The sequence below is a fragment of the Drosophila sulfurigaster genome, chromosome 2L, assembly GCF_023558435.1.
Source record: "Drosophila sulfurigaster albostrigata strain 15112-1811.04 chromosome 2L, ASM2355843v2, whole genome shotgun sequence".
Classification (NCBI taxonomy): Eukaryota; Metazoa; Arthropoda; class Insecta; order Diptera; family Drosophilidae; genus Drosophila; species Drosophila sulfurigaster.
The window spans coordinates 10,519,825-10,590,254 of record NC_084881.1 but is presented as its reverse complement, the minus strand read 5'-3'; the positions used below and the strand labels follow the sequence as shown (position 1 = coordinate 10,590,254).

The window sequence follows — 70,430 nt, the reverse complement described above, 5'->3', positions numbered from 1 at the left end:
GTGCCACACTACTGCTATATGATGGATGAGGATAATTTTCCCAATCCCGAAACATTCCAACCCGATCGGTTTATGCAGCCTGATGCGTTGAAAACGTTTCGCGAACGCGGCGTCTACATGGGCTTTGGTGATGGTCCGCGCATTTGTCTAGGTGAGCTTGCAAATTCTTATTCTTCCTAACAAATTTTTTATATATAATGCATCTTTATATATGTAATTAGGCATGCGCTTTGGTCTCGCCCAGATCAAAGCAGCTGTTGTTGAGTTGATCACCAAGTTCGATGTACGCGTCAATCCCAAGACTCGCAAGGACAACATGTTTGAACCCTCATCCCTCCTCACTTCGCTGGAAGGCGGTATCTATTTGGACTTTAAGGCTCGTCAATATAGAAATGAAGCGTTGTAGATTAGATAAAACATCAATGAATGGGCCACATTTACGCACAATGATAAGCTGTTTGTTTTTTTGTTATCAAAATGGGGGCAGGTTTTCATCTATCTAGCTACAATGGGCAAAATACGTTTAAGTACGAAAATAAACTAATTCGAAACAATATAAGTAAACATACATGCAAATTTATTTATCAATTTTTTTTAGGAAAAAATCTACAATTTTCACTTGCAACTATTTAAATCTCAATGTCAAGTAATGACTTTTTCTTTACCAGCGAATAATTTAACAATTCGTTGAGCAATTTAATGTTTAATGTTTGAGATTTGTATTGAAACTTTGTTTTTTATAAGAAATTAATTTAATTTAACAATGAGAAATTAATGTGAATTAACATGAACATTTTTTAGCAGCCTGAAAGTATTCAATAGTTTTTACACGGTTGGTCTTAAATTAAAGAATACATATAAAATTTATAATCTAATCTTTTTAGTGGTATTATTTCTTCTTTTAAATTATTTTATTTAATTAAAATGTACAGTAATACAAAAAAAATATAAAGGGAAAACTTTTTATTCTTTACAATAATAATTAAGTAAATTAATAATTATTACAAAATGAAATAACATAAATTTTATTATTTTCATTTGAAAACTGACAAACAAAATTCATTTAATTTGTATATGTTATTGTTACTGAGATTATCCAAGATTATAAAGAAGAAATGAAAAAGCGACCTCATCATATTGTAATAATATAAAATTCACGTTTTTTCTATTAATTCTGCTGCACAAACAATATTTTATATGTGCCTAATAATAACACTCATTTACAAAGGTTCAACTGTGAAGGGCTTAAATGTATATTTGATAACTAATCGAGTTGTCTACTTAAATTGGGAAACAGTTTTACAGTAAATTAAGCAGTCACTTTGTAAACGCTTTGAAAGTGCATTACACATTTTGCACGATATCGTGATAAAGTGCTCTCAGACATGCAAATTACACTGGCTCGTGAGATGCGAAACTAATTACATTTGCCAATTGTGCAAATTGCATGTAAGGTAAGAGTATCTTCTCAGGACTTTTTCGCTGTCTGTCAAGGACTTTAATTTATCAAAAGGTCCTCAAAAGGCAGTGCAGGTGTGAAAAAGAGTTTATTAGGGCAAAAGTTGAGCATTTTCACAGCTGCCATCGCAGAGCGCAGAGAGCAGAGCAAAGAAAGTTGATTGAACTCAAAGATGAAGTTAATTAGCTTGAGTATGGGGCAAGCACAGTGAATAGGTGAATATAGGTGACTAGGCGAGTAGACGGCTGTAGCATCTGTTACAAATGCCCATCGATAAAGTCGACAATTTATAGCCTTGTGCCAGGCAACGAGTGTCAACAACTAAAAATATATACTTACTCACATATATGGCCCGTTGATAGAAACACATATACACATGTATTTATGGTATTTATTTAGTAATTTATTCATGTCTGGCAATGCGTGGCACATGCCACATGTTGTCAGTTCGCCTGACTGCGCTTTGTTTAGCTGTCAGTCAGTCTGACAGTTGTTTAAATCATATATACATTTTATGTTATATGTGCTATATACATTTATTTGGACAAATTGATGGCAGGGACATCGATGCCATTTCGCAAATAATATTAAGTTGGTGTCGAAGTTGAAATGGAAACACCTAGCGTAGAGTTCATTGAATGGTTTATCAACTCGATTGCCTCCTCTTACTTTGACTGCGGATATACATCTCAATTGGGACGGAGAGAGATAGAGAGCCTTTGAATTATGTGGCAAATCCAATTGGGAAATCAAAGGCGCGCATAAAATTGCATTAGCTGTGTGAGCTGTGGCTTCGTTCTCTAGTTCTATCGCTTGAGTGAGGCACGTGCCCCATAACGGGGCAAGGCCAAAGTTATGCATATGCATTTACCATTTCACTTTTTTATTTGCCTTTGCCATTCTCCAATCTCCATTTTCCATTCTCCACTTTCAACTTTTTCTACTTGCACTGCAAAAACTCCGAGTGCTAGTTCAATTTGGAATTTGCTGCGGCTCTGATTTGGCAAATTGTTTGGAGGAAAAACAAAAGGCGAAGACGATCCAGCTTAGCCCCAACAATCCAACAAGCCAACAACTTCTCCACACACTTTACCTACGGCGCAATTTATATTGCCAGGCACTTTGAATCCTCCTCCTCCTTCTTTTCTACCCCTGCTCCTGCTCCTCCGTCTTTCCTCTTTCTTCGCTTCGGTGTAGCAATTGTGTCTGGCTGCGATTCCGGCTCCTGCAGCGACTGTTTGTGTTCCGTTCAAAGGTTGAAGCGTAGTTCAAATTGTTTGCCAGCTGTTTCACAGCAACTCCACTTTTATTTTTTGCTTTCTTTTTCCTGGCTATTTGATCTGTGATTGAGCTCAATGAGCAAATAAACTTGTGGCTCTGCTCGATTGAGTGCTGAATCCCACCTGAAAGGTGAATGAGCTCAATACCTTGTTCACAGTGTTTTCAATACTTCTCTCACTTATTATCTGTTGCTCCTTGCTACAAGCTTCACAGACTTGAATGTAACGATAATCCGGTAATTAATTACTTCTTTCTTCTATCCTGTTACTATCAATGGGTTGTCAACATCCTACGAATGTATGCATATTTTTTTGCACGCAAGAACGTCTTGTATAAACATCATTTCTATATAGTCACTAGTAAGTATTGAGTATTTTAATGTTATGTAATTTCGAAAGAGTCTAAGTTAGCTTCGTAATTGATAATTAAAGGTTAACTGTAAAATAAAAAAATTGTTTGTAATTTGAAAATATATTGGGAGTAATTTTTATATTGTATATGTTATTACAATTTCTCTAATTTATGTATTTATATGCTTAGCTTATAGCAAAAAATATTTGAAATAATTAAATAAATATTATGAAAACACATTTTGTGAAAGAATATGTGAAAAATCTATTATTTACTCGTTAGGCAATGATTTATTTAATTGATTCTTGTGATTAAAAAAGAACACAAATTAAATGTAATCTTTTTCGCATATTGACTGTGAATTGTGCAATAACCTTAAATTATACAACATGCAAATATAGACACAAATAATGTTGTTTTAATTTAATAAATTCTATTGACAGTTTGTTTGGCAACAGTAACTAACAGTCTCTGGCTTACAAATTAAATCCCATGAATGTTGAACAACAGCAAACACAACACGGACATACACTCTTACACACACTCACAACCACACACACACACACACACACACATACACGTATGGAGACAGGCATATCCGTTTCCCCTTTGACCTTGCGTTGGGCATAAACAAGTTAAATCCAATAAAAACATTTTGTTTAGTGAATTTATTTTGTAAACGACCTTGTCAACAGGATGATGAACACGTTTTGCAAATATTTACGCACAACTTGTCTGGGTGTGCCAGCATATGAGTAAGTGTGTGTGTGTGTGTGTGTGTGTATGATACACACATTCAATATTTATTTTGGCTGCGTAGGATGAGCCTTGCTTCTAGCCAGAAAGGACTGGCCGTGATATAAATTTAATTCAATTAAGAGACTCGGTCAGTTTTGCCTTTAAAAGTGACTGCCATGCCGAGAAAAGGTCAGGGAGAGGTGCATGGTGATAGAGACACAGAGAGAGAAATGCAGGGGGGAATGCAATGTCACAGGCAACACAATAACAACAAAACCCCATTAACATTTTCATGGAAAAACTTTGTGCTAATTGCATTTATGGCACAAAAACCTCAAAGTTCAAAATCAGTACCAAAAACAGAGCAGAAAATGCAATTAGCACTCGAAGCGCCAGAACGAGACGCCTACAAAAAGAGGCTTGCCGCGTGCCACGCCCCCAAAAATTAACAGTCATGACTATGATGATGATGACGGCAACGATGACGATGGCGATGACAATGGCAGCAAGTGGAAATGCCAAGAAAATGTGCGGCAGCTAATTAAAAAACTTGTGGTTCCATATTATTTTATACAGCTGGAGAATCAAGTATGGAAAGACCGAAGAGAACAGAAGAGAGGGAGAGAGAGAGAGAGAAGATAGAAACGAGGAACGGAGACCAGAAAGGAAAAGGGAATTCAGCTTTTTGAGGTGACAACGGAAAATTGTATGATTTTCGCCTGCCACTTGGAAATTGACAATTTGTAGTGCAATAATTTGACAGGCAAGCGACCACAGCCGCTGGCAAGGATGCAAGACGTTGCGAAGGATGGAGGAGGTGCCAAAGGAATGTCAGGAAGAGGCAGGACGTTGTTGATGAGGCCGCAGTCTTGGCCACAAAAGCATAAACAAGCCAAGCAAAAGGCAAACGCAAGGCAAGGCAGAGCAACAGAGCATCTTGGCTAACAAAGTATGCTATCATTTACGGTTATTCACAAATTTATGAACTAACCGGAATGAACTTTTCCACTAATGAACTTGGTCACGTTCCGAGATCGCTGACTTACGAACTATTCGTTATTAAGCTACAATATACAATATTTTTAGATAAACTGTGTATAGATTTCTAAGTGCTAGACATTTTAAGTTCATTAAGAGATAAGAAGATAAGATAGTTTTATAAGAAATACCATGGTAATAAGTAAGTATTTTGGCAAGGAATGAAGCTCGTTTCATCAAGTAATTCAATTATTATTATTATGATTAAGAAAAGATAGAATATAGATATATAGATAGAAAAAAGTGTTTAAAAAATCATTAAGAGAATCAAAAATAAAATTCAGTCAAAGTAATCACAGTACTATTAACCAGACATCGTTTGCTTTAAAAACACCTCAGCGAAATGAACATTATAAACTATGCTTTCTGAAGTTTCTGGAAAGAACGTGATCACATCCCGGCAACATCCATCCTTTTATCCATGTAGCAGACATAACCTTAGACCTTTTTTAGATAGTAATGAACTATTTGGGAGTTAAAATAACTCAGATCATATATGTTAAAATACTAGTCGCCCAACTTAAAGTAATTAGTAGCAACAGTAGTATTACATTAAACATATTATTTAATACGATTTTTAATTAGTTGACAGCATGATAAAAATATATTATATAATTAAATGATGCGTTTAATCGCAATTTCAATCTTTGAAAATTGTATTTACGAATCGCGTCGTATTTACTTAACATTCTTCGACATGAAATGATGTTTGCATTTTCACATATGCGCGATTTAATTTAAATGTTTTACGCATAAGAAAACATAATATTAACATGTAAAGAAAACATGTGCGGCAATTTGCAAGTTGGTTAACACTTAATAAGATAGTCATTTAAATATCATTTCAAGTTTAATGCTTCCTTTGACATGAGAACAAGATAATCTACGAATATAAATGTTTTCTGTCAGGCAGAAAGAAATATATATAAACACTTAATAAACTCTGATTAACCTTACTGAAATCAGTTCATTTAATTGGAAAAAAATAACTGAAATGTTGATGTTGAGAATGAAGCAACGGAGCTGCGGCTGGTTGCACGTTATGCTGCAGCAAGCCGTTGCCAAGTGGCAAGTGGCAAGAGGCAATAAACAAGCGGAGAGCAATTAATATTTACGGCCAATAGGTTGCATGTAAATGACGCTTATTAATTGAACGTTGCATATTTTTCAGCTCACTTGCAATTTGATGATGATAAAATATGAACAATATTCATTAACGGCAACGGTACTCTGTGGCATCTGCAACTCGACTCCGAAACATGTGTGTGTGTGTGAGTGCGAATGTGTGTGTGTTGATCCGCATTATTGCCACATTTAATTAGTCGTTGCCAAAGGGGAAATGCCAATGCGTTGACACAGGCGATTATGTTAATAAGCCCAAGAAATGCCAAATGGACTGTAGTGAGAGAGAGGCAGAGCATAGGCGAATGAAATAGAGAGAGAGAGAGAGTGGGAGAAACTGCTTGAACAATGTGTAATGTTGTTTAATTGTTCATTGATGTTCATCGCGGCGTGTAAATTTGCAAGCTCATTGGCCTTCCCATTCCCCCTCTCCTCTGGCAGCCCATTGTCATTTCCATTCCCATTGCGATTCTCATCTCATTATGCTGGCTCTATTTGGGTTTACATTGGCATTGATATGTCGATTTAAGTGCATTTATTTAATTGCACAACATTCACGCGTTTAATGCGCATTAATGAGACATGACATTTTAATTGGATTAATTGCATTTATTAAGTGCCGCGGCGACAGCGAAAAGCTACAAGCAGAAAGCCAAAATCCAAAAGCCGACTGACGACTGACGACAGCCGGCGGACGACATCCGACAGCTGTAAGTTGAAAGCTCAAATCTGATTGAGTTCTCTCTCGACTCGGTCAGCAGAAATCAAGGACTATCCCCCTCCAATTGAACAGACCGCAGAGGACTCTTCATTCGGCTACAAAGCAACACCAATTGTAAATTGTAAATTTAGTGCCATTCAAAGTGCCTTGAACAATGCTCTGATGGAGTGGAAGCAACTTAATCAGGTATTTGATTGATGTGTTGATAGATAAAATATATTGAGATGTTGTATGTACATAATTGACAGCTAAACACGTGTGCACTTAATAGTCATACAAATACTTCTTAACTAAAAGAATTGAAAGCAAATAAATCAATGGAAGAATTTATAATAGTTATTTATTATATAGTAAGTACTTGTCAGATAAAATTATACAAATATTAGGTCTTGTGTACATAAGTTTAGATTTAATTGATTTTTTTGTATATTAAAAAATAATTATATAACTAATCTTATTATTTGAGTATATTGATATTTTAACTTTATTGTGTTCGTCATTACCAACACGTGTGCATTTGATAGTCATATAAAGCTTTTTTGATAATAAAATAAAATAAATCAAAAATAAGTTAGAGTTACAAATATATTCCAATTTCAGTTTAAGTATTATTTTACTTTGAAAAGAAATTATTATTATTGTTTTTTTTTTGGAGTGGCAATATTTTTAGAGTGGCAATATTATATTTAAGAAATTTGTAAATTTTTTGTTTTTAATAATGTTTTAATATTTTATATTTAAGCAATTTGTCATTTTTTAACCATGTTACAAATTTTATGTAATAAGTTAATATAAATTCAATAATTTATTTCTTAAAACTTATTTCTAATAGTAAATTTGGTTAAAAGTAATATTTTCTTGAGTTGTAACTTTTATATTTTAATATTCAATTTTTAAAAATGAATATGTAGAATTCATTAATTAAAAAGGTAAATTTAAAATCCTTTTCATTTTACTTTTAAAATCATTATGTCATTTATAAATATAAATTATTCTATTTGGAATAGTACCATGAAATTTTTACTAATAATGTGTTATTTATATAAGCCGAAAATGTTCTGCAATATAATTATAATTTAGTTTTATAGTATAAATACATCTTTTCGTATAAGCATTATTAAAATCTGAAATGAATATATCATCTTTCGGAAAGGGAGTCAAACTAATTAAACGTATTATTAAATAATACTACATGCCACATTTGTTCTATGTAGTGTGCATTAATGGGACAAATTACTTATGCTAAGAGACATAATTATCGTCGTCGCCTCTCTGGTCTCAACAGTCAGAGCAAAGTGAAAGGGAAAACGTGCCCACTGGAAGTAATATGTATAAATATTGTCATGCCCTCTTGACCAGGCCATAACTCAAAAAGGGCAGCAGCAACCACAGCTAGTTATTGGCCGAACCATCTGAACACTTCCTCCTCCTGCTTCCAATGCTTCAGTAAATAAAATATAAATAAGCATAAATCACGCACACGAGCAAACATGAACATGAACATGATTAACAAGGTCATTTAACGGCACTTGTTTCGGCTCCTCATCCGGTTTGGGTCAACAAAAACAAAAACAAAAGTGGGCGTGTTCCAAGAGAACATTAGTCCCGCAAAGGCTTAAACAGGGTCGCCTCCCAGCGCCTCCCATAGCTCTATGAAAATTCGATTATTATATTAAACGCTGCAACGCCCCTGGCAACTGCCACGCTGCCCAGCCCTGAACAGGTCCTTTGCTCCTGGAGCCGTTGTTGTTGTTGTTTCTTTTTGTATAGTCGTAGATATATATTACTCCAGGGAGACATTTGATAATAACTTGCGGCCAATGTTGACTATAATCAGCATAAGTTAGCCAACTTTTCTTTCATATTACCAGCCAGCCCCATACTGCAGTTCTCCTTTCCCCGCCATCCCTTCCACGCCTCTGGCCCTGGCTGTTGGCCTGTTCCATCCGCAGACAACGCACATATTTTCGAGCTGACACAGCGCACATTAATCATTTGTATTGGTTTTTTGCCTTTCATTGGGGTAAACAAGTCAATTTCTGGGCTGCTCTCGTTGAGGTGGAGAAAACATCTGAATGAAAAGTAAGCCGATTAAAGTGAACGAGAAAATACTGGAGTATGTCGACAGAACAATACTAAACTGTTTGTTTATTGAGATGTTTCTAATAGCAGTAAATATTTACGTAATATTCAACAAAAGACCATTTGATTTCCAATCGAAAGTAAATAATTCAAATTATGGGCAAGAATAAAGCTTGTAAAATAAAATTTGTTGATCAAACTCAACTAAAATGTTGTAACAATCAAGCATTCTAAAGATTCAGGTTTTATAAAACGCTCATACAAAATACATTGTAAATTTTAAAGAAATAGCTAACGCTTTGATTCCAACTAAAACCAAAGGATATCACAACATTTTTGTCTGTAGCCCAAAAACAAATCTAGCAAACAAAAAAAAAGAAAATGGCAGAGTAAAATAAAAACGAGAGGAAAATGTGAAAAATATTGAACACACTCGTACACAAGTTCTTATAAATACGTTGCACAGCTCCATTTGAGAAATTGTCTGCAACGGGTCAATTGTTTGTGGCTTTTGTGCACATTGCTGCCATGTCACTCCCATTCAATATGTAGGAGACACTACACCTCGATTCCTCTTTACCTCCCTTCCATCTTTACCACACATAAGACTGCTTATCCATTAGCCGGAATTTGATTTGCAGTGCGAAGCATTTCTGGCATTTCCACTACCAAATGAAAGGATTTCAGCTTTGTAACCCGGCTAAAGACTTAATCAAGATGTTTAAGTCAAAACGTATTGAGAACAATTTAGAGATCATGTGTATTAAAGACTGCAGCATAATCACGTCAGTTCTTCAAAATCCCCTTTTTTTTGTTTCACTTTTGTACAGGGTGTTAAAACCAAAGGTTAACGCCTGCTGTATGGCTGCGCTGCTGTCTGCTTGAGACAAATAAAAATTATGTTGCATACCACATGCTGTCTAAGCTCTGCGCCCTTGCTTCCGTATGCAGCAAATAAAATTTAATTTAATATTGCCAATGCTTAAAAGGCAGAACAACTTGCAAATGCTCTAAAAAAAATTAAAGAAATTAAACGAGTTTAAAATATTTGTATATTATATTTTATAATATTATAAATCAACTTTTTTTCATTCATTTTTAAAGTAACTTAAAGACATTCTCAACTTTTCGTCTAATATATTTGCAAAATTTCCAAGCATCTGAAAATTTCCATATGCATAAAGTAGAAAAGAAACGAGAGAACGTCTCAGCAGTCGGGAAGATTGCAAAAGGTTTCCAAGCAATTTATGGCAACTGTGCAACTGTGAAGAAACTGAGCAAAGGGGAAAAGGAAAGGGAAGAGAGGCAAAGCATTTGCTACTCAGCTTGCTTTAAAACACAAGGCAGTCTCATTGCTGGCTGTGCTGATTATGTGCCCTGGCAGTTTACACGCTTAATATATCAAATATGCGACTATCAAAAAATATAAAATTTATTACGCGTATTGTGCAGCCACATAAAAAATAAAAAACAAGACAAATGTACGAACAAAAATAAGCAGAAATGTAGTGAAATGTTTTTATTAGCACACGAGGCGGCTGAAAGTAGGCTTGTTTGTATTAAATTTAAAGCTCTTACAGGTGTGAAAGTATGTGAATACGTGAGTGAGATGTATGTGTATATATATGTGTGTGTATGTGAGTGCATGTGCGTGTGTGTGTGTGTGTGTGTGTGTGTGAGGTGCTATTAGCTGAGCAAATAAACAACGTTTTGCCATTTTTCATTTCAAAATGCGCAGAACAGGAGTAAATAGAAAAGTGAAAGCAGTTAAAACAAACGAAATCAAATACGGGATAAGCGACAGCTTGTATGTTTGTATGTGAGTGTGTATATCTGACTCGCTCTCTGGATGCTTATGTATGTATGTGTGGGTGTGTAGCAACTCTATGTCGGCTTGCTATACTTGTTGCAGACCTTCTGCAATGCACTGTGGACTAATTTACCAATTTTAAAGTATAACAAATCCATTTTGTTTGCCATTAATAAATATTTACTTTGTATCATAAAAATACTATTTTATAACTTATGTACTACTATTGCATCCCAGCATTCATATTGTTCAGTAGTATCTTATCATACAACTTTAAACACATTATATTATCATATAATGTAGTATTGTAATCTGTTGTCGTATACTTAATATTAAAAGCCAAACATATTTATATGAGCTTTAAAGTAGTAGCCAAATATTTAATTGTCAATCAAAAACTATTTCAAAAGATTCAAAATTTTACGATTTCAAAATGTTTTTTTTTTTCTAATTATAAAAATATAATATATATATTATAATTGTATCTTTAAGAAAGATATATTAGCATTGAGGACTTCACGGATGATGAATTTATTATTGACATCAAATCTGTATAAATAATTATTATTAATTATATTGCATAAAATGTTCTGAAAACACTTTTAAGGTTATTTAGAAAAATCATAATAAGAAATAGTTTCTAACTTAGTATTAAATGGTTAACCAAAATAGTAATTCATGCCATTGTGCCGTGTGTAGTGAAACAATCCACGTCCTTCCCATATCGTCGCTTCACTATGCAGCTGTAGCAAATGAATTAACAAATTAAAAGCGTAACAAATTGGCCTGGGGAAAAGGCAAACGAATGTTGCATGCTGCCTGCTGCATGCTGCATGTTGCACGCTGCTCGCTGCTCACAGCCCGCTGCTTCTTGTCTACTGTCTGGTGTCTGCAGCCCGTTGGCATCGCCTGCCACTGGCTGCTTTAAGTTGATTTTAATTAAATTAGCAAGAGCGCAGCACATGTCGGTGATATGGATGAGACCACTGCATGCTCCAAAGCATTCTAAACAGAGTTAGCTGCTGTCTAAACTGTATAACTGTAGAGCTGTTTCTCTCACAACCAAACTAACGAATAACAGGGTTGAACTACCATTGCTAACCACACTTATAACCTTACTAAACTGGGAGCAAATATTCTTAAAGCTTTATTGTTTTCTTTAAATAAGTAAAAACGGAAATTATTACCATTGATACACATAATATAAATAATCTTTGAGACTAATTGGGATAAATACTTTTTAATATTTAAAATGAGTCTAAAATTTTATAAATTAAAAGGATAATATGTTTCGAATTGTATATAAATTGTATAGTTAAATTTTTCATGTATTTAGAATTCCATATAAATTGAATAATTTTATATTTTTAATATTCTTTGTTAAACTTTTAATACCAAATGACTGGAGCAATAGTATATTTATATACCAAATATAGTCTTTGGTATATATATTTTTAATTTTCTTGTAAATGTATTTGGTTTATTGTAGGAATAATACCGCAATAATTTTATTTGTTTAAAATGGGTAGCTTTCTTAATTGATTTCATATACATCAAAATTTCATATTTTGAATACTCTTCACAATTAATTTAATTTTAATTTTTTGTGGTTCTAATATGTATTAATGGTTCTATTGTTAACAGATTAAAATCAAATTAATTTATTAATTGTTAGCTTCTCATTTGTTGTTCATTAATTGACACTACTTACTCGACTAATTAATTAAATAATACACTTCGATTATCCATCAAAAACTTTCAACTAATTCCAACTCTTTAAGTCATTTTTAAGTCTACTTCCACCTCTGTCCCTTTTCGGCTCCGTCTATTGCATTCACTGGCAAAGTGTTGCGGAAACCCTTCAGCCAAACACTTTAGATAAAATGTGGCATATCATGCATATAGCGAGCAACCCGACAAAGCGAAGTCAACTGAGTGATTACAATACCCAGTGGTGGCATTTGTAAGGAGCCCTCAGCCATGGAAAGCCCTCTGCAATTCGCTTTCCTTGGCGTCCTCATCGCAGTTTTATTGCATTTTTATCTCCATTTTATGTGGTGGGCTCTCGCTTATGGCTTTGCTTTTACCATTTTTCATGTCGCTGTTGTTTGTTTTGCGCAGATAATTTTCTGGATTCAAGTGCGGCCAGCTGAAAGGTATGCTTTATATTTCTCAGAAATTTTGTGTGTCTCACTGGGAGCTTGAAACAAAAGAAGTCTTATCACATCTGGCACTCGAAAAACTGAAATTGAAATTGAAATTCATAATTCTTCACACAATACCCAACTGAGCGTTAAGCTAATTTAACTTAAGTGAAATCACAATGAAAGGATCAATATGTTTTTTATATATTTCACTTGTGTCGTATGGAAAATGGAAATGCAATGCAAACATTCGCCCACATAATAAATCTTTTCAATGTCGGAGCACACCAAAAAAAAAAAAAAAACAAAACAATGAAACTTGGTTTTCATTTGATTTTCTCGCGTGGCTGGCACTCATCAGTCGCTACCCAATCACAGTCAGAGTTCTCTGTCCGGCTGGGGACAATCATTTGTTATTTGATTTGCCCAACGGACACTGGCGAGTCTCTGCGAAAGTCGGACGTTCCAATTTACCAGGGCGATTGCCGGTTATCGTTGACAGTTGGCCCCGGGGACAGCTTCACTTTTTGCCACCGCGTTTATCCAGCAACCAACAGTCAGCAGCCAGCAGATCTAGCTGCAACTCGGCAAACGTATTGTCAATTTTGGTAGCACAATTTTACTGTGCTGTCACTTGAGAAGACCAACGGCAGCATCATCCATTGTCGGACATAAACAAGCAAAAGCACTGCACTGATGACTCTGATTGCTCTCCTGATCCTGATGAGGTGTTGATGCGAGTGGTCAACTTAGCGCCGGAGTCAGTCAAGCGCAAACAGGATTTACCTTTAAATGGGGCTGTGAGAGTCAAATCAGTGACAACGCCAACAAATTTGAAGCCCCAGAAAACAACCTTGGAAATGTAAACGTTGCCTATGTAAATTCTATGCATTATTATTTGTTGGAAACTGAATAATCTTCAGTGTGTTGCGAAAATATTGCAAGTGCCGATGAAGCTATTTAGCCTCAATTTATGTAAAGAACTTTTCTTGCTTCTTTGTTGCAGTTTGCTTTCATTTGGTTACAGTTTTATCCATGCTTGCTGAAGCCAGAGATTTAAAATTCATTTTACTTTCGCTTTTAGACATTTCCTCAACTTTTGTTTTACTTTCATTTCGCCAAAAATCATAAAAGAAAAAAATGGAGAGGGAAAAGAAAAGCGTAGCGAAGAAAATGCATCATGCAAGTTGAATTTAAGTTGAAAACTTTTCTAATTAAAATTAAATAGAAACTTCTTACTCTTACTCTTACCGAAGTTTTTGATTTGTATTTGCAGTTTGTTTTTTCATACATTGTGATATTTATTTTGCTATTTTGCTTTTGTATGTTTTTATTTCATATTCAAGGTGTAATGAAAACAATGCGAGAATGGAAAGTTGTACGAGAACTTAAACAGTGGCTGACAAAGTTGAAGGTCAACTTGTTTATCTGCGAAAGTAAAAGTTGACCAGTTGAGTTTAGCCACGTTACTGAAGTGTTGAAAGTTGTGGGATATTCGAAGGAAATGAAAACAAGACTTCAAAGCTTCATAAAAAAGATTCTTAAGTTAAAGTTAAAAATAAAGTTCCTTGGATAGAAGCATAACTTATTTATGATTTTATTAATAAGCACACTTTTAAATGCCAAACTTCAAGCAGCGCCATTTAATAATGAATGTTAATTTGCATTTAATTCAATAAAAACAACTAGGGGACAATCATAACAGTCTCGAGCTTGACTTCCGCTTGAGCTTAAGACACTTGCCAAACCATTAGTCCCTCTCTCTGAGAAGTTCCATGCATAAATTTCCATTTTTGTCAGAAAGAGAGATTGTTGCGCCTACAATTTACATAATTTATTAACGAGAGTTTGAGCGTCAACTTCCGTTGAGGCCCTCGGCCAGAGGCTCATGAAGAAAAGGAGGCGAAAAAAGGACGACTTCTAGATGGGATTCGAATGAAGATGGCAGCGGTGTGGTGAGCGGTGCTCATGCATAATTAAACACGTAATTAACCATTATTAACAACGTCTGATTTCAGTGGGATTTCTTGGGAGGCTGTTACCTAATGAGTTTGAAAAAGATTCCACTGGGCAAAAGTTGGCTCCGCTTGTCCGTTTGTTGGGGCCAATCAGAGCATTTGATTTGTGTCCAAAGTGTCCAAAGCGTTGCCTCGAGTTACAGTTACAGTTGTTAATGAACATTAATTAATTAAGAACGTCTCAAGAGCGTTGCCTATGTACGTGTCGACCAGGTGAAACTTTAACACGCTCCGACACCGACAGCTAACAGGCCAATTATGTCAGCTTTGACCTCAACTTTCATTGTTGTTCTTCACGTCTCTGTGGTTTGGACGGTTCTCATAGTGAGGGTTGGAAATGCGATAGCTATCAGAGGATGTTAAATAATTGTTTTCAATTGCCTGTGAAATCCCAATTACTGACAAACGTTATTTTTCTGTTTGTATTTTTGCTTTGGCACGGAAATGCATTTTCCTGTATATAGTTCATTATTATGATAGGCAACTAATTTTTGCATGATAAAAACCCATTTGGTTGGTCATTAATTAGACTAACTAACTAATTTCCAGTAAAGCACACAAAAATGTACAACAAATGCGATCATTTTTATTGCCATAATTAAATGAATATTAAAGCAACACAAATTTCAACTATTGTTTGCCAAAAATTTAACTCGCTTTATTCGTTCTTTTTGTATTTCAACATTTTGCGCATTTTATTAAATTTCTTTTCTCGCTATTTTTCACACGGCCTTTAGCTTTTGCGGCTTTACAAGGCACCTGAGTTTAATTTTCATTCACTTTTCCCCCTTTTTTTGTTCGCATTTCACCTGAAAGTTGGCATATAACTTTCACAATTAACAGATTGAAAAAAACGCGAATATTCTTTGCATGAATTTTGGAGGAATACAGTTAATTTAAAACAATCAAGGTGCAAATAAATAAAAATGAATACTTATTTAAAAAAATTAATTGATTCTTAAAAGATTTTATTGGTTTCATTCGTAATGGAAAAATAATTTGCATTTATATCTATTAACAATCAAGTAATTTATATATACCACATTAAAAATGTATTGCAATTAATTGATGACTACGCAAAGATTGAAAAACAGGTTGCAATAATTAATTTTAGAACTTTTCGATCTTAAAATCTTCAAGGTACAATTTTGCTCATCATATAAACTTGATTCATGATTTTGTTCTTGATTTCAGCACAATTTTATACCCGCAACGCATAAGGTAGAAAGAAGAGTATTATGTTATAACTTTGTGCCAGCAGGAAATGTATGTAATAGGTAGAAGGAGGGATCTCCTACCCTATATAGAATATATATTCTTGATCAGCGTCAAAAGCCAAGACGATCTAGCCATATCCGTCTGTCTGTCTGTCCGTCTGTCCTTATGAAACACTGGATCTCAGAGACTATAAGAGATAGAGCTATAATTTTTTTTCGACAGCATTTGTAATGCTGCGCACAGATAAAAATTGTTTCAAATTTTTGTCATGGTATATATAATAATAACTATATTTGTTGTGATTCCTGAAAATTTGGTTGCAATCAGATAAAAATTGCTGAAGTTATTAAAGATATTCTTTTGGATGGGAAAAACGCTTAGTTACTAGGGGTCTTATATATGCTTTGGCTGACAATCTGGTATATTTTGCACTCTATATAATATCTTAAATGTAATATCACACCAATATACCAAATATAAAATTTGACATATTTTAGTATTTTGGTGGTATATTAAGCTGGTATATTTTAAGAATATTAATGCAATATTATGGTTTGCGCACTCGTCTGAAGCGTTCTTACTTGTGTATATTTATTGCTTCTTATTGTATTGTACCAACATTCTAAAATTGCCGAAAATTTTAGAATCAATTTTTTAGTGATATCAAAGCAAAGTAGAGTTTGCTCGACTGTAAGATAGTTGTTACCGATTTTAAACAAAACCATATTGGCAAATCCCAGAAACAGTCCACCAGCGACCAATTTTTAAATTTCACATTTTGTAATGTTTCTTTATATGGAACATTATAGTAGATATCGAATTTTAAGAATTTAAAGCAAAAAAAATTTCGATCATTATAAATGCACAAATTTTTATCAAACCTCATTCGTGCTCTGCGCACACCTTCAAATCCCTATTGTATTCTTCACAAATTTTTGCCTCTGCTTGGGCTCACATACAAATCAATAGTAAATCACGTTGAAATAATTGTTAAGCACATTTATGAATATAATAAATAATGTTTAGTTTAAATAAAAAGATTTTTGTCTTATGCCAGCGGAAAAAGTGTAGCGTGCGACACGTAGCGTGCGACACAATGGGTTTACGGCTTTGCTAAAAATTTATAAACATTATTAAGACCAAACGATGTCTTCTAATATTCTTAAAATATTAACTTTCATAAGGTTTATTTTGCAGAATTCGCTAAAATTGCGTTTGAAATCATTTTGAAACTAACTTCCACTTTGTGTAGCGTGCAACACGTCACAATTTTATTAATTATTTTCAAAACAGTGACTCCAGTGAAATTGAATCTTATACCCTCCGAAAGTACTCTCAATTCACTCTAAGCACATAACAAAAGTTTACGGTAAATCTTTAAAAAAAACCCAAAAAAATTGATTTTCATTAGCTAAAATCGTGCGAATGTACCGTGCGACACGTAGGACTTGCCCATATTCTAAAATTATACCAAATTAATATACCGCAAAAACAAAAATATACCAAAATATAGATGTAATACTACATTCAGAATCTACCCGAATGTCATACAAAAGTTTTTCCTAAAAAACTTATATAAAAAATATATATCTTTTATAGTATCACAGATGCCTCCTTCAGTCTTTTATTATATTTTCTGCGGACACAGAGTTATAATAAGCTATGGATATGGATAGCAGATATAAAAATACTAAATTCAAACAAAAGTTTTAATAAAATCGCCAATTTCTGCGTTCATTTGAATTGATCAAAGCATTCTTATCACTTTCATTAGCAACTGTTAGATAAATATATACATACATGTGTATTAATTATTTGCTGATAGAAGCAGCACAGAGGCAGCTGCTTGTCATGCCAAAAGCAATAACCAGCTGCCTAGTGGTAACTGCAAAATAGCCTCATAAATTCTCAGCAAATTTATAATTTCACACCTACAACCATAACGAGCTAAGCAAAAGAAAAAAAAAGAAAAATAGAAAAAAAATAGAAAAAGTGGAAAAAAGAGAAAATAGGCTAACTATTTGCCAATGTGCATGGCTTGGCTTGTCAGTCGAGAAAATGACAAATGTTCGCTAGACAGGCAGGCCGGAAAACGGTGTGGAAAACTACCGAGAGTAGCAGTGCCATGCCCCAGTCTAAGCAGGAGCTGCGGGCCAAGGGAAGCTTAAGGTAGGGAGGCGAATCTTGACAAGTCCTGCAGCCCTAATGACAGGCAACGAGCATTGCATGTTTGCCCAATGTTAATCATAAATGGTCGCTAAGTTTGGGGAAGCGTAGCATAAAAAATCCTCAAGCCCCTGCAAACGAAAACTGGAATGCCATCTAAATTCCTTGCACAAATTTATGTGGACATCTCTTATTGGTCTAATTAAAAAAAGATGCCAGCGTTAGCTATGCTGCTGCACTTGGATGCCCAACACTTCTGCATTCCAAGGACTCGTAAAGTATGCAAAGTGAAAACGAGCTAGTGATAAAAGTCCGCCGTGCAAAAAATTGCAATTACCTTCGCCTTTTGCGAAATGTTCGCTTTACAACGCTTCGAATAAAGTGTGGCAGCTATTTGAGCGTTCAACGGCGACGGCTTTGCTAATGGAAAGATTGTAGCCACATGATTAATGGCCACCAGGATGATGACAGAGCGGCATGCAATGTGATTCCTAAGCGGGCATACAGAGTTTTAGTCGAACTGATGATTTATTTGAGTCATTTCAAGGTAAATGTTATCTATCAAGAGGCCGCCATTGCTGCAAATAATTGGCAACTCTATGCCATAAATTCTATCTAAATTCTTTTATAAATTTATCATATTATAATATTACGATTGGTTTTAAACTCTGTTATCTTTAAACACAATAAGAGGGTTTTCTTGAAAATTAAAATGAATGGGATACAAAAGTGTCATATTTTGAAAATTAAACACAGTGTGTTTCCTTAATCATAATCTATCAGTATTCAATATTATTATATTTGGGTGCTTTAAACTCTGTTAACCTGAAATCATGTTAAAAAAAATGAAATAAATGCGCTAATGTAGTAGTAGTAGTAGCATCAATATCAATAGCATTACTGCCAGTATATAATTAGTCATCAAATTATTATGGCAGCCACCTTTAAGAACTGTCATTCTGAAAGAAAATCAAAAGTTCATCAGACAATTGAAATGACTAATCAAATAAAATATTTTATAAATTATTCAATAACCTATTCTTAATATACCATAAATCTGTGATTATTTCTGATACTATTATGTCTAAGAGTTTTAAGCTATGTCAACTTCTAACATAATTAATAGTAATTTATTGACAAATTAAATAATATAAATACTTTTTATATTCTTTAAAAGTTAATGACACTATCTCATCTCTATTCATACAAACGATTCACAACTGCCTTCGGAATTATGTCATACTTTACACATGGAAAATTCGATTGAAAATAAGGAAAACTAATTACAAAATGCTGCCTGTTTATAGAAGGAGTTTCCTGAAAAAGCTGTTTATCACGACCATTGGATTAGTTTTGATATTGTTCATAGCACGCTTTCAGCTGCACAAGACTAAGAGGTCAGCTCCTTCGATTTACTTAAAAAGGCCACATTTGCAGCTAGAACAGAATGGAGATTATTGGATTTACAATAATTTTATGCAATCCAAGACAAATTTGAAAGGAAACATGAGTCTCACACTCACCACACACGGCACCTATCGGGACTTTAATCATATGAAGTGGCTGCTTGTTCGCTGGAGTGCTCCGATCAGCATAGCTGTTTATGTGGGCGAGAATGATTATGAACAGCTGCTGGAGAGTTTGTATTATATAAAGTACTGCACGGTCTTTTCATTAAGTTGGCCCCATTGGATCTCCATGCAGTTGGTATTCCACGATAAGCATATGCCACAATTGTTATATCGCATTAGCTCGGAACGTCCTGAGGGATTTAGTTGCCGGCGATTCAGTAACGAAGAAACCAAATATGGCACAACATTGGCCAAGCATCGCTTAACCACTAAGTATCCATTAAATCTTCTAAGAAATGTAGCTCGACTCAATGCTCAAACTTATTATGTCTTTGCTTTGGAGCCTGGAATGTTGCCTACGCGAAATCTTGCTGTCAAATTTCTTCAATTTGTGCATTTGCAACCGACCTTCAAGACACATAAAAGGTCAGTAGCAAATCGATCTACTATAATTATTTTGTAATGCTATTCAATACTCGTTTTAGTGTTTACTGCCTGCCTGTTTTTCCACCGATGGGCGAGGATGTTACGCTCCCAAAATACAAATCTGATCTTAAGATACGCCTGAAGCCATATCTCAATGGGAGTATTATATTATCTCCTGCTGAAACAAAGCAGTTGAACAATTTCAGGCCGTGGCTAGACAATCCAGTGAGAGATGGCGATATCGTAAGATACTCTATCGCTGACCAACCCCATCTGTGTCCTGTCTACATAAGCAGCAATGCTTATGAGCCACTTTATGATCAGCGCTATGGGAATTCTACAAGCGATTCAAATTTCATGCATGTAAGAAACATTTTTTTAACCATTTTCCAAACTATTCTATTCTTCCTTGCAGATGCAAGTTCTCGCTGGCCTTGGCTTTGATTTTGTTGTCCTTGACGGCTCTTTTATCATTCGTCGCCAATCAAATTGGCAAACTGATGTCTCCACTAATGTCGCTGATAGAATTCTGTCTACCGTAGAACAAAAGCACATTCGCGAAGTAATCAAAATGAATGTCTTGGCAGAGAGAACTCCTTTTTTAGTAGCATAAACTTGAAGATAAAGCTATAAGTCGTAGACGCTGAGTCAGAGTCGAACTCCATTAGATGCCACTTAATCAAATTGTCTGGCTGCTTCTTGACGCCTCTCGCTTTTGGCAGTGCATTTTATTATTCGCCTTTTTTCGTTTCTTATCCCCTTTTTTAATGCCATTAGCGGCGTACTATTTCAGTCTCATTTATGGCGTCATTTTTCATTTTGCTTGGCATTGCGAACAGTCAAAAGGAGTGCGATAAGGAGCCAATCTATATATTAAAAGTAGATCAGATAGTCGCATTTCTCAATAGTATATTAAAAGCATTAAATAATTTAATAGTTGGCTAAATTGATTTTTTAAATTATATTATTTTATAAAATTCATGTGAATTTCATATTAATAAAATATATATTTCAGCTGCTTTGAAACGAATATTTTGATTGCACAGCATTATTATCACATATATTATTCAACAACTTTCAACCTCTGTAATTAGCCACTTACTAAGTAAATAATCAACAGTTTGACACATCATTTACAGTTATAAGCAGCTTAAATTATATTCCACTTTTGTGTTTTGCATTATTATTTACAAAAGCTTTTGAATATTTACCGCAGAGCCTCTTTAAAAAATACCACGAAATTCCATTAATTTATTTGCGGTTGCATACAAAGCGAATTTTGTTCAACAACAAAATGAACTTTGTAAAAACAACTCGAGATGGTCTACATTCGAATGTGTGACTAATAAATACTCATTATTTATAATTTATAGGAATAAATTAAACAAAAATATGGATTAATCAGAAGAAGAAGAATATTTCTAAAAATGTATTCTAAAATTTCTTTCTCAGCAAAATTAAAGTTGGTTATCTAAAAATTAAATTCTTCCATGCTTAGCCAATACTACGTTTACAGGGTATCAGAGCCCAAAGCCGGCTGCTCTTTACAACTAATAATTTAATATTTTATGCATGACCAGCAAAATAAACAGAAAATTGGTAACAGAACAAAAAGAAAACATTTGCCCATTTACTCGTTCTTAGCAGCGCATTGTCTCTACCGTTACTTTATCTTTCTTTTCAGAACGGGGAAATGAAAGAAGGGGAGAATGGGGAGGAATGCAAAGCATAAAAAATGGGCGGCGCGTAACTTTGCTGAAAGTTTAGAGCAAAGGAAACTGAGCAGAAAAGTTAATATTAACGCTGAGCGACGCATTTCGCCTTAATTTCTCCCAATCTCACCGTCTCGCCCTTTTCTTGCAATACCTTCTTGCTGTTGTTGTTGCTGTTATTGGTGTTTTTTTTTGTATTTCATTGTTTCGGCCATTTTGACGCCAAACACGTAGCCTTGTTTCTTGGTTTGCCCTTTGCTTTGTTGGGCAAAATCTTGTTAGGGGTTCGTTATTTTATTTTTTTTTTGTGCTGAGCTTTATTTGCATATACTCTTCAAAATCGTTTATTTTCATTTTTTCGCCCGCTTTCTTTGCTTTTCCATTTATATTATGAAGATTTTGTTGTGCAAATTTTCAACGCTGCGTTCAGCATACAAAGCAATCGGCACACACGTTAACAACAAAAGGATTCGAATGCACAATGCCCACAATTAGATGAGTTTCCCTAAAGGTGAATACAGCGATTTGAATGCCATTCTCGTGCTTTAGTCGTGCATTTAAGTCTATAAAAGAGCTTTATTTTTATAGATTTACATGTGATGCGAGCGTGGCTATAAATAAAGATATTACCAGTAGCAATAAGGTTTAATTCTGATCACCTAAAAATAGAAATAAAAGTGGTATTTTTATTTATTTTTGTGCAATGCAATAATTTACATTTTCGTTTTTAAAGCTTGCTTAAACAAATTACGAACCTGATATTAATTGTGCCAAACTTTTTAATTTGCTGAAGTTCTTAGTAAAACTTTGGCGGCATAAAAATATTCCTTTGTGGGTGTTTCACATTTTTGAGGCTAACAAGATGTGTTAGATGAAAAGTGGATTTAAAAATTAATCCAAAATTTAGTTTCTCTTTGTGTTACCTCAGCTTCTGAAGGTTAACATGGCTTGGAAGGCTGCAAGAGTTCAGCTCAAAGTCGTACTCATTAAAGACTGCACATGCATAAGTGTGAAGGGATATGCGGAAAATGAGAAATGCAAATGATGAAATAATGAAAAAGCCTTTCCCAAAAACCAAACAAAGCCCACAGGCAGCGCAGGCATTAAAACAAAAAGTAGTTGAGCATAAAAACAAAGTGCAGCCCCAAGTATGTGAGTGCGTGCGTGTGTGCAGCGTCTCTGTTTCGCATTGTCTGAGTGAGAGCGTGCAGTGAGTGTGTGTGTGTGTGTATATATGTGTGTGTATCCTCACATATTTAATTATTCATACGCCCTGTCTGCCCACAAAGTGCAAAAATGCATGAAGACGCAGCCGACGTCGATGAAGACAGCTACGAAGCTACGAGAAGGCGAAAGTTTTGCTGCTTGTAAACAAGACGCTGCAGCAGCACTCGGCTGCCGCTTGGTGGTATGCCATCGCAGCTCGGAGGGAAATTGGAAAGTACTGGGAAACAAATATGAAGTTTCAGCCATAATAAAATTAACTTTTGTTTTGCCATTTGCCTTGCAAAGTGTCAACAAATAATTGAAAATCAAATTGCTAAAATATTCCAATTGTGGCTTTCGGTTTCCTCAAGCATCTCTGAAAGCGATATTTCTCTTCCTTCACTGTGAGGCTCAATAAAAAAATATACAAATATTTTTCTTGTTATAAATTTGTTTTAAATATTTTTCAGTATTCGAATATTCTGAGTACGAAATAGATTTATGTAAATTTTATATTTTAAAATTTTGTTTTCATCCTTCATATTATGTTTATGATTGCCAACAGCATATAAATAAAATTTATTGTAATCAAATTCAGACAGTGAGCTATTTTCTTGAATTTAAAAATGATATTTTAGAAATGTTTCCATATTTTTCATATTTTTTTTCCATATTTTTGCAACATTTCATTTATTTTTATACTCGCTAGCCATATTGTAGAAGGGTATTATAACGTTGTGCCGGCAGGAAATGTATGTAGCATGTAGAAGGAGGCATCTCCGAGCCTATAAAGTATATATATTCCTGATCAGCATCAACAGCCGAGACGATCTAGCCATGTCCGTCTGTCTGTCTGTCCGTATAAACCACTTGATCTCAAAGACTATAAGAGATAGAGCTATAATTTTTTTCGACATCATTTTTTATGTTTGCACGCAGATCAAGTTTGTTTAAAATGTTTGCCACGCCCACTTCCGCCCCCGCAAATCAATAAAATTGAATAACAAGTGTAATTTTAATGCTAGAGCTGCGAATATTGGTATATATAATAATTACTATAGTAGGTGTGATTCCTGGTTACGATTTAGTTGCGATCAGATGAAAATAGTCGAAGGTATTAAAGAAATACTTTTTTTATGGGCAAAATCGCCTTCTTACTAGGGGTCTTAGTTGCTTTGGCCGACAATCTGGTATATTGTGCCGACTATGGTATATTTTTAACGTGATACTATATCAATATTTTAAGTATTTTCGGTATATTTTGAAAATAATACCGCAATATTTTGCTTTTTATTCGAAATGGGTATCTCACAGTCGAGCACACTCGACTGCAGCTTTTCTTACTTATTTATTCTACATTGCTGCATTGGGCGTTGTATTTTAAATGGCGTAACTTTTAATTTCCTTTCGCTCTCTCTTCTCTTTACATTTTGCGTTTCTCCGATGTCAATTTCTATTCGTCGCTCTTATTAACTTGCCGATTTTATTCGTTGCAAAATTAGTCTGCTTGCATATTACTTTTAAATTTTCCCACTTCATCCTATATCAAATTTAAAATTTTAAAGCATCTCTTAAGGTTTCCCTAGATGCCAATCAACTGCTTTGCTGTCAACGACAGTGTCTGCTTATTATCAACTATCAAGACGTTTATCAGCGACTTCGCTGGCTATTTGTTGTACCCCGTTGTCTACTTTATCAGCATCCCTTTAGCCAGCTCATAGTAGTTGCCATCATCTCTCCATCTCTATCTTCATCTCCGGACTCCGCCAGTCGTTTCTGCATACTGAGCATTTTTATGCCCTTCACACATCATTCAGCAACAAATTGCTGCGGGCGTTTCACATAGCTTGGACATTGCTTGAAATCTATTTGGAAGACAATAAGAGGAATGTCAACAGGCAACAGCTAAGCGTGGTGCGAGAGTCCTTGGTTCGTGTCCAGGCTGCGTTGCGTGTCCATTTGAGGCAGCACGTGCCGCGAGCATTGTACGTTTTATTATCATGAGCTGCGGCAACTTTTTATTATCTTTCAGTTCTGGTGTTCTGTTCTGCACTGTTCTGTTCGCTTTGCTTTCGTTTCATTTGGTTTCTTTTGGCTTTGCTGCTTCGCTTCTCTACTCGAAGGATGGCTTTAACACTTTTCGCAGCTATCCTTAGCAACTTGCGCCGTAAATATGACTTAATGGAGTTTAAAGTAGTCGTCCGGCCACTCCTAGAGCTCGTTTAACGAGCTGCCCAGCATTCACTTGACCCACGTCAAGTTTTCTCACATTATCGTAAAAATCAACTTTCAATATCCCACGTGTGTGTTTCTCTCTTTCTCCGTGTGCGAGGGAAATACCATAAAAAATGGACTGCTTTTAACACAAATTGCAACACGTTTTGAAAAGTGCAACGAGCTAACAAAACGAGCGGCCTGCACTGCGTGTCCAGGATGAGTTACAGACACTTAAAGAAGCAAAGCGACGCCTCAACTTGTATATTCGAGTATGTCCTCACCGTAAGAGTCGTAAGAGCGTGTTTACTTTTATGTCTTGCTCTGCTGGCCATACTAAAAATCTTGTGAATCGAGCAAACTTCATGGCTTAAGTCGTTAATGCATAACAAAAATTCGCCAGAAAGATAACTATTACGAAATGATTTTTAAGAAGAACTTCAATACTCTATATCAGTTTTATTATTTCTCACTAATATTATTATTATTTTCCGTTCATTTAGAGGAAAAAGCTTGTCTAAAATATGTTGTAATACACATTCAATAAAAATCAAAATTGTATTCAACTTAAGAGTAAGTACTTCCTCATAAATTCTACATTTGTGTACAAATATTTTTACTTACTTTGATTTATAAAAATAAATCAAAAAACCTTGAAAGCAACCGGCACTTAGAGTGAAGCATTTTTGTAGAGCTTCTCGCAAGGAAAATACTTGACCGCCTTTGAGAGAGTGTGTGTGTATGTTTGTTTACTCAAGGTATGTTTTGTTTATAAAAATACATATACTCCTTTGTGCTCTTGGCATGAAAGAAGCGACAAATAAATTGCAAAACAAAATTCAATTACTAAATGCAAATCCAAGCCCCCTCTGCCGCCCTTTGGCCTATCGTTAAATGTGTCAAGATGCCGCAAACCAGAAAGTATTTGCCATTTATTTACCATATTTTATATTGTATTTCGTTGAACGAGCCAAGTGTGGGGCGGCGCGTCGACATTTTATTTATGAATTTGTATTTATTTCTTGAGTGCTGCACACAATTATTGAGAAGAGTTGGTGAAGCCTCCTCTGGGTTCTTCTTCGCAAAGCAAAAACTTGGCAAACAACAACGGAAATTTGTTTTGGCATAGGGGAACAGGAAAGCACTTGAGAGCTGCCAAACATGTCGCCAGCCATGAAGATACTAAACTATATGTATGTGTGTATTTATAACATATAGTACATATATTTTAATTCAAAATGTAATCACAACCCTATCTTAATTAAGTGCTAAATGTCTACAACACAGATTACAAATGAATAATCATATATTACACCAAAGTTAAATATAATAATTTAATAAAATAGAACAACAACTCTACTTTATTTAAGTACTGAAAACCCAGATCGGAAATTTCAAATTAATTATTATCAAATTAATTTAAAAAAGAAGTTAAAACTTCTGAACCTATTTAATCAATATATTTTGCAGTTTGTCGATAAAACTCATAGCTCCGTAGATAATTACCCAACAAGAGCTTAACGTGTTATTATCAAATTTTAGTACTCTAGCCTCGTAATTCGCTTCTTCAGTCACTCCCCCATTTCTCAGAAGCCATGCCTTTTTCTCTGTCTGCCTCGCTATGTTGACCACATATAAACAACGCCAACGCCATCGCTAACGCTAACGCCATCACCAACACCAACAACAAACAAGCAGCCAACATTTAACAAACACGAGCGCTGCTTAAAACTTTTTCCAGCCAGTTAAAAAAATACCACTAAACAGAACAACAAGAAAAAAATATAAAAATTCTAGTTGAGTTTGAGTTTTTCCGACAGGCACTGGCCTCAATGCACATTTCAATTGCTCTGCGGATGGGTTTTTATTTTTCCTCTGCTTTGTTTTTCATTTTTTATTTTTTTTTTGTACTTCGTTTCCAAAGTTAATCAAGTGCTAAATTAACTAAATTGCACTTAGTCTGCGCCACAAATTGCCCGCGGTCCGATGGCATTTGAATGCTCTGGCGTATGCGCAATATGCCGTGCATATATTAAGTATACGCCATGTACAGCCATTCAAAACTGATTAAAAGTCTGCCGCGAATAGTTTTGTAATGCGAATACAAAATTAGTAGCTTACTAACAGAAAGTTGAGCGAGTTAAATGTCGAGTTCAAATTGCAAAAATCCATTTTAAACGAATATGCGCAATTATAATTTTCGAAATTAATTAACTTGGTTGAATAACTTTGCTGTGTAATATAAAAATAAATGAAACTCAAAATGTTAATGTAATTTAATGTTTAATATAAATAAAGTACCCGAGTCACGCCGAGTAAATTAGGTATTGTTATTTGCAATCAACTCTGATCACAAGTGCTCAAAGCTCATCAGTTGTCGCCTTCGGTTGCCACCTCAGAAATCAACGAAGCGCATAAACACAACAGCAATTGTCATAATTATACGCCTGAGCAGCTGCGAATGACCAGCAATAACAAAACAAAAACAAAAACAAGCAACATAATGGAGGACTTAACAAGTAAACATCCTTGGCACAGGCCTTAGTCACAGGTCTGAGAACTCTGTGAGTTTTCTTCTCGTTTTTGACGCCCCGTCCCCAGTAAGTTGTTTACATTATTAGCTGCTTTTACGCTCGCCTGACCGAGATTTCCGGACCACGCCCCGTAAACTGCTTACAACTTGATTCGAAGCAGCTTACGAGCATCTCAGCCTGACACAGCATGGGGCAACTGCGATGAGCTGAGCCAAACTGAGGGGACAACTGTTCAACTTGTTTCAGTCCCTCAGCTGTCGGAGGGTATTTGTGGCTTAGTACGTGCTAATTATTGCATAATGATTATGTTTCATTAGCTGGAGAGGGGGAGTGTTTAAGGGCCACGTAATGTGCAAACTTTTCTATGCATTTTTCATGGCGATTTTCCTTTTGCGAAAACTTTAAGCAAACACTCCATGCTCAAAAGTGCAAGTAATATCCCATAGTTAGCCAGCATGCGACTTCATGAGTTTCCCACACTCTCTCTCCCACAATGACACATTTTAATAAAAACCTGTACAATTTTATGCGACTTCGCAGCATTGCACACACACACACACACACTCTGAAATACTATATATAAACACCACACACTGAGCAGGCAGCACAAAATGAAGTTGGCAGTTGCATAAAAATGAACGCAGCAGAAAACCAACAGTGGACTATATTTAAGTACATATGGTATACATATACATACATACACACGTGCATATCCGATAGAGTTGGAGCAGAGTTCAAGATCTGCAATAATGCACAGATACAAATTGGGAGACGCTTTGCGATTGATTTTCAAAATGTTAATGAACCACAGTCTTGGATAAAAAATGTTATCTTAATGAAAAATATACGTAACTTTTATAAAATTTAAATATTTGTTTTTATCTAAACTTCTTTTCTTTTAGAAACAAAATTTTAAATCTTAATACAATTGACAAGTATTGTAAGTTTGTTTCCTGAATTATTTTATTATTAGTGCTGATCAATATTGTTTTTATTTATATTTTTTAATTTAATAATAATATTTATTTGCAGATAATATATGCAATATTACAAAATATGTGTTTAAACGAAAACTTGTTAATAATAAAATAAAAAATATATTTTGAAATTAAATAATGGAATTTCGAAATGTATTTTAGATAATTTTGGAAATAATCTTATTTCCATTACAGACATGGATATCAATCAATTTAATTCAAATAGATGTATTCAAAATTTCTTTCAGTGTATTGAATATAGTATATATATAAAGTAACAACAAGTGCAACTCATGGCACACTTCGTAAGCAATTTTTGCTGTGCATTGAGCTGCAAATAAAACGCCACGCTGCACATAAATGTCGCTAAATGCGCTTGCAACATAAACACACACTCACACATACTCACTCACACACACACACACAGTCGCGAGAATACTAGTGTAGTGGAGAAGAAAATGACACAGACATATACGTTGGAAAAAACAGGTGTCACATTGTTGTCGCTGTCTGTTGCGCTGTTTTTATGTCATTTTAACATTTCCTAATGTGTGTGGCATGTTATGCAACCAAAACCACAATACAACAACAAAACTTCTATATGACTGCAATAATAATAACAACAACAACAACAACAGGGAGATCTTTCCAACAGTCGAAATATCGTAGACAAAAGTTTTAAGCAAAAAAGATTGAGGCATATTCGCCTCCATTACGACCGACATTACAAAGCACTCACATACAAACTATGCTCTCTCTCTCTCAACTAAGTTTTTGTGGTTTATGTTATGTTTGAGTGGTTGCCACAAACAAATTTAATGCTATTTGATGACTGTGCAGAAGCTGGGCTAGATTCACTAGGCCAACATTATCTATGGATGCAATTTTCACGACTTAACTCAAGCAAATACAATAAAATATTCTTATGTGTGTTTTGGTGTTACTTATTTACGATAACAGTGAGAGTAGCAAATAGATTGAATTTTATATTAAAACCAATTACAAAATTAAAATGAATGATGAACAAAAGTGTGTTGATGATCTTTATAGGGATATAATAAATTTGTATATTAGGAAATCAATAGTTTTTCAAATTATTTATTTATTTTAACAACAAATTATTTCACTAAATTCTCTCTGAACTAAGAATGAAACTTTATAGCAAAAATGTACAGAAAATAAATTTTTAATGCCGGTTATAGCCATTATTTTATAGTCTATAATTTCATATAATTTTTGTTTAAATTATTTAATTGACATTTATATAGCAACAGTTGACTTAAAATAGATTACAGTCATTACAATTTTTTTTAAGTTTAACAGAAGTTAATTTCTAACTGACACATAATTAATTTATATACATTTATATTTATATATATATATATATATATATATATGTATATATATATATTTGTTAAATTCTCCTTTCTTACTTTGACATATCTTAGCAATCAATCAAAAATGTGAGAACTCTGGAAACGCCTGGCAATTGCAACAATTGTCCATCAACATGTGCATCGATGCCAGAGGCAATTGGGAAACCATTTCACAATGCAGAGAGTTCTCAATTAGCCCAATAAATAAGCAAATAGGTTTGGCAACACAATTCCGTTAGTTTTCATGGCTATTGTGAATGTCAACAAGTGTTTGCCGAAACGGAGATGCGAGAAGCTGAGCAGAGGAAGATTTCTGTTTCAGTTTCTAGAGGCGGATGCAGTTCCTACAATGAGTAACAAAATCCAATTTCAAACAATAAGAATTACAACTATGTGTGTATGTGGATGTGTGTATGTATGTGTGTGTGTGCATACACACTTAATGCAATTTAAGTCAAATTTAATCAATGCATAGCATAAGCGACCCACCAAAGAAACTAAACGAACCCAACTTTCAGCATGTTTGAACCATTCGAGCTGCAGACATGAAGAATAGAAAGCTGGTAGGAACACGCGGCAGGATCCAGGGGACTGCAGAGTCAATAGAGTAAAAGTTATGCTTGACTGCTTGGTTGAATGGCTGACTGGCTGAATGCTTCAGCTGCACTGCTTCTGCTCCTGCTTCTGCTGCTGCCTGTGTTTTGGGCCGCCTGCAATGAGTGGAGTTTCGCTTTAGTTGTAGTTGCATTGTAGTTGCGGCAGTAGTAATCAAAAGTAGTTTGGGCCATAGTCAACTGAGCCTTAGTTACCATACGGAGTATCATAAGGGTTCGAGGAGCAGGCAGCGGACTGCGTTAAGCAATTTGCAAAACTAAAAACCGGAGCAGAGTTTAGGTTTAGGCATTGCTTTGGCAGGCTGTTGAAACTTTTGCGCAAATACTCGCAGTACGACGACTCCTACAAAATGCGGCATATGTGTAGAAAATTATTTGCCAAAATGTTATAAGTGAGCCACGGCAGGAGGTGGCAAACTGGCGGGAATGAGAGCTAAGCGAGGCAGTCAAGTAGGGGCAAACGTTGCTTCAAGCAGTTTAAAAATGTTGTGAGCATTAAGAGAACATAATAGCTTAATTGAGCTTGAAACAACGGACTGCTCATTAACAAGAAAATTAGAAAAGTGGGCTAATATTAAAATCCTAACAATATGTTAAATTTTCCCAACATAGAAAGCGAGCGTTCATTAAATATTTTAGTTTTTCATAAATAAGAAATTATTTCCTTAAATTATTTGTGAAATTTAACGAACATGCTTTATTCTGTAATAAAATAAGATACTTAAAAACAGTTTAAATACCATTTTAAAGAATCTTATTATGCACATAATTCATTAAAGTTAATTCTTAAACAATATTTGGCATTTTAAATATAATAAACAAATAATAAAGCAATACAAAGTTAATATATCCTTGATTTAATATTGATATTGAAATTTTTGTAAAGAATCTTATTATCATTATTATTCATTAAAGTTAAATCGTAAACAATATTTGGCATTTTAAATATAATAAACAAATAATAAAGCAATACAAATGTACAGTAATATATCCTTGATTTAACATTGATATTGAAATTTTGTCATTATGTACTAAATCCTAGCTAATCAATTATTTCTATCAACAATAAGCCAATGCTTAAATTATGGAGCTCATTAGGCAGTTCTTAGCTAGAACTTTCATAGTTACACTTGATTTGAGAATGGCCATGAATCTCTTTACCACATGCAGTCGAAATCTGCAGCAGGCTTTGTTTATGGGCGGAAATTACATGACTATCAAAACATAAGCGCCAGTTGACTGCTGTTGCACCAGTTACTATGCCGATGGTGATCCCAATGCCTGTGCCTATGACTATGACTATGCCTATGACTGGCTGCACAGTACCTACAGCACTGCCGATGGCTATGCAAATGTCTCTGTGGTCATTGTGCATGCTAACAAGTGCGTACTCCAGCCCGACAAATGCCCCACAGCAGACAGCAGTCAGCAGACAGTAGACAGTAGACCACCGAACAGACAGAACAATGGACGTTGCAGCAACTGAGCCCACTAGGCGTATGCAGCATTTTGCATTAATTGCCTCGGTCAACGGCCATGAAATGCATCGGCCAGCGTCCAGAGTCAAGTGTGTTTCTATGTGTGTGTGTGTGTGTGTGTGTGTGTGAGTCCGAATATATTCCCAAGGATGTTGTTAATGCCAAAAGCCAAAACTGTTGATGCAAGAGTGTGAAGAGTGTGCATTAAGGTAGCACTTAAGCAGCTTGTGTTTGTATTGCATAAATATTTAAGCTTCTCAATTGAATTGTAATTGAATAAAAGGATTCCCCTTCACCCTAAATGTAACAACAAAGGGAATTCGATTTGCGAATGCATGAGCATATATATATATGTTATGTGGAAAATCCATTTTAAGGAAGCTAATTAATTAATCCAATTATTCTCTAGAGTCAATGAATGATTAGATGCTAACCAACTTGATTTAAACATTGTATTTAAATGCATAACAAAAGGTTGCTCAGTAACTGCAAGAAATTAATCAACATTGCTGTGAACTTAAATTATGATAATAAATCTGTAATAATTTTACAAAGCACTAAATTTTCTAATTAACTATGTATGTATATACAATTCATAGAATTTGCATAGAATTTTATTTATAATTGCAGAACAAAATCTATAATGAAATGCAGCTCTTTCAGCAATAAACTTGTATTGACAGGCAAAGCAAAAATTATTGTTACTCTTTTTCTTATTTTATTTTAGTTAGCTCAATTTATTAACTTATTTTAAAAATTCTTAATTCTTTAATGGATTTACTATTGTTGGCAAGTCTTTTCAATTTCCAACAATTTCCCTATTAGCTTTTTTACTAGCTAAAATGTCCTACCAAAATATTTACCAATCATAGAAAAGCTCACTTATTTTCCTACTTGCCAACAACCCCTAAAGAGCTTAAAAACATAAAGTTCCCGTCTTGCTAAGTTGGTAACAGACGTAAACGAGCTTTGGAAGCTTTAGCCAGTGTGTACACAATAAATAATGCGATAAACTCAAGAAACGCGAGATTGTTAAGTATGCATTATCCAAAAGTTTTGAAACCACGACAAACAGGCAAAAAGACAAATACATGGCAATAATTTATATGCAATATTTACTGCGCTATCAATGTTATTATCAGCAAGCATAACTTGAGGTAGAAACACATACAAGCACAGGCACAAGTGCACAGAACATAATGACACAGAGCAAAAAGTTATTAACATAAATTCTTACGCCAAGAACGCGGCATCGAGTTGACTCAAGAACTTGGCCGGGCCAAAAACTTTGCCACCACAAAAGTCAAAAGTGTTGCTGCCCCAACACTGGGTCCATCTCATTGCCACGCCTCAAAGTTGAGCATTTCTCTCGACTTTTCTATTTTACGTTTTTTACTTCGTTCGCTCAGCCCTTACAACTTTAGTTCGTTTAGCTGCGATCGTCTGAGAGCGCGCCTCGAGTCGAGTACGAGTATTTAGAAATTTATTTAAAAGTTGCAGCAGCCTCTTTACCGCTGCTGTTGTTGTTGTTGTTACTGTTGTTGTGTTGTGTTTGTTGGCAGCAGCATTTTCATACGCCCAGTTACACGCATAAATTTTGTTATAGAACTTTTAGCAAGGTTGTTGTATGCACCACAAGTAGCACGAGGAGTGTGCAGAGAACGTATATACACCTTGTGGCACCAGTGAAAGTTTTGACGCCATTTTTGTTGCTGCTGCTTTTGCTGTTGTTGCTGTTGCTGTTGTTGGTGCTGCGCCAAGGCTCCATTGGTTTTCTTTAGTTGCTTGCGGTGTTATTGTTGAGGTGGCACAATAAAGGCATGTAAACTTTAGTTAGATTATGTTACCTGTGCCCCGACATAAAGTCATTGATTACAAACTGAACGGCAATGTGAAGCACGTCAACAATTTATTTAATAAAATTGTGGTAGTATGAAACTTTAAACTTTTTTATAGAGTGGCAACAGCTCTTTAATAAAATGGTATACAAAATTAATTATCAAAAAGTGATTTCGAATCTTAATCATTGGGAGTTTATAATAATTAGAAAGTAAAGAAAAATTGTTGTAGATTCTTGGATATCTCGTGATATTAAACCTTTTCATAAAAATTGGAATTTTTCTTGTAATAACTTAACTTTTTTACTTAACTTAAAAAAAATATTAACAAATTCATTAAGGATCATTTTAATCTAAACCGATTGTTTTTTAAATCGCTTATAAGCTAATAAACTCTAAAATTAAAAACAAGAAAATTATCCATTTCACATTTTAGCATTTTTGTTGATTATACAACTTTCAAGTGGTTTACTTTTGTGTAGGAAGAAGTTTCACTCACCGAAAATAATGTCAAACGGAATATATTTATGGCCGCAAAGAAAGTCTGAAGAGAGAAAGCAAGCGAAACTAAATCCATTCTTAACTCTTTATAAGCTTGTTTATGACTCAAACTATGCAGCCGTAGAATTCCCACAATATGTTGAACCAAGTGTTTTTTTGGCCATATTCAAGTGGCAACTTTAATGCAAATGAAATGCAATGCTTGAAGCTGGATGCTGGAAATAGTTGAATGCTAAGCCACGTTTAAACTAACGTGCACTTTCCTTTTTCGCATTATCTCCATGACATTATTTTCATTTAAGCCCCAGAGCCAAATGTTCAGCACCCTCATCCAGTTGCCCCGCCGCCTGTTCAACCGATGTAACAGCAACGATGTCCCCAAGTCCCGTGGCTATAAGTTGAAGCAACGCACAATTGTGCACGCAAAAACCTTGTAAACAAATACAATAAATTGAGGGCTTGGAAAATTTAACGTAGAAATGTGCAGCAGCCAGCACAAACAGGTGTTAATCCTCCCTGGCCAAAAAACAGGACGAGCCAATGCCGCAGAAGCATGCAGCAGCAAGGAATAGCACAAAAAGGAAAACTTTAAGCTGCTTGCACCACTGTGTGGCATGTACATTTGTATGAGTGTGTACGAGAAGAGAACGTAAAGAGATAATCATAACAGGTTAGCCAGAAATTAATTCGACTAACAGATACGCTATAGACGTGGCACATCAATATTTTGTAGCTTTTTATCGAAGCGTCGAACTTCATCAAACTTTCACAATAATTTAAAAGAATGTATGTTATAATTAATTACACTATTCATTCAATTTTATAGTCTCATTACCTTGTTTGTCTTTTTTGTCGAAAGACAACCTCAATAATAATATCGAGAGCCTATTTTGGTGATTTAGAAAAATATTTATGCCAAAATTTATTCTTATTTGATATTTTATTTAATACAATTTCTGAATTGAAACTTAGACGTAGCAAATCAATAGCTTGTAGCTCTACAAGCATCAAACTTCATCGGACTTCCACAATAATTGAAAGGAATGTGTAAATATTTGTTTATCGAGAGATAAACACAGTAAAAATATGCTTTAAAAACATTGTTATAAAATAACATGAAAATAACAATTATGTCAAAATATATTTATTTCGGCTTTTAATAATAAAATTGTTTTGAAAAATTTTTTTGAACTGAAACTTATTAAGAGATGGATAGAATAATCATAAATGATTCCAAATGACAATATATCATTTCAATCAGTCTATCTGTTATCTAGCACGTCAGTCAGTTAATAATTAAATATTATATTTTTTTAGAATCACTTGAATTCTACTTTATTGTTCCTTACGAAACCAAAAACAATGCCGATTTAGGGTAATTAAAATTACCACAGGGTATAAAATATTTGTTGCTCATGTAAACAATAGTGCTCATTTGTAGCTCGAAAGGGATTGGAATACTTCAAAACACAAAGAGAGCGAGCGAAAGAGTGAGAGTGAGAGAGAGGAAGCATCCGGAATTTGCATTTGTTTTGGTTACAAGTTGTCGTCGTTTGTCAGTTGTCGTGGCAACCACTTGCCGCAATGCGAGAGCGAGATAGCAGCAGCTACTGGTATTATTATTGTCGCTGTTGTTGTCTAAGCAACTTGCAACGCTTTGCATATGCAGCTCGCCTCGCATATGCAGCTCCTATTTGGTTGCTTTAGCTCCTTTTGACTGTCATCATTTAGTTTTAGCATACGAGCAGCTTTTAAAGGTTATCTCAAATGCGCCATTTCTTGTGTGCTCTTCTTTCTCACCTATTCGAAATGGAACAAAGCATAAAGTGAAGCAAGCTTTAAATGCAAAGCCAAAGTGCAGCAGCTAAAAACAAAGAAAAAAAAAAACAAAGAAGAAAAACAAAAAAGAAAGAAACAAAAAAATATACGGCAAATCGGCTGAGACGGAAAGTTAAATGTTGGTGTTGTTGTTCTTGTTGTTGTTTGTGTTGCAGCTCGTGCAAAGTTTTTGCATCTATTTTTTTGCCTTCGCATATGGTGACACCGGCATTTCCTCTAAGTGCCTTACTACACCATGCCATATGCGTGTGTGTGTGTGTGTGTGCGTGTTGTGTGTTTGTTTATCTGCTGTTGTGTTGGTGACACGCGCTTTAGCCGGTAAAGTTGCACGTTGCCATTAGCATCAAGCATTACAGTTAACAGCCCTGTAAACGGCATTGCCAGGCTTAAAAAAAAACGCAAAGCTCGAACTTAGCACGCAGAACTTTCGAGGATTGACGATTGTCACACATAAGCTTTTAGCGGCGAAATTCTCGAAGAGGATGGAAGATTCTTCAAAATTGAAATTAAAAATATAAATGATTACTTTTCAATATAAAAACAATTTGCATTATTGCAACATATTTTTTAAATATCCTTTAAATGAATGATCACATAATTAGAACAATTAATAATATTTACAAGTATAGCCAAATTTAATATTATTAATGGAGAAACAATCCGATATTAAATGCTGAAGTCATATCTCATTATTATTTAATATTTAAATAATGTTTCACTACTAAAATCATTTTCAAAATCAATTGCACTCCAATAAATTGCATTGCAACATAATAGCGGCTTTTAAATCAGGGCAATTATGGCAATGGCAAATGCATTGTGCGACTAAATTCATATGCATAATACAAATTGAATCTATTGAGGCCGATTTCAAAATCTGTGTGAAACACGTGTGCTCTACTTCTCATTAATAAATTAGAAATATTAAATTCGTCCTTGCGTGTAATACCACCTCTTTGACCTTGATGATTTCATCTCGAACGTAGTGTAACATATGTGTAATAGCGGATATTATGACAAGTTAATTATGTCAGTTGTCTAATCTGGTTGCGACAAAACGCAATCAGACAGATGATAGCCAAAACAAATGTTATATTAATAACCCAATAAAGATGGGGATAATTGCGGCATGTGTGCGTGTGTGTGGGTGTCCATTTAAAGGACATTACTACAGGACAATATCCATTTCTATGACAATTGAGAGTGTGAGATGGGAACGCCTCACCTCAACTCTGTGTGTTGGTCATAAAATTATTAATATGAATATTCGAAAAATGATTTTGGCTCTGGGAAACGCGAAATCAATGCATGAACTTTCTGTGAACATGTTTGGTAAATTTTTTGTTTGTTTTTAATGACAATGGATTGACAACGCAAAACACAAACATGCAGAACTACAGCTATAACAACACTATTAATAACTTAAATACAGCAACAGCAACAACTACAACTACAACCCCAAAGACAGGCTAAAGCGTTGCCAATGTCAACCGACGCCGACACCCCAACAAACCCCACTCTTCTCCTCGTTGTTGTTGTTGTGCGGCGTTTTCAATGCCGCACAAAAATTCCGGCTACGGTTATGACTCCGGCGTAATATAAACAAACTTTATTAACATTGCTCACCGAGCGGACGCATCGTTTTGCCGCGTAATTAGCTCAAAGAAAAAATCAAATAAATAGTAATGGAAAAACGCGTGTGAAAGTAATAAAGAAAATATCGAAATAATCCAAAACTTAAATACAATAAAATGATGTACAACTAGATGCAAGTGATAGCAAAACTAAAAACACTTCAAAATATATTCAAAGCAAAAGGTCTATGGACAAATGGTTTGGAGAGAAACGTCTATGGCTGTTTGGTAACCATCTTCCACTTCTGCCCAGAAGGTAAGTTGTATTCTTATAATTAAATCAATTGCGGGTTATTTCCACAATTTTGAAGTACAACGCATTGCTCTGCACACATATCGAACCTGCATTGTTTCTTTGTTTTTCGGCTTGAACTTGTTGTCTAAAGCAAGTTCAAGATTGGCGCGTAGATAATTGCCAATGCGGCTTACCTGACCCTGATTTTGTTTGGCTCTAACCTTAGGGTTTTTGCCTTGTTATAAGGTTCTTTGACACTGCAGCGTTTTATTGAGGTAAACCTATATACATACATATGTATATCTAGTACATCTACAGAAGAACATGACTTCAAACTGTGTACTTTATGGTACAAATCATTCTTTAATATACTGTCGATACAAATTCACTGAATTTAGCGTTGCATATTTAACTTTTTACTCCATTTTTATTTATTTTAGTAATCTTACCGTAACTAGTATAATACAATTGTATTAAAATGTATCACTCGCATATTTATGGATATGAACATTCCTTTAATTCAATTCAATTCAATTTATTGATATTTTCAATAAATTATTTCTATGCATTGCCACGAGTTTAATTTTGATAATTTTGTTTACTAATCCACGGTTAGCATATTATAGCATATATTTTCCTCATGTGCACTTCTAAAGTGTAATTAATTTTTATAAAATGAAAGTACTTTTTTCTACAAAATTTTCGCATCGTGCAAAGTTTAATCTTAGATCGTGGTTTTATTAATTGTTGTCGGATAAGAAGTAAAGATAATCAAGTATTGTGATAATCTAGGTGTTTAATCTAAATTCAAATAACTTTTTGGCTTGTCAGACAGAAGTATTTCGGAATAGTAAATTTTCAAGTTAAGGTAATAAAATAAATGTTTGTTATATAAGTATTAAATATATATATTTGGTATGTATGACTTTGATCAAAATGAAGTATACTTAAAGAAGTTATATAATTAACACGAACGGAATAAACTTATTTAAAATTGTGTATTTTTTAATAAATTAAACAGCATTAAAAATAAAAACAAATAATTTGTAATAAATTTTTTTGGCAAATTTCGAATGCCAACCGAAATGAAAGATAATTTCAATTCTCTTCAGACAAATATAATAATACAATATGACTTTGGTTCAAATAAAATATTCTCAAAGCACGAAATAAACGAGATCAATGAAATGTCTAAAACCGGAATATTTTTATTAAATAAAAATAAAAATAAAATAAATGTTATATTTAAATTTTCGTTTAGATTTGTATTGATTGAAATTAAAGATTTTATTGCTCTCAATATAAATAGAACACAAACATATTGCTTTGGTCAACCTTCTACTTACACAACGATACTGGAAAGCTTTCGATTTATGTGCTCTATCATTCACTTTACGAAGTAATCCCATAATGTGCGTCATCATTTAAGGCTACAAAGATTATCTTTGCTTACAGCGAAAAGTATCCACTAAACAGTCGCAAAAAACGAAAATATAGCAAATATTTTGTAGACGGCAACTAGTTCGCTCGTTAAGGAGAACGCTTCAGATGATTTCAATCAGACAATTGCAGGAAGAAAAAAAACACAAAACTAGAGAAATATTTTCCATATTTTCGCCCGCATTTTCCATTTTCCATGCAGTCGCGCAAATGGCGTTGACATGTGCGCAAAACCAGAAGCAAAAGCAAGAGCAAAATGTTCCTCCCAGCCAAAAGGAAGAAGCATTAAAAACCGCTAAATCATCCGCTGCCGCTGCCAATAAGTATGCAATATTCCTTTTGAGCTGTTTGTCTGGCTGTCACTCGTTGCCGGTTCCCAGGTTTGGGTCTCCGGTTCCCCTATTCCGATTCCCTTTCCTTTGCTTTCTTCTCCCTTCTCTTTCCTGTCAGATCCGGACGAAAGAAACCAAACAAAAAATTCTAACAAAGCGATGGTCGCATATCAATGCAATTTGATGTCTGTGTACTTTTTTGCACATATTCCTTTTGATTGAATTTCAATTTGATTGCAGTTTCAAGATAGTTTTTTTCTTTCTATTTTGTTGGGCCCCTTTTTCGTTGATAGGGTTCTCCGATAGTTGGTTGGTTAATAGTTTAGTTTGTTGGTTTTCATGCGGCTCATTTTGTTGTCAGAAAAAAAAATTGAATATATACAAAAAAAAAAACCAAAAACATGCATCATTTTAGTATTTGGTGTGAGTCGTTGGTGACGGAATTGTTTTTATTGATGGACTGCCAAACTGATGAATTAGTCCAATGGTAAATTGTATTTTTGTTGCGGTTAATTTCTATTTAATTATTGACAACATGTAATATTTCAATTAAACTGATATTCAATAATTGAAAGCAATGCTTTGTTGTTTATTACCGCAATAAATAGATTTACAATTAATGTTCTTATGTTCATAAATATTTCAATTTTTTGTTAAATTTATTTAGCCAAACCAAAGCAATTATTCAAACAATGTTTGTGATATGAAATAGCAATTACTTGCCTTTTAAGAGCTTGAAATTTTTTATATACTAAGGCAATTAAACAAGTTCGATTTACATGGCAAAAAATACCAAAATTAATTGCATTGTTGATTTATTATAATAAAGTCGAACAAGTAATGTTATTAATAAAGGAATGTACTCCCGTTTTCTTTGTTAGAGAATGATTAAATAATCACTGATATTTTTTAAATTAATCAAATCACGCACCAAGAATTAAATTATACTCATTATGGAACAAGTTATCTGTCTAGAACTTACCTAAATTATCAATGTTTGTTTAAGTTTAGCATAATTTAAAAAAAAGAGCACACAGCATAAATCGAAATTTGTTCGCTAGAAATTACATAGAATTAACTTGTGCCCCTCGGCGCAGTTATTTTGCCATTCCGTCAGGTCTGCACGGCATGCAAAGCAATTTAAAATTTGCTGAAGGAAGAAGCTTCTATTGGCTCCATCATCACGTCTCTTCTCACCTTATGTAGCTCCCCCCCCTCCATATCACCTCATTCTCCTGTTGCCTGCATCAGCATTGCCTGGCTTTGCTTTGGACATTCATGAGCTTCATATTGCATGTGCCGTGTTTTCCTTGAATCTTTTTGACTGCCATCACAACTCTCGCTCTCGCAGCAGGTGCAGCTACTTTTGCTGCCTGATTCATTTGCATGCGCCTCCTTCTCCTCTTTCCTCTCTCCGAGCACGTCCTCGTCCTCTTTCGCTTTCCGTTTATTCCTATGTAGCACCTGTTTACTGACCCCAAAAGTAAAAAATAATATGAAACAGAAGAAGAAAAAACATCGTCGACAAGCGATGTAAAGAGACGAGAAGAGAAATGGGCGACGCTGGCAACGAAACACACGAAACACATCACAGTCAAAGCACCCAAACACCTTTGAGGATTTACGGGGGGGTTACTTGTGGGGCGTCTGAAAGTATTGCAAGTCGTGCATTAAATATGCATCATGTCCAATGCATTTTAAAGCGTTTATCGATAAAATAGATACGGGGCAAAGTGCCCGTAGTCTAAATTCTGCACTGAAGCGGTGCAAACGTGTTTGTTGGCCGCCGTGTGAAATGTTTCAGAATTATTATCTGCCGCAAGCATTTCAAGAATCCTTTCTCTATCGCCTCATACAAAGGATCCAAGTCTGCAATGAGCCCGCTCTAGATGACAGGCATCGCAGGTAGGTCGAAGGCGAAGCCAAAGTCGAAACCAAAGTCGATGTCGACATTGAATCGAATAAACTTTCGCTGTGCCGTAATTAGCCACGTTAACTTTTTGCGGCAACACAGCAAACGGAAAGTGAAAAATGTGCAAAAGTTTACACCAAATAATCACCCAATCGCCCAATGACATTTAGTTCACTGCAACGGCCTTGGCCTTTGCTACAACTACGCATGCCATATTGTCTGCAGCCGCAGCCCGTAAGTATGCAATGCTTTCTCTTGCACCTGTGCGTGTGCTAGTCTGTGTGCGAGTGTGTGTGTGTGTGCGCGCTGCACATTTGGCATTAATAGCTTGTTATTTATTGCACACAACGCCCAACAAGGCCAAGTCAACACCGCCACGATTCACCATTGGCGCAGTCAGCGTCAGCACAACTCAGCCTTAACAATCCCTAAAGTTTCCAGAAACGCCAAGTTGCCGCACTTCACTTTGCCATGTTGCCCTTTTGCACGATTAAACTGTAAAAACTTCTCGCATTCTATTTTTGCACAACATTCACCACTTGGCTAGTGCTAAAGTTCTAGTTGCGATTATTTTTAAGCCAAGAGCACTAACAAACGTGTGCTCTTTAGCTGCTGCGAAAGGTCAATTCGCTTCGGACTTGCTTGTTGTCTGGTATCAACTTTCATTAGAGCGCATTAGATAGTTCTTGAAATAAATTCAATAAGGATCAAGACTTAAACACCAAAGGTGAATTATCTTTGAAATCAATATTTATTTATTTAATATAAATTGTGGAAAAGAACTTTATTCATTTTAAATTGAAATTAAATTCATAATACTTACCAAACATTTATTGATTGCATGCAATTTGAGCAATTTAATAAATAATATTTATTTAGTAAATATGCATATTTGATAGTGGCATAATTATTTTTAATGCTTACAATCATGAATTCATCTTGATTTGTGTAAGTTCGATGCAAAAATTATAATTGAATTAAATATTCTTAAACGCTGAAATAGCTACTTCAAAGCTCTTCAATAAATTCAATAAGTAATAAGAAAACTATATTGGTAAAGTTTCTTAACTACATTTCAAACCAATAATTTAATTATATTATTTACAAAATTTAATAATTATTCTGTGTAGATTCATTTATTTTCAATACAGCCAACTACGCTGCTCATGTGTTAAAATAACAGTTTTTAATTATTTTCTATTGGCTTAACTTTTTTTATGCATACATAATATTAAATATTAAATAATTGAATTAAATCGTTTTAAACTTTGCAATGACTACTTCAAAGTTGTACGTAAAAGTGCCCGATCAATGCAGAACTTTAGTTTTTTTTTCCCCCATTTTGTTACCAAAGTCCGTTTGGCAGACTTCACACTCGAACAAGCTGCCAATTTCCGCGCATTTCAGAGCAATCAGTGCAATCAATATAGTACAATGGGGTTCGCATAGTCACTTGACCAAAAGTTGAACAGCCCCTGCCAAGTGTCGACTATTGAACCCCAGCGGAAGGCAAACAAAAATACAAAGAAAATAAAAAATAGAGCCAACAAACTGACCGAACAATGAAATGAATAACTACATGGCAGAGTAGGCCTCCCCACTTTAGTCTTCAAGCGGCAAAAAATGTAATTAAGAGGCATGAAAACAACTACAATTACATGAAGAATGTCGAATAATCAAAGCAAATGCCTTCGTAAACAAAAGGTAGTAAAAATAGCAGAAGCACAACAAAAAAACACAGAGACCCTTCGACCACTGCCACTAGATTATTATGCAAATTGAATCGCGCGAAAAGCTAGCGAGTCAAGCCGAGTTGGGCAAAAACAAAAGGTCAAAAGCCGTCCATGTATTGACCAAATTGGAGCGAGCCACTAATTGCCCTCCCTCGAGGCTAGAACAGATAAAAGGTGTTGCACGTGCTTTTCATTAGAGCTTAGTATGTTTTCCCTGTCTGTCAGTCTGTTTGGTCGAGTACAACACTGCGTATGCGTGACAATGGTTCGTAATTCATTTCAAAGTTACTGCTTGCTTGGATTTCAATGCATTTTTGAGTATTTTTAATGCATATTTAATGCAACACGCAACCACAAGCGAAATGAAGCCAAACGAAACGAAACGAAACAAAACGGAAGAGCCAGTGTCCAACATGGCGTATGTGCAATGTCCGCAGATGCAATCGAGTTGAGCGGCCATTTTTGTTTTCATTTCTTTTTTTTGCTTGCTTGCTAGCTTGTAAGTGTGGCTTGTTTGCGATACTGGCTTGTTGGCCATTTAGCTGGCTTACCAACTGAAGTTCTGGCCAGAACAAACTTCAGTCGTTTCCCGGCTGTTGGCGTTTCGACATCGCAATCGTCTCGTGCTCCAATTTATTCGTTGGCATCGTTGCGGGCGACGATTTTACCGTTGCCATTGTAGTTTTAGTTCGTTGTCGTCGTTGCCATTGCCGCTGTCTTTCAGCATTTGTTGTTATTGCCATTGAAGTTGCAAAGGTGATAAAGCAATAAAAAAATAATATATTACAACGTTCACCATGAAAATGTTTGAGATATCCAAGTTGTTTTCGCTGCGAAGGTGAGCTAAAGACACGAATTCTCTAGATTCGTCTAGATTCTAGATTAAAATATAATATATTAAGAAATTTATATTTTTAAAATTAATGTACTTCCTTAATTTTTTTATTTTGCTGCAATTTTCTTAATTGGAAAATTATGCTTATAACACAGCTTAACACATTTATGAAAACGGTTTCGTAAACAAGACCAATATTTTAAAATATTCTATATATATAAATGTATATATAAGCAATTTATTTTTCCATTCTTTTTTAATAAAATATTTGCATTTATTTCATTATATCCAAATAAATAATTACACAATAATCTAAAAAAAAAAAAATACTGCTAAATATATTTCTACTTGATATATAAAGTTTCTGAATATGTCAAAATAAATTATTAGTTTAATTTATTTATTATTTAAAACAATAAAAATGAAATCATTTTTGCACCTACTTATTCTTAGTTATTAATGTTGACAGAAATTGCATTTATTTAATTGAATAGAAAAGAATTAAATACCGAAAAACCAAAATGGTTTTATAACATTAATCGTAAAACGAAATTACACAATATTATAATTATTTTCTCCCCTTTATGAATCCAAGCAATCTTTAATTAAATTACATACGTTTGTCTACAGTTGAATTCATTTTTAATTGGACTTCATTAAATATTTATTTATCAATTAAGGCAGTAAAAAAGAAGAACTTTTGTCATAATTAATTCAAGTTTCAAAGCCATAATACCTGAGCATAACATGGCGTAATTGCACCACGGAATACCAATAGTTAATAACCCATAATGAATTTGATATAACAACGTTACGAGTCGTAACCCCAACACCATTCCATTCCATTTCCCCCATTCGGCAAGCTTATTGCACTGCTGCACCAGTTTGACTATCTTCCCCAGTTTTGTTGCGTTCTTTATTGTTGGTTTACCCATTCTCCGAGTGAAGAAGTTCCTTTGTAGCACAGTTTAAAAGACGATGGGGTCGCACGCCTACAATTCCCGTTAACCAGAAACTACCAGGTAACCTCAAAAAAGAAAAAGAAAAGAGGAAACAGAAAAGAAAAGCCAAAAATAAGGAAAAGAAACAACTCGCCTCAAATGTTTTCCGGTAGTCGTCGTCGTCGTAGTCGACGCGTTGCCTAACAAAAACAAATACAACAAATCCACCTCAACCGTAGGGGTTGAGAAATGCGAGGGGTTAAGAGGGGTTGAGTTGGTTGTGGGGTCGAGGAAGCTACTACATGGAACATGAAACTTCTTGAAAAACTTCAGAGCACTGCGCATGGTTTGCTTTTGTTGTGGTTTTTGCTTTGTTAACTTTGGTCGCATTGCTATGACATTGGCTCTCGGGTCTCTCGACCAGACGACCAGACAGCAACACACGCGGGGGGGTGATACGACAGAGTCGGGCTAAAAGTCCGGGAAATCAGTCGTTAGTTGTCAGTCAAACAAGCGGCTCCTGTACTGGTCGACCTTTCAAGAAATATACAAAAAATAAATAGAAGAGAAAAAGCAAAACCCATCATCATATTGATCGCTAAGTATTCGCCACAAAGTTCCCGATTCTTTAGCGCATGGTGTGTATTAATACTATTAGTTGAATTCCCAATACTAGAAGCTCATTCTGCAGATACTCATATGTATATTAAATCATTAAAACATTTCGACATATTTCTCACTAGTGGCAAATACGTCAAATTCTAGCCAGATGGATACCTACTAGGTAAGTGCTTTCCTGCTCAGCTCGACAGCTTCGCGACAGTTCTTGTTTTCGCTATTTATATTCGTTCGTATTCGCATTGCATTTGTTCGTTTTCTCTCTCTCTTTCGATTTGGCACTTAGACCTTGTATCCGCACATGAATATTTAATTTAATTGCATTTTCCATGTTAATGAACCGCACACATGTTATGAGGTTTCCCACTCGTTTTGTGTGTGTGTTTTTTCGATTTCGATTGCGGGTCCAGAGAAACCCTCTCAAAGTTCAGTTACCTCGGCCTGACATTGAAACATTATGAACAAATGTTGCTTTTAAGCTTATCATTTATGTGAAATCAGCTAAAATATTCTCGAATTTCATATACACTCGACCAGAAAACGCCATTTTGACTGAAAAGGACACGCATTAAAGCTAAAGCCAGAAAATCGATTACAGCCTTGTTTTCACGGACCCAAGGGTCTACTTTGTGGGGTGCTGGCTAAGTTCTATTAAGTATTTTAGTAGTATCGATTTTGTATGATTCTAATGAAGCTAGAGATATGCGTTATGCTATGCTAGGTTATAAAACAATTTGTGTCAGCCGGATATTGACCTCAGATGTAGATTATAATTTAGGAAAGTTTTTTATTGCCTTAAGAGGCGGAACTACGAGTAGTTAAGTATATATTTAACATATAAGCTAGATAGCTTCTGCTAACCCTTCAATTAAGTTTATATTCTACATTACATTAACATTATATAAATATACAATTAATTAACAATGTTTTTAGTTTCGTAATAAATTTAATTTACATTTCTAAATTCTAAGCGAACATTTTCACATCTTATCATTTCATCAGCATAGTATAACAAAATTTTAATTCACTGGCATTCAAATAACTCATGAAAACTTTTCCAATCTCATTTGTTTTCGTTGCAACAAAAAACCAAAAATAATAAAAAAAAAAGAAACCCATCCAAAAACTAACACAACTAATACGATTCGCAAATCAAAAATCAACTTTTGGACATCAAGCTAAATTATCAAGAACCAAAACTCAAATCTGTAAATAAATTGTCCAAGAAAAGATCACCGCTCATTAAATCGTACTACTACAACTACTGTCCGTATAATGTAGTTTCACATACATATATCGTATGTGATTGTGATCTCTCTCATGTGTTCGTGTCAATCAAATAACATCATTAACATTCTATGTGCTCAATGCAAAGCAATGCGTCGTGCAAACATCAAACGTGGTCAATGTTTGAGTCTAAGGTAAACTAATTTAACAACAACTTTCGCAAACTTCAAATTCAAACTCGATTTCAATGTTAATTGTTTTTTGAATATTATTGGGAATTATGCTATCTACATTTAACAACCATTTCAGACCACAAGGTAGCAGCAAAATGGATCGGTATGAGAAGCTCAGCCGATTGGGCGAGGGATCCTACGGCGTTGTCTACAAGTGTCGAGATCGCGAGACTGGAGCCCTGGTTGCAGTGAAAAGATTCGTCGAGTCTGAAGATGATCCGGCCATACGCAAAATAGCATTGCGCGAGATAAGGCTGCTCAAGGTGAGCAAGAATATAGTTATATACCCATAGGGCGGCATATACGTATACGTAATTTTTTTACAATTTTCGAAATTGTTTTAAAAGTCATAATAAATTATTTGAATATTCGTTTAAGCATTTCGTGATTTATAAAATTGTTATTGATTTTGATATAATTCATTTGTGTTTCTATAAATAATTTATTAATTAATTAGTATAAGACATATTGTATTATTTTTTACTATTGTTGAAAGTAATAACTTGTGTAGCAATATTTACTCAATTATGCATCTATCTTGTGTTTCAGAATTATATTTACTTAGTTAAATCTGTATTCATATAGTTTTTATAATTTTATAAATTGGTTTACAAGTTTTAATAAATTAAAATTTTATTTGATTAATTTGATTATTTATTTAACTTTCTTCGTTTCTCTAATTTGCTAGAATTAAACCAAACACATGTAATATTGAAATGATTTCTTAAATATTTCATTTAGAATCTCAAGCACCCGAATCTGGTGTCACTACTGGAGGTCTTTCGTCGCAAGCGTCGTCTGCATCTGGTCTTCGAATTCTGTGAGCTGACAGTGCTCCACGAGCTGGAGCGTCATCCGCAGGGCTGCCCAGAGCCACTCACCAAACAGATATGCTACCAGACACTGCTGGGCGTGGCCTATTGCCACAAACAGGGCTGTCTGCATCGGGACATCAAACCGGAGAATATACTGCTAACGGCTCAGGGTCAAGTGAAGCTTTGTGACTTTGGATTCGCTCGAATGTTGAGCCCAGGCGAGAACTACACAGATTACGTGGCAACACGCTGGTATCGAGCACCAGAGCTGCTGGTTGGTGATACGCAATATGGGACTCCGGTAGATGTCTGGGCCATTGGCTGCCTCTTTGCGGAACTGGTGCGAGGTGAGGCGCTGTGGCCGGGACGCAGCGATGTCGATCAACTGTATTTGATACGCAAGACACTGGGCGATTTGCTGCCAAGACACATACAGATCTTTGGCCAGAACGAATACTTCAAGGGCATAACGCTGCCAGTGCCGCCCACGCTTGAGCCGCTGGAGGATAAAATGCCAGCGAAGGCATTGCAAAATCCGCTAACCATCGATGTGCTGAAGAAGTGTCTGGACAAGGATCCAGCCAAGCGTTGGTCATGCGACAAACTCATCAAGCACTCGTACTTCGATGACTACATAGCCAAACAGCGGGAGCAGGAGCACATCAATAGTCTCGAGGCAGCCACACTCCGGCAACAGCAATTGGCCTCACAGCAGTTCATGCTTGCCACAGCAGCGCAGCAGCTGCAAACTGGAGCGGCACAAGCGGCTGCTATTGCCGCAGCGCGTGATAAATCAAAGGTGAAACTCAATTCGCATTCCTCTCACACTATTATTGTTTATTAATCAGCTTTTGCTTTGCACAGACTTCAAACACCTCGTTGCCGCTGCTGCCAAGCAACCAGCATCATCATCACACCCATCAGGATTATGTGAAGCTTCAGCCACTGAACAAGAATGCAGCGATGCTGCATCGCACCGAGCATCATCTGCCCACCATTTGAAGAGGGAGCTCTCTCCAAACTCGTTCGGACTGCACTCAATTCAAATTCTTTATTTCATCCGTTTGGGATTGGGTTCAATTAGATACGCGATGAATGTGAGAACAAACGTTGCAACAATTGTATTGTTAATTTCAAAATATAAATGTAAAGTGTGTATAAATAAAATACTCTTAATATTCTCTAATATTTACTGTACAACACATTGTGTATGACAATTAATTGACAAGACTAACTAATCAACTAAAGCTAAAGTATTATGCATTTTAGTATCTCTGGTAAGTGTTTACTAGTTATTTGTTTATTTATAATGTGTTTAATGAGGACATGAAATTCCTTTTTTTCCATAGTGTAGAAAAACTCAAAGGTTGTTTCACTTTAAAAATTTTTAACTTAAACACAGAGCTTATGATAATCGACACTATCGATAAAAAATATCGATGTTTGCTTGCTTTGCCGCCCCCCTATATGTGGGGCCGGGAACTAATTGAGCGGTGTGATAATAGTGAGATATAATTGTTAAATATATATACTTCTGTAACCCAACAGTAACGAGTAAAGTTCATGGACTTAACATTTCTGCCTGGTTTTTCTTGTTTTCTTGAGTTGACTGAGCAGTTAATGACATCTGGGCGAAATTTCATTTCATTTTCATTATAAGAAATATATTTACGCTTGTGTTTATCAAATAATCAAAAGTGCATTTTCCGATTGTTACAATGTCTGATTTAATTGATCAGAGAAGTGGCATTAAATTTTGTTTGCGGAATGAAATTTAGACTACGGAAGTGTTGATGATGTTGCGGAAGACCTTTAGTGAATCTATCATGTCGCAGAAAAATATTTATTAGTGGTACAAAGAGTTTAACGAGAGAGGGAAGAAGACTAAGAGCGCTCGACGTTAACAGATGTCAAACACGTCAATGAAGTGAAGGAATTAGTGCTCAAAAATCATCGGTTGACTGTTAAAGACCTCACTGTTATGATCGGAATATCATAAGGTTTCCTTAATTTATCATTATTACCATTTCAATCATGACTCAAGTGACTACTATAATACACATTATTTATTTTAATATTGAATTTCAATCATTTACAATTTTCAATCATTAGCTTAGTGCCAATTAACATAAAACTTAAAAATCTCTTATTCAGAATTGATTTTTTTCATCAGCTAAGTAAGTTTTAGTTGTCAGTTTCAATACTTAAAATTTGGTTCTGTGTTATACAGCTTTAACGTAATATTATAGAATTATTATATAATTATTAATTTAAAGCTTTTTAACTCACTCATTTTTGTCTATTTCAAATATCAAAATTCATTAAAATCTTACGTATGTATTCAATTTAATATGATTTTAATTATATGGTTGCCAATCATTCACTAATTACATTTCATGCCTGCATTTGTCATCCATTGATCATCAACTTTCCTGACAATTTAACTAGAATTGAATGCCTGTAAAAGTAATTCAATTCTTCCAGAACAATAAATCTAATGTCATCGCACCTTAAATGAAATGTAAGCTGAAGTAATAACTTGCAATTTATATGCGATTACTTTAAACTTGTTAAATCTATTCGAAGTATGCACACACACGCACATTGAATTAAAATTCAGACTCCGACACTTGCATGCATACACAGTATTTTTGGGCCATCCACTTCACACTACTGTCAGGTGTCTTACACTTGACTTCAGCGTACCCAAGTAGAATATACACACAGAACATACGAGTACTATATCCGAACATCTCCATTGCCATCCACTTGTTGGCTCAAAGAGTGTGCGTCACAGTTCGCCACGTGCCAACGCCGCCGACGACGACGACGACGGTGACGACGATGTTGCCAAGGCTCGACTCGTTTTTTGGCAACCTAATCCGCTGCTAAGCACCCGACAGATAATCAACGACACGTAGAGCTCTTACGTGTGTCCTATCTATGTCCAACAACAAGAACAACAACAAGCAAGAAATAAAAAGTAAGCGCTTACAAACTGACGATGCTATGCACTAATGCCTTTTGATTGCAGTGATTACGTTATACGATATGGTTATTGAATTCGTCTAGAGCTGCAAAGTGTCTTAATAACTATAAATAAATGAAATGGCAATGCATTTAATTATTTCATTAAGAAGCCAATTCGGTTTTATTTTAAATTCCATTATGCATAATAAATTGAATTATAAAATCTCCTTGAGAGCCACAAACACAATACAATTATGCGTTGGCCTAGTTTCGAATTCCCTAATGACTGACCAACTAACCGACCGACTGATTGTATTTTATTTTTGGTCAAAAAGTTTTAATTAAATTATTGCACAAGTTGGCAGCACTGCAACTGTCAACATAGCGTCGAAATCTCTCTTGAGACGAAGTATGTGAATCAAATGCACTGGGGAAAATGGCGAATGTATTCAGACATTGAAATTGACTGTATCGTCTAGCTATCTCTCCCTCTCTCTCTCTCTCTCTCTCTATCACTCACTCTTTCGGTCTCTATCTGTCTCTATTCCACATCATTGCACCCGTCGCCAAGTGGCCGGGACAATTGTTAGACACTTTGATTTTTCCTTTGGCATCTCACAATAGTCCAGAAAGTTTCCTCTTCCCAGTTGCTTTTTTATCTGAACGCTGTGCATTTGACTGCAAAGGCAAAAAGGCAAAAAGCATTTGCAAGTCTTCCCCCCGCCAGCTCCCTTCTAGCAACCAGAGTATGCAAAGTGTGCAGCGTGTTGTCGAGTCGACGCTTGACAATCCCAGACAGTTGCATAATCTGTACTGCCGTTTATGCAAAGTGCTCCCGAAAAAAATAAGTCCACCAGGAAATAAGGAATGGGCAAATATCTAGGGATGTCTACGGATAATGTTAAGAGGTGTCCACAATTGTTAAGCATTTTTTCTCTCTCTCTTCCTCTCTTTCCCTATCTTTCTCTCTTGCTATACAGCACAAAAGAGAAATCGAACTTTTATTGAATAACTTGAAAGTTCTCTATACTTTTATTATATTCACCGCAGTATTCACAATTTTTTACGACTCCTTTCTACTGCTTACGAAATGGCCAATAAATGGTCAACAAAATTGGTAACTTGTTTATCTTTTGCTGCTACAATTGTACTTAACTTTGACTTATTTTCTTATTTATACAACTTCAATCACGACTTAACAGCGGACACAAATTGCATCAGCAAACTGCATGTTTTATTTTTGAGAAGCGAAGTTTCAAACGAAATACTGGTAAAATATAATGCATATTCTATTGTAATAAGATTAAAACTATAAATCACAATACCTAACTAATTATACCCACTACCAATCATTTAATACAATATCGATATACCAAATTGTACTATGTTTTTGTTTGTTGCTGATATCTTACAGTCGATCCCACTTGACTAATATTGAAAAGATTCCTTCCTTACGTTATTCGATTGAGTTTTTGCCTCTGTAGTTTTTATTACAAAAAAAATATAATTCATATATTTTGAAATGCACAGAGTAGTCATAAGTTATTTATTTAGTTACACTTTAAGTATACATAATATTCATTAATAAAAAATATTTTGCATTTATATTTAGAACAAGATTATAAAATTCTCATTATTTAATAGTTGATAAAAAGTATAAATTGATTATCTGTTCTTAAGATTGTTTTGGTTAACAAATTTAGTTATAATCCTCTCCATCTAATTCCATCGATAGTGTTGCGCCTCAGCATATCGCCGATTTAGAGCATTTTTACGCTCAGCATTGCCGGCAGCTCCTTTCAGCAATTCACCATGTTGCCAATTGCGAAGGATAGCCGAGTCCTGCAGCTGATCATCTCTATCAAGAGCCTGCTGTTGCCACCATTTCAACCCGATGGCTGGCGTCTGCACAGGAATCACGGAAATAACCTGAGGCTGACGACTTGGCCAGAGGCCCAATTTAGCCAAACGCTTCTGCTCATCGATATCCGTATCCTCGGGCAGTCCCATGCGAAGCTGTTGGATGCTTCCATTGCTGCCATGCGAACGCTTTAGGGGAATCGGATGAAAGGGGTCTTCGCCATAGAGCTGACGATACTTGGCGCTTCTAACCAGTTTTATGATTTGGAACATGGCAATGCAAGTAACGCAGTTGTAACCAGCAAAAACTATAACACAAATTATATGGAGTAACTGTTTGTGATAGTTAAATAATTTATTTCATTACTTACGACAGTAGAAGCTGCCAACCAGAGTGAGTACAATCAGCAGTCCCAAATTGATCTGCTTCTTGAGCATAATCATTAGCACAATGTGTCCAATAGTGATTCCCAGAAAATAGATGAACTCAAATAAAGCCAAAGGAATAACCATCCATTTATGCAGCTTTTAATTAAAGGAATATGCATAGATAATGGCAATTGGTTTGATATATTTTAGTTTAAAGTAAATACTCAAGTAAATATGTCAAGAATTTAAAATAAAATTTGTTTTAATTTAGCTTAATTTAATTTTAATTGATTAGCTAAATGCCAATAAAAACATGTAAGAAAGCTACAGTTGTCGACTGTGAGATTCCTTCTACTCATCTTCAACAAAAGCTAAACATTGCGATATTATTCTTTAAATATACCAAACAATATATTAAAATATTCTAAACTATACCTAAGGCTATTTTGATATATATAATAAGTTTAGATAGTTTAATACTAAGAATAGGCTATAATGCTATAAATATAATAAATAAATAATTTAAATGCATAGGCATAAAATGTATTAACCAAAAAGATATCAGTTGCTAAGCTTAAAGTTTTGCACACTTTTAAACACAATTATAATTTTATTTACATATAAATAGAATAATTACTGAAGGGATGAGTTGAACGTTATTATACGTACATATACATATATAAAATTGATAAAAATTGCTAAGCTTCATGTGCTGGAAACTTTTCAACATGATTATAAAGAACTCTGTCGAGTAGCACAATATATATGAAATAATAGTAGGGGAAGCGAAAACTTTATAAAAATATGTGCTAATCGGAATGTAAAGTATTATAAAGACAGCAGACTATTACAGCTAAGCTTAAAAAAACAAACCCTTATAGCACCGTAGATCCCCAAAAGAGCTGTGGCTATGTGGGCGTAGCACATGCACTGCAAGAAAACTAAAACATTGTCGGGTGCTGCAAGAGACAGTAAATCGAATCATCAGTTCTGTGTGGAGGAGTGTGCTATGAATAACATATACTCACAATGATGTACCCAATGAATAGCTTTTCGCACCGAATTGCTGCACTTGTACTGTGAGTCATTCTCCAACAAATCGATGAGGCCGTCGAATATATTCACTCCATGTATAAAGAATATAACGCTCAATGTAATATTCATGATCTATGAAATGCAATAGTAATAAATACACGTACGTATTATATATAGGAAATTTCCGATAGATATATTCGGGAGTACGCACAATGCTTAAAGTGGCGACCAACATAACGCCCAAGCGAACTGAACAATAGCACAAATAACTTTCCATAAACAACATATTTAATGCTCGATTATTTTAATCGCCTGGCATAACTCAAAAGAATAAACTATCTGGTTCGGCAGGACCTACGTCGACAACTAAACTCAGTCGAATGTCAAACACGACAACAACAAACGATTGTCGCACACACACTAACGAAAGGGGGGAAAAGTGATGAAGGACGGCTAAATGACAAAAACTTGTTTCAATGATATCTCCATCTGCGTTTCATACTCTGCTCTGATTTTCGTCATATGTTGTCATAATGCAACGTAAATGGCCAACATTATTCATTCGCCAGCTGAATGTCATGGAGCTCACAACGCCAACAAAGTCCTGCGGTCTGACAGGATTCTTCAGTTAAACGGTGAACATGGTTCTGATGGAATCCTATTTCTTTTGTGCCTCGGTTCGACTTGGCGTTCTTATTATCAGTGCATTTGCTTTGGTTGGATTATTGAAATAATTTAAGATACTTAAAAAACTTAATTAAAAAATTATATGTAACAAATTTTCTTATAACATTTGTGGAAAAATCAAAATATTTTTTACTTTGATTTTTTATTAAAGTTTTTGGGAAATTGAATTATACTACTTAAATTTATGCCAAACAAACTTTATTCATTTTAGTTCAGTTTACAAATTTATAGTGTCACAATTTGATAATTGCAATAAAACTTATAAGAAGATTCTTTACTATGTTTACAAAAATATTATTTCTAAAAAAAAAATTAATTATTTTTTGGTCAAAAACATTCCGAATTTCGGTCTTATAAGTAAAACCCTCATTGTTATAATTTAAATTAAATGCTGTGTTAAGTTAAATTGTAAAATGTTTACTTTTGGATACAGGATAATTAATAATAATTTAGATTAATGCGTTATTATCTTGAATCATATGAGAAATAATATTTAACAACTAATTTTGCTAATTTCTTGTTACAGCTTAAGAGCGTGATGATCATCTATATAATATCAACAAACGGCCTAAGATTTATGCTAAATGTTATTTCATACTTTGAAATCAACGCGAGCTATAGAGCCAGTTACTATTTAGTCAGGGATACAATCTACTGGCTAGAGCAATGTAAATACATTGCTATAAAAAGAAATATAGTATATACTTAACAAATAATATCAAATATGTATATTACAGATCCTCAGGCAGTTTCTGTATTTCTTCAATTATACAGCATTGGTCACGTCATGTCCTGCGCCATCGCAGCTTATGGCGCCTATATGGTATTTATTTTACTTAAAAAATTTTTCATGGTTTTAATTTTACGGCATTTCAGATCAAACAGCGATTTGTTATACCTCTCGCTATATTTGAATTTATTTATATTGTGGAAACTGTTACGCTTTTTACATTGTTTCTAAGAATCCTTCGGCATTTTCTAAGCATAACTCATTTGACTCTGTTAACAATCACAGCTACTTTTTATTGTAGTAAGTTACATGTTATTTAAATTACTAAAAGTATTTAATACTAAAACTCTTTTTGCAGTGCTGGTGGCGTATGATTTCTTAGCCATCGTCGCCTTTGAGCAAATTGTTAGATTGGTGAAGAGCAAGCAATATCAGGAAATTTACGGCACAGATCCTTTAAATCCCATAATAACACCTCAGCAAAAGATATATATCAGCACAGAAGAACAAAATTTGGACCATCCCATAATTGTGTATGTGATGCCATTCAAATGGTGGCAAATGGAGGCTTTGGATCGTAAAAGCTTTAAAGAAACTCCACAAGCAGATGACAGCCATAAATATTTTCAAAGTCAAGAGCTTGTGCCTGAGATAATGCTCCATAATGCGACAAACATAGGAAAGAACCAGAAGTATAAATATTAATGTTGATATTGAAGCGTCATAAAGTTTTAGGTTATAAAAGAGTCAAATTAATGCGCTGTACTCAATGGACTATTCCAATAAATGGGAATATATACAAAAAGTACAAATAATAAATTAGTTGTTCATTGCATTCAATTTTAGTACACACAGCGCCATCTAGCGTTCACTAGATTCACTAATATGAGAAAACTCTGCGTCAACGCTTCTTTTGGCAAGGCTTTCGCAGTTTAGTGGCGCCATCTAGCGTTTGCTAGGTCGTTAGTAAGCGGAAGCTCCGCGTCTAAACTTATTTTAACAAAGCTTTCGCAATTTACAAGCAACGGTTTGAACCCCAAAACATTTGTCTGATTTTGAATTTCAAACATCGGAATCATCGCATGTCTATGCGAACAACATAGAACATCAGTATCAAGAGCTATGATTTCAATGAAATCTATTGAATTGCGATGACACCTTCATATATTTTCTATCGACAATAAGCTATAATTTATTAGTGCTGTTATTGGCTGTAGATATTTCACATAGATATTTGTATAAGACAAAAATGGGTGCATTGCGGATTCTAGGTCAAATATTACCCATAAGATGTAGTTCACTGATTTCAATGATCGAAATTTGAAATGAAGAAATGTTCTAGGGTTCAAATCGCTACTATAAGCTCCTAATAATGCTCTTCTTGGTAAATTTATAAGCCAAAGAAAATAACTGTCAATTGTAGTAGGCTTAAATACTAACTTCTTTATTGCAATATATGTACACAACAGTATACTTAGTAATGTCGCCATTTTTAGGCAAAATTGCGTTAGTTTTATGTGCAGTGTCATTCATTGGTTCACTTTTGCTCATACTGCATAACATTCACTCACTGAAGGAGGATTGGGAGTGGCAAAACGATGACGCTGAACCACATGGAATAGTGCGACAGCATGGTGATTATTGGGTCTGGCATGATTATATTCGCAGACACGATAATGTGAAGGATAATGAGAGCATCACACTTACCACTCACGGCACCTTCATGGATCTGGGCATGTTGCCCAGTCTGCTGGAGAGGTAAAAGAAACTACTTCTATGTTATATTTCAAGAAAAAAATACTTTAATTTACCTCACAGGTGGCAAGCGCCTATAAGCCTTTCAATCTTTGCCAGTGGGTCAGACTTTGTCATGACTATTCGTTCTCTAAGACATCTTATTGGCTGTCAGAAGCAAGGCAATCTTATTCATCACTTTGTTAGCATTCATCTGATCTTTCACAGTCAGCATATACCAAAGAACATGGCTCGCTTCAAAATATCACCTTATGTATGTGCGAAGCATGCTCCTTTTGAAAAGATGCGTCAGGATTTGACATATTGGCAAAAGAGTGGATTGATCTATCCAGTTAATCTGATGAGAAATGTGGCTCGTTATAATTCCGATACTTATTATATAATGGCGCTGGACTTGCAACTGTTGCCACCTCCAAACTTTGTAAAGAGTTTTCTGAATTTTGTAGGAAGCACAACTGAAGTACAAGAACCCTTTAGAAGGTATTCTTTCTAGTTTAATATACATTAGTTTGCTCATTAAATATTCCTTTTTATTAGCGTATATTGCTTGCCAACATTTCCCCATAAACCTCATGCTCCCGTAGCTGAATCCAAGGTTCAATTAAAGGAGATTCTACAGGAATATAACATCAGCAGTCCCATCTATAATAACATTGAAATGCAAAACCAATGGCTGGCTTCTAAAAACTCTTTAAAAGTATTCACTATATTTCATAGTTCAACCAAAATGAACATGTGTGTTGGTTATGTGAGCATTAACGAATTGGAACCGCTCTACGACGAGCGGTGCACCATGGAATCTATATATGATGGGGGTTTCAATTTAAAGGTTTGTAAATATAATAAAAATGTGACTAAAATAATGAAACTTTTCCAGGGCAAAGTACTCATGGATCTGAAATATACTTTCCTTATTTTGAATGAAGCTTTTTTGATTCGTCATGCTTTGGACAGTTGGAGGTCCATAAAACTGGGGAAGATTACTCGAAAGAGTAATTTAAAAATGTCGCTAAATTGGCATAAATTCTATAATAATTTTGTCAACTTGGAACCTCTAGGGAAATTATAAAAATAAATTCGTAAATCTGGAAAAGTCAAGCCGAAATATTTACTTTAAATTGTGACTGACTTTACATAAATTTTGCAAAAATTTTAAGCTTCAGCCTTAACTTCGACCGCATTTTTTATATACTATACATACATTGGCTGCATCAAATAATCGTGCCCATTAACAATAACAAAAATGATTTATATTCATTATATTTGATAAGATAGTAACAAAAGTATAAAGTTTAATTTCATAGCTATACTTTCTTTGAAAAATTCTAAAATTATTTAATTCTTTGCTCTTAGATTGTCACACACTTACGTTGTCATAATCACTTTGTCTGTGCTATAAGAAAAGTATCCAATAAAATTATAAAGCACTTTATATAAAAAAACAGGACAGGAAAGTAACCCTCAATTCTAAAAGTAAAGACTACTAGACTACTAGCATTCTTAATACGCATCACATTCCGGAGTTTCTTGGAAGAATAATATGGGATCCCCTATGAATACCCGAGCCTCACCTTTGAAGGATTAGGAGCTCTCCAATATGGTACAAAAAGTGGATGTAAATTTTACTTAACACAGATCGCGGGAATTTTAACTACAATGAACCCGATACAAATTTTCTTTTTTTCATGCATTTTGGCATGTAAAGCGAATAAAATGTTTGCTTATAAATTTATTATTTGGATTATTTTGTAATTACATATCTAAAACTGTGAACTGGTTTCTGGCAGGCAGCACTTGTGACTTTCCTTGTTTTTGTTTATATTTTATTTGAAACCAATATTTAATTTTAAGTCAGATGGCAAATAATCGAATCGTCAGTCACAGTTGTAACGCAGATGTTGGAACTGGAGGCGTCGCAAAAGCGACCGTCGGGACAAGTTCCATTCGTAGTCGATGGCGTTGTTGCCCCATAGCAGAGAGAAAATGTGGTGAGAGAGGTGCAAGCAAACACATAATCGGAGTTGCATAGGCCACAACTGTCAGTATCACCACAGCTAGCTGGAGTTTCGGAGCGTTGAAAGCAAATATTCGGTTGTTGGGAGCAGACCAAGCCATCGGGGCACGTAAATGTCTGATCAGTATTCGGCGTGGAGCTACCAAAACACAAATGAAATGATGTTTCGTTGATGCATGCCGCATCATTCAGAGGCTGACATTCGTTGCAAACGCTGTTCACCAGACACAGTTGACATCCCAATGCAGCTAGCACTGCAAGCTTTAGAATAAAAATTAGTATAATAACAATAAAAATATGAAGAATACTTACCACATAGAATGAGAAATTCGACATCTTCGCACAGAAACAGAAAACTAAATGAAGCTAGTTTCAGCGCGATTTTATATGAAATCTTTAGTAGCCAAAAAAAATCACCTTGGCACACTTATCTTTAGACTAATTAAATGTACTTATCTTGATCCCGAAATTAGTTCTTGGAAAAGTAACAAATAAAAACGTTTTAATGAAGAGTGCTCGACTGAATGATACTTTAATACAAATTTTAATTCATATTATTAATGATAATTCTGAGAGCCTTAACTTATTAATCTTCTAAACGCCTTGGCATACTTAATTTTAAGTAATTGTCTTTATTGTAATACCCAAGTTATTTCTTTGAAAAATAAATAGAATAAGGAATAACAGCTAAATCGAAAATAGTCGACAACATTTAATCAATCCCAAAGCAAATAATGACAGACAAAGTAAAATTCCCGTTCTTAGTTAGAATTGAGTACTTTCGACAGGAATATTATCACTTAATTATTATGCTGTTATTTTTGGGGTACTTAATAAACAATTTGATAAGATATGTCACAAAAAGCGAATTATTTATGAAGCATGACATTGAAAATGAATAGCCCACTTAATCTGAGTAATACCTAGAGAAACGTAGAGTTTGGTTTCTTAGTTTCTGAAATCCATGTACGAATATCTACATAAATGGACGGGCAAAGCATTGCTTTATTCACGAAACGGACATTTTCTTATAGGAATCCTTGGCTAACCTTGCTCGAGTAATTCATATATTTAAATCTGGGTACAGTTAAAAATTTATTAGTTTTAAGGAAATGAGACTCCAATTTTGCAGGACGAGGGAGGGATTTAAATCGCTTTATTTGTTTCAGCCTTGTCTTTGGATTTCATAATCCAGAGGATACTCATTAAGCTCCCACTTCATTGATGAGAAATAAATGGAATCATTTTGAATTTGTTTTTCAATAATAATACAACTTTTTTTTTTATTAAAATATATTTTCTATTTTATTATTTTTCTAACCACGAGTGATTTAAAAGTAATGGGTCAATTACAGTTAAAATGGTTGTAAATATCTTATTAAGTTATACAAATTTAATTATTGTTTAAATAAATCTGAACATTGCACCACGACTCAGCTAAAGAATATAAAATAAATTACACATTGTGCTAAAAAATAAATTACACATTGTTCTAAACCTTTAACTACTAATAATTACTTTCTAAAAAAGGTACAATATTAAATAAATTATACTGCGTAGACTTACAAATTCGTAATAATACTTGAATGCACAGCAAACATTATTGATCTTTCGACTTTTTAATAATTAACTTTTAATCATGTGAAACATTTCTTATTTTTGCCATAGAGCACGCGATACTCGGGTTGAATCTTGGACTTGATGAATCTGGTCATTTCTTTGGCGTAAATTGCCCGGGTAGAGTTCCCACTTGGGATCTTGATGCCAGGACTATGAACTAAGAAGGCAGGATGCAGCACATGATACTCATAGCCCAGCAAGCACATGGCGTAGCCCTGTAAATTGAAAAGAATTAGTTAAGGTAGCTAAAGGATATTTCGATAACCCACCTGAATGCGCTTATTCGACTGTCCTTCCCAGGTGACTCGCTCATCGAAGAATGGCTCACGATTGTCGCTGACATAAAAAGGTTCCCAGTACTTGAAGGTGTCCTGTCTCAATGTCTTGCTGAACAATTTAAGTTGATCTGATGAATTGGACTTTTGATTTAGCCAATTCTGATAGCCGGGAACCTTGTGACAATTCTGACACAAGTGGGCATGAAAGAGTTGAGCCTTCTTCTTGTGAAACAACTGCATGAGTTCGTTCTTGTCGTTGGGCACCATCACATCCTCATGGATCTCGAAGACTGGCAGCGGATAAACCCTCGGAGGCAGCTTAGGATCCAGTTGCAGCACACTATTGTTATGATAGACCATATTGAGAAATTGATCCACAAATCCCAGACTCGGATACAGCTCAATGTCGCAGGCGAATATGAAGTGAGTGTTTGCCGCATGTCTGGCAATATTTCGTCCCACATTGATCGGATACGTCATATTCGCCTGCACTTTGTACATCTGGTTCCGATTCTGGTAATAAGGTGGCATCAATAGATCTCCGTCCTCTGCCACACAATTGTATGGCCAGTTTAGTGTTTCGCTCTCATCGTAGGGCACATACTCAGGCATATGTGCATGGGCAAAGAAGACGTGGAAGCTCACGTAGTCGCTGATCAATTGACTGCCCGGCAAACAGTTTCTCACATACTGTATGGCGTCCAGCGTAGAGTTCAGATCATAGCCCGGAGAGTGTATGGCAAAGCTGATGGGTCCCAACCAGCTGAAAGTTGAAGTAAATATTCGGGGTTATTGTAAGGTTAGTATTTAAACAAGTAAGAAAGTTACAGTCGAGTGTGCTCGACTGTGAGATACCCGCTACCCATTTTTTAATAAAGGCAAAATACTGCGGTATCGTTTTCAAAATATACCGAAAATACTAAAAATATACCAAATGGTTTGTTTGGTTTATCGATATAGTACACCATTCAAAATATGCAATAGACGGCACAATGTAATAGATTGTCGGCGAAAGCAACTCAGACCCACAATGTAATAGATTGTCGGCGAAAGCAACTCAGACCCACAATGTAATAGATTGTCGGCCAAAGCAACTCAGACCCCTAGTAAGTAGGCGTTTTTGTCCATACAAAAGTATTTCTTTAATAACTTCCACAATTTTTATCTGATCGCAACCAAATTTTCAGGAATCATAACTACTATAGTAATTAATGTGTATACCAAAATTCGCAACTCTGGCTAACTCTAGCTAGCAACTCTAATTAAAATTATAGATCTATCTCTTATAGTCTCTGAGATCCAGTGTTTCATACGGACGGACGGACAGACGGACATGGCTATATCGTCTCGGTTGTTGATGCTGATCAAGAATATATATACTTTATAGAGTCGGAGATGCCTCCTTCTACCTGTTACATACATTTCCTGCCGGCACAAAGTTATAATACCCTTCTACCCTATGGGTAGCGGGTATAAAAAGATGTAAGATATTATAATAAATGTGCATTGATGTTGAGTTTTAAAAAAGTTAAAGTATGCCAGTGCACTGAACCGGATTTCACTTTGTGAAATCGTTTTATAATAATACTGTTTCTCTTTTGGAGTAGTTCTAATTAGAATAATTTGTATGGACATTCTCTATTATGTAAAAAAACGAATTACCTGAAGTAAATAAAAACAAGTTCATTGTTTCTCTAGAACCAAAATCCTTTACGGATTTTGATAAACAAAATAATTTACTTGTATGTACATACATACGTTTCCGTTTTGTTTATTCACTAACAAACAAAACAAAACCTTTATATGAATGGAATGAGTAAGCATGTCAATATGACAACTCTCTAAAAATGTAAAACATTTTTACGGAGCACTCTGAAATTCCTCACTAAATTAACGTTGAATAGTTCTTTGCAATCTATATTACCCGCTTCGTCTGTTGGAATGTTGGTTAATTAGTCACACTAGAAAGGCAACTACAATTAGCAAAAATACATGACACTCCAATTTCAATATTGCCAAGAATATTGAAAGAGAAATTTCTGCCTTATCAGAACTAAGTAAACATTTTTGAACACTCTTTTCGCGAAATACTATTATTGGTTCTCTTAAACCTGTTTATAAATATTTACTTTATTTATGTAAAATTTTAAATTGACTTATAATTTTGGAGATATTATTATTATTTTATAATTTTGTTGAGTCAATAATTTTGTATGGTAATTGTATAATTTCTTTATACCATTTCATTTTGTATATTTTTGGTTATGACTGTAAATTTAGCAACTTTAGCTAGCTAAATGCTATCAACATCTCTTGGAATTGCAAACCACATAATTTCGGGCAATCATTGAGTTTTATATTACTTCGATTTATGGTCCTCTTTTATCGTATCCGTCATAGACGAGCTATATAATTCCCCCTAACACTTTGCAAAAAAAAAATTATTTGTAAATGAAAAGCTCTCCAGCTAATTTAGAACCCTTCCAATCTCTACAGAATAATATATACTTTACCTAATTATTTTAATACTTAAATCGAGAAAGAGAATTAATTTTTACTGGACTCAAAATGAATTTTTTATAACAGAAATCTATTTAAAAAACTTATTTTGTAGTTTGGTATATTTTAGAAAAAGTTCATTGCTATTAATAAAATAAACGTTCCTCCAACAATCAAATACCTAACAAATTTAAATTTAATAAGGACCAATGGTAATTATTGAGACTATTCAATATATAATATTATTTGTATGTTAACTTACCGTTGTGCCACCGTCTCGAGATTGTCGAAGAATGTGAAGTCTCCGTTTGTGGTATAAGTAATGGACTCTGCGCAACCCATGCGTTGACTTTCCCTGCCAATGACCAAGTTCTTGATTACCCAGTAATCGCCATGTTGAACTTTCTCAAGCTTCAATTGGCGATCGCGGCACTTGAGAAGCTTTTTCAGTTCTAAAGTTCGCTGGGTGACTAATCTGGGCGATTCTGTGGTCATCTTATGTTCGAGTGGAATATCTTCGTAGGTTTCTTCCACAAGCTCCAAAGATTCCAGTTCGATCTTCTCAATGCGGTGTGGCGGTTGGGTGACTGCCAATTGATGCACTTGCTCCACATTTGAGAGCAGCAGGAAAGCGGCTATAGTCATCAGCAAAAGTAGCAAAAATACGCGCAAGTTACGAATATTGAACTTTACAGCCATTGCAGTTAATTCTATTCGATCCGAACGTCAATTTGGCAATGGAACTCTGAGTTTCGACCAACGAAAAAGTCAATGTAAATGTTCACAGTACTCAGCTGTTATGACACTATTAACATAATGTTGCTCTCGATGATAAGTTCGAATGAAAATGCTATCCAATTGCAGTTCGAGTAAAACTATCCTAATTACGTGTTGACCATTGTCACAATTTCGTTATGAGGTCAATTTGTCGTCATGGGTCCATCGACAACCAAAACTGTTCACATTAAATTTTGGACAATACTAAAGTGCGTAGTGTTTAGATTAAAATCAGATTGTTTTGTGTGATTAGATTACTTTTAAATACAGAGAATTTTCAATGAAAAATGTATGAGAAATTTAAGTCAAATTCATTCGTTATAATTGCTCAAATTATTTCCGATTGCAGCACTTGGAAGATAACAAAAAACACTTTCCAATTCTTGGTATTCACTTCAAATTTCACTATCAATTGCCTCGCAATTCTTGATATTCACTTCTCATAACTACTTGTAAACTTTATTTTTACGCAATCCAGACAATTTTCTTAATTATCTTATCGACAGATGCTTTGTGTATTGCGCGTATTGTTTAGTCCACAAATACTCGAAAATTCCGTTCGACAACCTAACCGCAGTCGACAAACGAAGGTGACCAACTGAAAAACCCGAAACAAAACACTCCACGCCAATGAGAGCGGAGAAATTACCTTTTTTGGTGATAAGCTGTCAGCGAGAGATGTTGATATGAGAACTTGGGATAGTCCATGCGTCGATCCACACAGTGGCTATAAAATAAAACACCCTTGATAAGCTAAGAGAATCAGATAAGCTTCCTTTTGTTTGATTTCGACAATGCCGTAAATCATGAAATAAACTAAGATATTAATATTATTTCGGCCGAATAATGATTATGTTATTTTTTCTTTATGTATTTAATATTTGCATATGATTTGGAAAGTTTTTTGGTGAACTTACAAGGTTCAATATCCAATCCAAACGATCTTGACCAATATATTTTTAATCAACAACGATTATTTTATTTCCTATCTTACATTTATTTGTTGTGAAGTTATCAACTTAAAAGCACTTATCTAAGGAAACCCAATAAATTCGATGACGTGCGTTGTGTCCAGAGATTATCCACTGACGAAAATGTTTATATGTCTGTTAATTTTAATATTTTCAATTTTTATTTTGATCCATAGTCAAACTGAACTTCCGCATCTTGTTCACACATAAACGAAGCATAATTTTATATATTATATTATTTATATTTTTATATTATTCAGCGTGTCAGACAAACAAACCATAAATTAACATAAGCCACGAAAATGTCGATAAAAGATTGTTACATGTAGAAAAATTTAGCGAACTATTTCATACCCAATAAAATAACGATGTTATTATATTTCCAAGTCAGGATCATAAGTTTAACTTTTATTATTTTATGTTTCTGGGGTTTTTTTTAATGTAAATTTTTAATTTATTTTGGTATTATAGATATTACTTTTTGTTGAGTATAATTAGTATTTCTCTAAATAATGCCAGTCTGTGCTCGTTCTAGTAATTGAGTAAGTCCCACGGGTTGCCAGTTTGTAAAGCTGCTGTCGCTTAGCATGCAGACATTACGATCAATATAGCAGAAGAGTTTGCCCACGCGATAGATCTGGAAAGAAGAAAACAAATATCGTTTATTAAAGATAACATTTAAGGAATCCATCTGTGATATAAAAATGCGTTTAAATTCAAGTTCAAAATGACAAATGTTGACTTTGTCAAAGCATCATTAAGTAAAGTAATTGAATATAACTTGTTAAGTCTTTTACACGAGTAATTTAAAGACACAAGAATTAAATGAAAGATAATATTAATGAATCGTGTAGGTATGGTTGATATGAGCTCTATACAGCTTGCTGCAAATAAGTTAAAAAGTTTGGCTGATAATCAATATATTATCGAATTATTCCCTACATAAAGACTTTGACCAATTCTAATAATTGTTGCACAGTGCATAAAATATATATATAATTGTTTTAAGAAATATTTATAATATGGTACTATTCATTTTGAAAATTTAAAATATACAAATCTACATACATAGTTACTGCTCGAATTTTAATTTTAATAACTTTTATAATAGAATTTTAAAGAAAATATAATATAAAAAATATGTTAGTTATGATATATGTAGATACTTATATCAAAAATGTTGTTGTGAAAAAAAATATTTTCAACTAGTTAATACAAATTTGTTTAAATGATATTTAGCAACTCTATAATTTGGAGGTAAGTTTGTTAATCAAATATATCACTGGTTCATCCCCTGATATAATTTGAAATAAACTACAACTCCATACTTTACAAATATCATAGCGCTTTGCACAGTAATAGGCAATAATAAGAATTATGTCTTTACGGAGACTCACCTGTTTGCCAAGTTCTCTTCTGCCCGGAAGCGGGGCAAAGATGATGCCCATCTCGGCGCATTTCTGCGAGACGAGCTCCTTGAACTCCAGCTGCGCAGGCTGCACCACATCCACCAGCATAACAGGAGTGAGCAGCACAGGAGCAGGAGCAGGTGGCATAGGAGGCGGAGGAGCCGAAGTGGTCTGCAATACCGCATCCGTAGCACGATGCAGCATTTCGAGGGCGCGACGCAGGTGCTCCTTGATACAAGGCTCCCGTAAGATGTCCTCGCTGAACATGTTTTTTCCAGCCCGCATACCAACGCGAGATCTCCGCATAGTCGGGTGATTGATTGAGCCACATGACCAACACCTGCATCCAGCGTGGAAAGAAATGCTTGTCCAGCAGCTGAGCCATTTGTGGAGCTGGAATGAGTTCATGCCACTCCCAGACCTGATGCCACAGCTCCAAGTTCTGCTGCAGCGGATTGATGACAAACTCTGCCAGCACCGCCTGCAACTTGGGTATGATGTGACGCAGCAGAAACTGCAGCAGCTGTTCATCGGGAGCAAAGGCTTCTCGCCAGGGCGTGAGCATGGCGCGTGCCGAGCGATCCTGCGGTGACCAGGCCTGCAAGGCGACACCCAGCTTGCTGCGTATCTGCGGATAAATCGACTCGGCCAACTTGCTGCCCAGAATGCCATGCCAGGGAAGAATCCAACTGTGTATGGGCACCGTGTCGGTCAGAGGATCCCATTCCTGCACGCCGATTGTAAGACGTGGCAACACTAGCTGCTCCAGCACCGAGTCAAGCACCCAGGTGGGCAACAGTGGTGCCCAGGCATCCAACAGCGCGGCCATCGGTGCATGCTCCTTGGGCTGCCAGCTGGCGGCGCATGTGCGAAACGAGGGCATTACTCCTGCCCAGATGAGCGAAGAGTACGGATCGAAGACATTACGTGATAGCTCCTCGCTCTCGTCACGCTGCAGAATGCCGCGCCAACGCTTGATCAGCTGCAGCGGCTGCGTGGGCTGCTCCAACGGTTGCCAATCGCTCAGCTCTCGCTTCAGCAGCGGCGCAATGACTCCCGCTGCCAGATCAGCCATACCAAACTCCTTGTACTCTGCCGCATAATCCTGCTGCAGCTCCAGAAACAGCTGTTCCGCCTGCACCAAGCTTAACTCGGGATTCTCACTAAGTTGATCGAGTCGCGCCAATGCTTCCTGCAATGTTGTCATGTGATTGCGCTCCAACTGCACCAGCTCCTGCAGCTGAAACTGTTCGTGCTGCAATGCAGCCTGTCGGTCGGCACACTCGCGCTCCGTCTTGTCTATGGCAATGATTTCCTGCTCGCATTGACTCACCAGCAGCTGAACGTTGTGCGTCAACTCGGGCATGCTAAACACCGAAACTGGAGCGCTCTTCTGCTCGCCCTCTTGTGCCTCGTAAAGCGTCTCCTCAGGCGTGATCTTGTTCTGGGCCAAAGCGTGATAGCCGCTTAGCACACGACGCTCTGGTCCCGTCATATCAATCACGGGAACATTGCCGAGGCGCTTGCTCAGCTTCTCGCCAAGCAGATGATCGGATTTCTTGCCCTTGGCTATCACTTCTTCCACGGACTTGTAGTAGTAACGCTTTCCGTGCTTCTCGCGCGTCTCACCGCCGCCTTTCCTCCACTTGTTTTGCTGTTCCTTAGACTCCTTTGACTCTCTGGCTTCATCTTCGATTCTTCCTTGTTTCCCTTGACCTTGGCCGCCAATGCTGGCTGCCACCTCGGGTCCATAGGCGCCAATGGCACCGCGTCCTTTGCGGACATGGGCTTGCACTGGCTGCGAAATACCCTGCAGATCCTTGCCCAATCCTTTGCCCGGCTCGTATCCCATTTGCAGCAGCAGCTTGGCGCCAATGCCGCGTGTATGCTGCTCCCAGGCACCGACATTGCGACTGCTGGGCAAATGCGAGTTATGCCGCATTCCTGCTATTGAATTCTTCGATGAATTCCTAGCCGCTTGGCGCGACTTCTCATCCTCGTCTGTTGAGCTGTCGTTGCTGTTGTCATCACTGAGCTGGCGTCCGAATGATGGACGCACTTCCTCCCCTTCACTTTCTTCACCCTCGCCGTCATTTTCCGCCTCTTCCGACCCCTTCTCTTCCGGTTTCTTCTTTTGCTTTTTGCCTGATTGTTGAATTCCGCCAGCAACAAAACTTACGGGTGCCGTGTAATCTTTTGACTTGCCAGTTGAGCCGCCTCCGAGGCCGCGTCGTCCTCGTCGTCCGCCTGCTTCCCCCCTCGCTTTCATTGTCACTGTCATCCGCCCAAATACCTAAAAAATTCGCTAATTGAATTTGTTTATAATTTGCAGTACAATTGATCTTACCATAGATTTGCTGATGCTTCGTGGTGCGTCGGCGAGGTCGATTTATGTTGAACTCATTGTCCAGATCATAGTCAGTGATTTCGAAACGTTCGTATTCATTATCCGACATTATTAACTGCCATAAAAATAAATCAAAACACAATTTTTGTAAGTAAACAAAACGTTTGGGAACGTTTTACGGAAGTGTTGTAAAACAAACCAAAAAGTTATGTTAACAGTAACTGCTGATTAACAGCGGTACTTCAAATTGCAGAAGTACTAAAGACTTTGGACAAATTGTTTACTTCACAAAAGGTAAGTAAAATAATTTAATCAAGTTAATAAAAATAAAATAAAAAAAAAAAACTTAAAAACTGTTACTCAAGTTACCTAAAACATATACTGTGTGAGTACCCTTTACAGCTGCTTACAGTGCCAATTTGAGTTTAACAGAACAGCTGCTGCTGACTGCTAAGGATTTTCTTCGATATTCCACAAACAGTACTCTTTGAAAGATTGTTTTTAAAACGCAAGTGAATATTATATATCACAGTGAGAACTAAAGTAATATAAAATACACAATTTAGTATGCAAATTCAAACAAATGCGCGCATATTACGATCTATTAGTTCGTTCTTTTGAATCAGTTGCTAGTTTATGGCTATTTTTAGTAAATTTTTGTGTTCGTTTTGGTCACCCTAGAGCTAGGCATACACGTGCATCGCCAGATAGCGATAACAT

At 35.4% G+C, this 70,430-nt stretch overlaps 9 protein-coding genes across 17 annotated transcripts in view; 5 read left to right on the top strand and 4 right to left on the bottom strand.

The window, feature by feature from the left end:
* The window catches only part of LOC133835586 (probable cytochrome P450 28a5), a 2,078-nt gene extending 1,514 nt beyond the window's left edge, over positions 1-564 (top strand). Inside the window, exons 5-6 of the mRNA XM_062265584.1 lie at positions 1-151; positions 222-564. The exon at positions 1-151 is cut by the window's left edge and continues 116 nt beyond it. Of these exons, the coding sequence (XP_062121568.1) occupies positions 1-151; positions 222-406 (336 nt within the window). The 3' untranslated portion in view covers positions 407-564. The remainder of the gene's footprint in view (positions 152-221) is intronic.
* An 18,782-nt stretch (positions 565-19,346) lies between these two features.
* Positions 19,347-21,139, top strand: LOC133850443 (beta-1,4-glucuronyltransferase 1-like). Its single transcript, XM_062286549.1, has 3 exons — positions 19,347-20,145; positions 20,205-20,508; positions 20,561-21,139. The coding sequence occupies exons 1-3, from the start codon at positions 19,439-19,441 to the stop codon at positions 20,756-20,758; spliced, it is 1,209 nt and encodes a 402-aa protein (XP_062142533.1). The 5' UTR covers positions 19,347-19,438; the 3' UTR covers positions 20,759-21,139.
* Positions 21,140-38,131: 16,992 nt separating this feature from the next.
* Positions 38,132-49,578, top strand: LOC133850640 (cyclin-dependent kinase-like 1). 7 transcript variants are annotated; one of them, XM_062286771.1, is made up of 6 exons: positions 45,971-46,134; positions 46,240-46,280; positions 47,226-47,535; positions 47,651-47,837; positions 48,316-49,188; positions 49,254-49,578. In XM_062286771.1, exons 3-6 carry the CDS (start codon positions 47,435-47,437, stop codon positions 49,389-49,391), a joined length of 1,299 nt encoding a protein of 432 aa, XP_062142755.1. In that variant the 5' UTR covers positions 45,971-46,134; positions 46,240-46,280; positions 47,226-47,434; the 3' UTR covers positions 49,392-49,578. The 7 variants fall into 7 exon arrangements, with proteins under 7 accessions (XP_062142758.1, XP_062142754.1, XP_062142756.1 ...); XM_062286772.1 differs by lacking the exons at positions 45,971-46,134; positions 46,240-46,280 and adding an exon at positions 44,305-44,558; XM_062286776.1 differs by lacking the exon at positions 47,226-47,535.
* Positions 49,579-53,077: 3,499 nt separating this feature from the next.
* Positions 53,078-54,996, bottom strand: LOC133850796 (uncharacterized). 2 transcript variants are annotated; one of them, XM_062286992.1, is made up of 5 exons: positions 54,835-54,996; positions 54,617-54,755; positions 54,462-54,547; positions 53,591-53,744; positions 53,078-53,527 (listed from the first exon to the last, which is right to left on the bottom strand). In XM_062286992.1, exons 1-5 carry the CDS (start codon positions 54,907-54,909, stop codon positions 53,079-53,081), a joined length of 903 nt encoding a protein of 300 aa, XP_062142976.1. In that variant the 5' UTR covers positions 54,910-54,996; the 3' UTR covers position 53,078. The 2 variants fall into 2 exon arrangements, with proteins under 2 accessions (XP_062142976.1, XP_062142977.1); XM_062286993.1 differs by lacking the exon at positions 54,462-54,547 and having other exon boundaries at positions 54,835-54,921.
* A 268-nt stretch (positions 54,997-55,264) lies between these two features.
* On the top strand, positions 55,265-56,807 carry LOC133847782 (uncharacterized). The gene is made up of 5 exons (XM_062283006.1): positions 55,265-55,354; positions 55,837-55,978; positions 56,048-56,133; positions 56,187-56,340; positions 56,399-56,807. The coding sequence occupies exons 1-5, from the start codon at positions 55,265-55,267 to the stop codon at positions 56,743-56,745; spliced, it is 819 nt and encodes a 272-aa protein (XP_062138990.1). The 3' UTR covers positions 56,746-56,807.
* A 659-nt stretch (positions 56,808-57,466) lies between these two features.
* Positions 57,467-58,893, top strand: LOC133850512 (beta-1,4-glucuronyltransferase 1-like). Its single transcript, XM_062286640.1, has 4 exons — positions 57,467-57,798; positions 57,859-58,275; positions 58,333-58,624; positions 58,673-58,893. Exons 1-4 carry the CDS (start codon positions 57,497-57,499, stop codon positions 58,862-58,864), a joined length of 1,203 nt encoding a protein of 400 aa, XP_062142624.1. The 5' UTR covers positions 57,467-57,496; the 3' UTR covers positions 58,865-58,893.
* Positions 58,894-59,553: 660 nt separating this feature from the next.
* On the bottom strand, positions 59,554-60,208 carry LOC133844551 (uncharacterized). The gene is made up of 2 exons (XM_062278610.1): positions 60,122-60,208; positions 59,554-60,070 (listed from the first exon to the last, which is right to left on the bottom strand). Exons 1-2 carry the CDS (start codon positions 60,143-60,145, stop codon positions 59,642-59,644), a joined length of 453 nt encoding a protein of 150 aa, XP_062134594.1. The 5' UTR covers positions 60,146-60,208; the 3' UTR covers positions 59,554-59,641.
* A 1,146-nt stretch (positions 60,209-61,354) lies between these two features.
* Positions 61,355-65,194, bottom strand: LOC133850152 (beta-1,4-glucuronyltransferase 1). Of its 2 annotated transcripts, none has more exons than XM_062286147.1 (3): positions 64,469-65,194; positions 61,699-62,470; positions 61,355-61,644 (listed from the first exon to the last, which is right to left on the bottom strand). In XM_062286147.1, exons 1-3 carry the CDS (start codon positions 64,903-64,905, stop codon positions 61,447-61,449), a joined length of 1,407 nt encoding a protein of 468 aa, XP_062142131.1. In that variant the 5' UTR covers positions 64,906-65,194; the 3' UTR covers positions 61,355-61,446. The 2 variants fall into 2 exon arrangements, with proteins under 2 accessions (XP_062142131.1, XP_062142132.1); XM_062286148.1 differs by lacking the exon at positions 64,469-65,194 and adding an exon at positions 63,370-63,410.
* Positions 65,195-66,381: 1,187 nt separating this feature from the next.
* On the bottom strand, positions 66,382-69,900 carry LOC133850599 (septin-interacting protein 1). The gene is given in 5 exon segments (XM_062286728.1): positions 66,382-66,591; positions 67,352-67,636; positions 67,638-69,587; positions 69,589-69,656; positions 69,711-69,900. Coding segments are annotated over 5 exon segments (2,544 nt in total). The 5' UTR covers positions 69,820-69,900; the 3' UTR covers positions 66,382-66,459.
* Between the last annotated feature and the right edge of the window lie 530 nt (positions 69,901-70,430).

Excerpts from the sequence above, each read along its gene's own strand:
- LOC133850443 (XM_062286549.1), top strand. The coding sequence starts at position 19,439 with ATGCTGCCTGTTTATAGAAGGAGTTTCCTGAAAAAGCTGTTTATCACG. Across the intron at positions 20,146-20,204 it reads ACCTTCAAGACACATAAAAG|TGTTTACTGCCTGCCTGTTT; the intron begins GTCAGTAGCAAA and ends TACTCGTTTTAG. Across the intron at positions 20,509-20,560 it reads GCGATTCAAATTTCATGCAT|ATGCAAGTTCTCGCTGGCCT; the intron begins GTAAGAAACATT and ends TCTTCCTTGCAG.
- LOC133850640 (XM_062286770.1), top strand. The coding sequence starts at position 41,871 with ATGTTTCAGAATTATTATCTGCCGCAAGCATTTCAAGAATCCTTTCTC. Across the intron at positions 41,981-47,650 it reads CTAGATGACAGGCATCGCAG|ACCACAAGGTAGCAGCAAAA; the intron begins GTAGGTCGAAGG and ends CAACCATTTCAG. Across the intron at positions 49,189-49,253 it reads CAGCGCGTGATAAATCAAAG|ACTTCAAACACCTCGTTGCC; the intron begins GTGAAACTCAAT and ends TGCTTTGCACAG.
- LOC133850796 (XM_062286992.1), bottom strand. The coding sequence starts at position 54,909 with ATGTTGTTTATGGAAAGTTATTTGTGCTATTGTTCAGTTCGCTTGGGC. Across the intron at positions 54,548-54,616 it reads TATTCATTGGGTACATCATT|CACCCGACAATGTTTTAGTT; the intron begins GTGAGTATATGT and ends TGTCTCTTGCAG. Across the intron at positions 53,745-54,461 it reads GGATCTACGGTGCTATAAGG|CTGCATAAATGGATGGTTAT; the intron begins GTTTGTTTTTTT and ends TTTAATTAAAAG.
- LOC133847782 (XM_062283006.1), top strand. The coding sequence starts at position 55,265 with ATGGTTCTGATGGAATCCTATTTCTTTTGTGCCTCGGTTCGACTTGGC. Across the intron at positions 55,355-55,836 it reads CTTTGGTTGGATTATTGAAA|CTTAAGAGCGTGATGATCAT; the intron begins TAATTTAAGATA and ends TTCTTGTTACAG. Across the intron at positions 56,134-56,186 it reads CAGCTTATGGCGCCTATATG|ATCAAACAGCGATTTGTTAT; the intron begins GTATTTATTTTA and ends ACGGCATTTCAG.
- LOC133850512 (XM_062286640.1), top strand. The coding sequence starts at position 57,497 with ATGTACACAACAGTATACTTAGTAATGTCGCCATTTTTAGGCAAAATT. Across the intron at positions 58,276-58,332 it reads GTACAAGAACCCTTTAGAAG|CGTATATTGCTTGCCAACAT; the intron begins GTATTCTTTCTA and ends CCTTTTTATTAG. Across the intron at positions 58,625-58,672 it reads ATGGGGGTTTCAATTTAAAG|GGCAAAGTACTCATGGATCT; the intron begins GTTTGTAAATAT and ends AAACTTTTCCAG.
- LOC133844551 (XM_062278610.1), bottom strand. The coding sequence starts at position 60,145 with ATGTCGAATTTCTCATTCTATGTG. Across the intron at positions 60,071-60,121 it reads CGAATTTCTCATTCTATGTG|CTTGCAGTGCTAGCTGCATT; the intron begins GTAAGTATTCTT and ends TTTATTCTAAAG.
- LOC133850152 (XM_062286147.1), bottom strand. The coding sequence starts at position 64,905 with ATGGCTGTAAAGTTCAATATTCGTAACTTGCGCGTATTTTTGCTACTT. Across the intron at positions 62,471-64,468 it reads CTCGAGACGGTGGCACAACG|CTGGTTGGGACCCATCAGCT; the intron begins GTAAGTTAACAT and ends TTCAACTTTCAG. Across the intron at positions 61,645-61,698 it reads AGTCGAATAAGCGCATTCAG|GGCTACGCCATGTGCTTGCT; the intron begins GTGGGTTATCGA and ends TTCAATTTACAG.